Source organism: Zingiber officinale, chromosome 3A (assembly GCF_018446385.1).
Source record: "Zingiber officinale cultivar Zhangliang chromosome 3A, Zo_v1.1, whole genome shotgun sequence".
Taxonomy (NCBI): Eukaryota; Viridiplantae; Streptophyta; class Magnoliopsida; order Zingiberales; family Zingiberaceae; genus Zingiber; species Zingiber officinale.
Window position 1 is genome coordinate 131218928 of NC_055990.1, and position 72089 is coordinate 131291016.

General features: G+C 39.8%; 3 protein-coding genes across 5 annotated transcripts; all 3 read right to left on the minus strand.

Moving 5' to 3' along the window:
* Positions 1-36829: 36829 nt before the first annotated feature.
* Positions 36830-40193, minus strand: LOC122050662 (pentatricopeptide repeat-containing protein At1g66345, mitochondrial-like). Its single transcript, XM_042611553.1, has 7 exons — positions 40075-40193; positions 39687-39875; positions 39242-39432; positions 38650-39049; positions 37973-38571; positions 37101-37166; positions 36830-37020 (listed from the first exon to the last, which is right to left on the minus strand). The coding sequence occupies exons 1-7, from the start codon at positions 40158-40160 to the stop codon at positions 36830-36832; spliced, it is 1722 nt and encodes a 573-aa protein (XP_042467487.1). The 5' UTR covers positions 40161-40193.
* A 1257-nt stretch (positions 40194-41450) lies between these two features.
* LOC122052448 (double-stranded RNA-binding protein 1-like) lies at positions 41451-46803 on the minus strand. Of its 3 annotated transcripts, none has more exons than XM_042613970.1 (7): positions 46363-46803; positions 43224-43441; positions 42917-43136; positions 42460-42573; positions 42115-42201; positions 41984-42029; positions 41451-41901 (listed from the first exon to the last, which is right to left on the minus strand). In XM_042613970.1, exons 1-4 carry the CDS (start codon positions 46643-46645, stop codon positions 42539-42541), a joined length of 756 nt encoding a protein of 251 aa, XP_042469904.1. In that variant the 5' UTR covers positions 46646-46803; the 3' UTR covers positions 41451-41901; positions 41984-42029; positions 42115-42201; positions 42460-42538. The 3 variants fall into 3 exon arrangements, with proteins under 3 accessions (XP_042469904.1, XP_042469903.1, XP_042469906.1); XM_042613969.1 differs by having other exon boundaries at positions 42115-42189; positions 46363-46802; XM_042613972.1 differs by having other exon boundaries at positions 41984-42201.
* Positions 46804-63848: 17045 nt separating this feature from the next.
* Positions 63849-64751, minus strand: LOC122050663 (pentatricopeptide repeat-containing protein At1g66345, mitochondrial-like). Its single transcript, XM_042611554.1, has one exon. The coding sequence runs from the start codon at positions 64749-64751 to the stop codon at positions 63849-63851; it is 903 nt and encodes a 300-aa protein (XP_042467488.1).
* Positions 64752-72089: the final 7338 nt, after the last annotated feature.

Here is a 72089-nt window from a genome sequence, read left to right on the forward strand (position 1 = left end):
GAGTGCCGTCCGGCCGGCACGTCAGATGAGGGCCGTCCGACCGACACTCCCCGTCTGGACGAACGTCCCGGTCTGTGGTGTAAGAGAAGGACGAACATTTCCTGACAGCTGTCACGTCCTATGGCTAGGCCATACCCCAAGTTTGACAGCGAGGTGTTCTGTTGTCCCATCGAAGACGTGCTGGGACTGTAGCAGTATGGCGTCAGGTAAGCTTTCTGACAGACAAATACCGAGGTATGGGCTGCGGACACGTACGCGCCTTGGTGGGCGTGTAGGAGCTCTTTCATCACTCTATATAAAGAGCCGCATACTTCGCCGGAGGTACGCGCGGAGAGCACCTTTAGAGCTACTTTTTCCACCACTTGCTTACCTGACTTGAGCGTCGGAGGGTCGCCGCCGGGAACCCCTTCCCGGCCCGACTTCTGTGCAGGTTCGCCGGAGCTTCGTGCTACTAGTCGCAAATCCACGTCAGCATTCGGAGAGCGCCCCGTGCCCAGCGTCCGTTGATTCAACATTCGGACAGGATCAATTTGGAGCCGTCTGTGGGAACGCACCTGCATCCGACCGGAAGCAATGGACAAAGCTGGACGACCGCATACGGTGATGCTCTTTACGGAGGAGCTCGACGCTCTGATCGAGGCAAGAGTGGTTAAGCTTGTGGAGCAACAGAAACAGAAGGCGCAAGCCGAGCGGATGGAGCAACAAGCGACGTCAGAGTCAGGAGGCCGAGCGGAAGCCGAGTTTTGACCGGAGAACATCTCACCAAGGGGCCAAAAAAATGATCCGATCGGCATGCAAGGGGAAAGAGGATGGCCAAGCGAACCACCTCCAGCCGTACCGAGCTGGGTGAAAGGTGCACCGATGTAATTCATTTTATGTGTGTCTTGGTCGCCTATGTATGCAGGAGGCAAAGTGATAAAATGCATTTTGGAATTATTGGCCGAACGACCGACTACACGAAGACCACGTGCCGCTCGGACCGTGTTGAAATTAGCCTTGAAGGCCGTCGAGCTCCGACGTTAAAAATCGAGAGACGAGCCGGCGTCTATAAACTTCCGAGCGGAAGACCGTCGAGCTCCGACGCTAAAAATCGAGAGACGAGCCGGCGTCTATAAACTTCCGAGCGGAAGACCGTCGAGCTCCGACGTTAAATATCGAGAGACGAGTCGGCGTCTATAAACATCCGAGCGGAAGACCGTCGAGCTCCGACGTTAAATATCGAGAGACGAGCTGGCGTCTATAAACGTCCGAGCGGAAGACCGTCGAGCTCCGACGTTAAAGATTGAGAGACGAGCCGGCGTCTATAAACGTCCGAGCGGAAGACCGTCGAGCTCGGACGTTAAATATCGAGAGACGAGCGCGTCTATAAACGTCCGAGCGGAAGATCGTCGAGCTCCGACGTTAAATATCGAGAGACGAGCCATAAACGTCCGGCGGAAGACCGTCGAACTCCGGCGTTAAATATCGAGATGAGCCGGCGTCTATAAACGTCCGGCGAGAAGACCGCCGAGCTCGGCGTTAAATATCGAGGCGAGCGGCGTCTATAAACGTCCGGCGGAAGACCGCCGAGTTCGACGCGTTATGACGAGCCGACTATACGTCCGGCGGAAGATCGCCGAGCTCCGGCGTTAAATATCGAGAGACGAGCCGCGTCTATAAATGTCCGAGCGGAAGACCGCCGAGCTCCGGCGTTAAATATCGAGACGAGCCGGCGTCTATAAACGTCCGGCGGAAGACCGTCGAGCTCCGGCGTTAAATATCGAGAGCCGGCCGTCTATAAACGCCCGAGCGGAAGACCGTTGAGCTCCGACACTAAAAATCGAGAGACGAGCAGGCGTCTATAAACTTCCGAGCGGAAGACCGCCGAGCTCCGACGTTAAATATCGAGAGACGAGCGGCGTCTATAAACCGTCCGGCGGAAGACCGCCGAGCTCCGGCGTTAAATATCGAGAGACGAGCCCTATAAACGCTCCGGCGGAAGACCGCCGAGCTCAGGTTAAATATCGAGACGAGCACGCGAGCGGGCGAACGTCGGCGGAAGACCGCCGAGCTCCGACGTTAAATATCGAGACGAGCCGGCGTCTATAAACGTCCGGCGGAAGACCGCCGAGCTCCGGCGTTAAATATCGAGAGACGAGCCGCGACAATAAACATCCGGCGGAAGACCGCCGAGCTCCGACGTTAAAGATCGAGAGACGAGCGGCGTCTAAAACGTCGGCGGAAGACCGCCGAGCTCCGGCGTTAAATATCGAGAGGCGGCGTCTATAAACGTCCGAGTGGAAGACCGTCGAGCTCCGACGTTAAATATCGAGAGACGAGCCGGTGTCTATAAACATCTGAGTGGAAGACCGTCGAGCTCCGACGTTAAATATCGAGAGACGAGCCGGCATCTATAAACGTCCGAGCGGAAGACCGTCGTGCTCCGACGTTAAATATCGAGAGACGAGCCGGCGTCTATAAACGTCCGAGCGGAAGACCGTCGAGCTCCGACGTTAAATATTGAGAGACGAGCCGGCGTCTATAAACGTCCGAGCGGAAGACCGTCGAGCTCCGACGTTAAATATCGAAAGACAAGCCGACGTCTATAAACGCCCGAGCGGAAGACCTTCGAAAGACGACTCGGCGTTTATAAACCCACCGATCGGACAGTAGTCAAGTTCCGACTGTAAAATTCGACGGGCGACCGGAGCCTATTAGGCCGCCGGATGGATGGTTTTCTGCGCAGCCCTCGGTAGAACCCGACGTAACAGGGTTGGGCCGAGCGGCTACTTTACCCCATGTACTTCGGCACAAAAAGCTCAAGACCAAGGCGAAAAACAAAAATCGGACGCGGGAAGAATGGACAAATAACAAGAGACAGTTCATCCACGCCGATCGACGGATTGACAAAATTTATAAAGTTTGCCCCGAATGGCGTGCATACAGAAAATTACAAAATAGCCTCACAGACAGATTCTTAGTCATCAAAATTAAAAAGATGGTCAGGGATGGAGCCCATCATGGTCGCCAGGTCTTCGGCGGGGACGGACAGATCGGCAGGAGCATGGCCTTTGTTCTTCATGTATTCCACCGCCACCTTGATTGCCTCCTCAAAAGTCAAGGAGAGCTTGTCGGTAAACTTCTCGCCAAACTCGTCCGAGCGGACGAAGGCTTTGCGCACCTCCGCCGATCGACCGGGCTCTCCATCTTGGTAATCCTTGAGAGTAGTCTGGGAAGCATCCAGAGCAGCTTGAAGATCTTGCAAGACTCCTTCTACTTTGGTCCGATCGGCGGAGCGACCCTCCCGTTCGGTAGTTAGCGAGGCGTCTAGCTCCTTCACCCGTTGTTCCAGCCCCCGGTTCTCCACCTTCATCAAGTCCATATCATCAATGGCCTTGAGCTTCCGAGCAGTCGCGGTCTTTACTTCTTTATCCCGCTGCTTGACTAAGGCTTCGAGGCGGGCAACCTTGCTTGTCAATCCGGAAGTCTTACCCCGCTCGGCTTCCAGCAACCTTTTAGCCTTCTCCAAGGCGGCCGTCGATTGCCTGCTGTCTCCCGCGGCCTTGAGCTTCTTCAGCTCGTCCTCCAGTTCGGCCAGTCGATCGCTGATGGCAATCTGCTCCACCCAGTTCTGCGAATGGATACGAAACAAGTTAGAAACGCGAGCCCAAAATAACCAACAAAGCAAAAGAGCATACCCCGGTCGCTTGTTGTAAATTGCTGTCGGCTAGCTGACCGGGAGTCATCATTGCGATCCTGCGTCTAGCATCCTCCCAAGCTGTGGCTAGGGGACCCGTTAGTGTGATTTGCTGCTCGGGGACCACAGGCCGACCAGCGGCCACCATATATTCTTCTGACGGGAGGCGCAGGACGGTCTTTATCAATTTCGGACTGCTCGGATCACCTTTAGAAGCAGTAGCCTTGCTGGACGGCTTACCGGCGGAGGAGGAAGGACGGTCGCCCAATCGCTTAATACGTCGCAGCGTTCTTGGAGGATTGGAGGGCGGCACCTCGGAGGTTGCCCTTGGAGAGCCGAGCGGCGTCGGGGTACTCTCGATAGAAACCGTCCCGGACAACACTGGAGCTTCGTCGCCCCGCTCGGATTGCGGTTCATCGGATGGAATCGGTTGAGAGGTTGCCTCCGGCTGTTTGCGCTTCCGAGTTGCCAGAGGAACGTTGTCGGCCGAACCGCCCTCTACCTCGGCTTGAGCCGAGGGTTCTATGTCGCCTGCGACCTCGTCGTGAGAAGCAGGGGCGTCTAAGGCTTCGGGGACAGTTGGAGTCCCCTCACCTTCTTCGCTGGCCGGACCAGTTGAAGCCGAGCCCCGCTCGGCGACCTCCCTATCCTTTGCCGCCTCAATATTGGCGGCCTTCAGCTTGAGCTTTTCGGTTGCCTTGGCGCACCACATGACTTCAGCTGCAGAAGCAAAAAATAAATTAGTTAGAACAAAATAAACGGGAAGATAAGGGAATTTACTCATGCTGCAGGGCAGATCGGCTGGGGTAGGAGACAAGCCGAATATGTGCATTACTCCCGGAAGGAGCAGCTTGTCAATATGATAACGCTGACCAACCAGTCGTTCGGCTGCATGAAGGTAGGCCGCGTCACCTCTAAATTTTCCGAGCTCCGGTTGCGCTGGCATCGCCGTCTGCCACTTGGTACGGAAGGTTGGCGGCTCGGGAAAACGTACATAGAAAAAATGCTCCTTCCAATGTTTGTTGGAGCTTGGCATGTTATCGAAAAGGACGAAACCTATCCTAGACTAGAAAACAAAGGTGCCCCACTCGGCTTGCTTGGGATAAAAAAAGTAGTGTAAAATCTTAGGGTCGAGGGGAATGTCGTTCAGTTTAAAGAGAATTATCACCCCGCTCAGTAGCCTAATGGAATTAGGGACTACCTGGCCGAGCAGAATGCGAAAATAATTACAGACTTGTAAGAAGAACTTATGGGGTGGAAAGCGTAGCCCGGCCAAAAATTGGTCTCGGAAGAAAAGAACAGTGCCGGGCGGCGGTTCATGTGGCCGGTCGGTGGGGTTAGCTACTACAATGTGGCGGTCAAGCGGCAGATTATAGGTTCGAGTGAGGCGCAAAGCGTCCTCCTCGTCGAACCGACTTTCCATGGTCGAATACCAACGACCAGGAGCACCGCCGGTCGGCTATGAGGTACTGGTCATGGTATAGGGCCGGGAATAAACGCAGAATAGATGGAAAAAGAAATAAAACTAGGGAAGATGGCAAGATGATGAAGAAGATACCTAATAGAGAGAAAAAAAAGGAGGCAACGAAGGAAAGGAAGGCTTACGGGCAAAGGAGATGATCGAAAGGAGCTGTGGAGTCGTCGGAGAGCTGAAACGCAAGGTCGCCGGCGAAAAGAGGAGCAGCGGGATGTCTGGAAATGAGGAGGTTGAAATGCGGCGAAGAGTAGGGGTCGGGAGCTTTATAAGGGCGGCAGCGATCAATTTCCACCGTCCAATCCAGGTCATCGATAACGAGGTCATCATCCAGCCGTTCCTTTCAAACGACGACTGTCCCATCGGATGTGACGCCACCGCCATACCCTGACAAGAGAAAGGCAGCCACGTGTCAACAAGTTACGGGTTAACGCACATGGTTAACAGAAGCTTCGGCATAAATTCCAAGGCACGGGTGAGATATCGCCGAACGGCTGAGCATCCATTAGCCAGTCCGAGCGGACTAAGGTATCGGTTGTCACTCGATCAGATCGGCAGTCCAGTCAGTCGGACTTCGCCTCCTTCGACTAGACTTGAGGGGAAGGCAAGTGATCCGGTGGTCAAGGCAGAGGACCCCATTGCGAGGGGTCAACGTCACGTGGAGATCAAAGGGCCGGGGGGGGGGGGGGGGGGGGTCCACCGGAGAAGGGTGAGCCGACCGGACTTGGGAGAAAAGGATAGACCGATCGGCTGACCGATGAGCATCCAACAGTAAAAGGTGCCCTGACAGGGGTCGGGGTTCCGACGCTCAGTTGAAACAATAGCTAAGAGCCGAGCGGCCGACCGGAGAAGGATGGGCCGACCTCCCGGCCGGCCGACCGATGAATAACTGATGGCAAAAGGCACCCCGACAGGAGTCGGGATCTGGCGCTCAACGGAATAGTATCAAGGGGCCGAGCAGAAGTCATGTTTGGCCGAAGATATAATGAAACATAGTGCTAACAGTCCCTACGTAACACCCTACCCAAAAGCCCCCCAGCATACCGACGCAGATGGCAAGCCGGATGTGAGGGGAGTGTCGTCCGGCCGGCACGTCAGATGAGGGCCGTCCGGCCGACACTCCCCGTCCAGACGAACGTCCCGATCTGTGGTGTAAGAGAAGGACGAACATTTCCTGACAGCTGTCACGTCCTATGGCTAGGCCATACCCCAAGTTTGACAGCGAGGTGTTCTGTTGTCCCATCGAAGACGTGCTGGGACTGTAGCAGTATGACGTCAGGTAAGCTTTCTGACAGACACATACCGAGGTATGGGTTGCGGACACGTACGCGCCTCGGTGGGCGTGTAGGAGCTCTTTCATCACGCTATATAAAGAGCCGCATACTTCGCCGGAGGTACGCGCGGAGAGCATCTTTAGAGCTACTTTTTCCACCACTTGCTTACCTGACTTGAGCGTCGGAGGGTCGCCGCCGGGAACCCCTTCCCGGCCCGACTTCTGTGCAGGTTCGCCGGAGCTTCGTGCTACTAGTCGCAGATCCATGTCAGCATTCGGAGAGCGCCCCGTGCCCAGCGTCCGTTGATTCAGCATTCGGACAGGATCACTGAATAATCAAAAGCCGTGTTAATAAAACCGGACTCAGATACAAGTCGAACTCAAGTAAAACTTTTAAATCATTAATAACTCAATACAAATCAACTAATCAAGCTTGGGTTCCGAAAGCGTGTTTGACCACGCAAGTAGGACTTAATCAATATTATATACCTAAAGAAAAAATATATTATATAAACTCGAATAAACTAAATCAAAAACCAAAATACAAACCTAAATCAAAAAATTCAAAATTTAAACATTTTAAAACTCAACAACATATAAATTATCACCAAATTAATTATAACTATAAAAGAAATAGACACAAACCTAAAACAAAAATTTAAATTAAAGGCCAATAATTCAGGGGGAGGCTCCAGAATAGCTGGCACCTCCAAAACTGTTAAGTATTTGAAAAAAAAAATCAAATCTATCCATGCCATCCACGTGTACAAGCCTCTCCCATACCCCCTCCTTTTTCTTCTCTTCCCCACCGACGCCTCAAACCCTTCCTCCTCTCTTCTTCTTCGTTTTTCTTCTCTAGCGGCGACGAATGACAGATTTCTCTCCCGTTCTTCTCAAGCAACTCTCGTTTTCTCCTCCCGCACCTCTTCTCCTCCACCAGTAAGGGCAGAGCACTGTTTTCTCCTTTGCTTCCTCTTCTCTACTTCTCGGCAGCACTGTTGGAGCTCCTCGGAGTTCGCCGGAGCTCGCCAAACCACCGGGAAAAGAGGGGAAACAAAACCCTACCAACAGCAACAGTTTTGCTGCCTTTTGTTTCCTCCAACAGCAGCCCTAGCTGCTGTCCTTTTATTGGCAGCGTCGTCGTTGTTCGCCGGAGCTTGTCGCAGCTTGCCGGAGTTGCCAACAAAGAACCTTAATTGCTGCCCTAATTTCCAGCAGCCACACAAAACCCTTAGAAGGTATATTTTAGGTTGCTTTTGGTTAAATTGATGTGTAGTTAGAAGGGTTATCTAGATTAGAACAGATGTTGTATTTAGGAATGCGAAGTGGTACGAGGTATCGAGATCAAAATAATTCACTAATTTTGAATCAGAGTTAATGTGTAGATTTTAGGTCATTATTATTATTAGATAGTATTTTGATTATTTAAGTTATGTTTGATATTGTGTTTGTAGATCCGAGCTCGAGTGGAGCACAGTGACCTGCCGATACTCGGAGATTTTTTGCTGTATATAAGGTGGATACATCTACTCTTGTCTATTTCCTTGTGCATGAAAAAAAATATATAAATTGGAATATGTATATGTTGTATTATTGTTTTCAAAATGGGGATTAAACTGATATTATAAATAGCGAAATGGGCTAAAATATTAAAATTATTGGAGGGTAAATAATTAATATTATTTCTTGTTCACATGTGGGTTCATATTGGGATTGATATGGGGAGGGTTGTTTTTAAAATTAAAGAAATATTCTGGATTTATCTTCTGTTGATACCTTGTCTCTTTTGACTTGCTTGACCTTACATACTTCATGCTTTTGATACTCTATCTGTTGATACTTGTAGTTTTTTATCTGTGGACCCTATAATGATAAATTAATAGATTTGACACGAAAATATTACCTTGATTGACCAATCAATATGAAAAGAGAATAATCATGATAAATGGATGAATATAATCATAACGGCGAATTAATAAAGATAGTAAATGAAGAATTAAAAAGTGAAGACCATGAGCCTAGCTTTATACCAGAGCTCTATATTAGAGTACTGGACCGCCCACATGTTATTGTGGTAGCGCGGCGGCCGCGGTCCAGAGTATCTGACCGTACACCCGAGGTGTGTTGGCGTGATGTAACCCTCGGTCAGTGTTTATTATGTCTTCCACCGGTGAGGGCTGATAGCCCGTACGTCAGATGACGTATGCGACAGTTTATACTCTTAGGAGACTTTTAGCCTATCCATATGATATTTCACTCTGATGATATTGGCTCCAATGATTCACTTTTTAGTTGATTTATCAAATTTAGACTATTGATATACATGTTGATCTTACCATGATAACTTATAATTGAGTGATTAAAATTGATTTTATTAATGATGACAAGTGATGATAAGGTGAAGATCCCAAACTCTATCTAAAAATTTTACCTGATTATAGATAATGAGAAGATGATTATACATATATATGTATAAATGTAGAACTTTAAGAATAATCCTAAAGTTGTAACAAAAGATGATGATTTATTCTACTTCCTTGACTTCTTCAATAAGATTAAATTCATGCACATCTTTCTTGAGTATCCACTTAGCCATTTGGCTAATTTGCTACATTCCTTGGTCTCCAGTTTTGCAGACATAGGGATCCTTTTGATATTACTGTTGATTTTGGACTTTCATAGAGTTGCTCAGAGATCTCGACGTGCTGATTTTCTAGTTTATTTTACTTTTGTTTCGCTGTATTTACATTTTACAATTTTGTTACAGATGTCATTTATTTGTATAGTAATTGTAGTTTATGAAAACTATGACATATGCATATAGTTGATACATTTCGTGGTTATGTTGTTTCTATTTTATGTATGTTCCAGCCGTGTGGGCTGATGAATATGTTGTTTATGTTTATGTAGTGTGATGTATGTATGTATGCTTCATATTGTCACCGGTACAGGGGAGATGCTGTCGGATTTTTGTCTGGCAGGGACTCCTCTGGGGGCGTGACAAAAACTAACTTACCCGACAGGGTAACCCAAATAAACTAACCCGGCAGGGTAATTAGGATTAGTTAAAAAGGGACCCAGTTTAACTTGAATCATGGTACTGGTGAAGTTTTTTGATGATAGTACGTTGGGGAAGCTTGGGCATCGCATGTCTAGAAAGATATGGCTTCAATCTGGTGCATTTGGCCAAGTGGAACCGACCGAAGCTACCTTTAAATGGATCCTAACTAGTTAGACCAAGGTTTAGTACTAAGCTCCGTGGATAGGACTATTCGGAAAACCTCGAAAGGTTGGTTACTTCTAATGACGTCCAAGTGACTCACCAAGCTTAGAAGTTTATCCGAAGAATGTCTATTTGTTGAGACCAAAGCTAAACCTGAATCTAACACAAGCTAAACCAAACTCTATAATTAAATCTAATTCATCTCACAAAATTATAGGATTCCCTGATTGAAAACTTAGATCGGGTGAGATGACTAAGGATCAAAATTAAATTTCGAATTAAGTTAATTAAATTAAATTTCGAATTAAATTAGTTAAGTTAAATTTTGAATTAATCAAATTTCGAATTAAATAACTAAAATGAATTACGATTAATTTATTTTTAATTTTAAAAATTAACTTAACTCTAAAAATTAAATTAACTTTAAAAATTATTTTAAAAATTATTAAATTTAAAAAAATTATTTTAAAAATTAAATTATCTTTTAAAAAAAATTATTTTAAAAATTAAATTAACTTTAAAAAAAATATTTTAAAAAATTTAAATAAACTTTTAAAAAAATTATTTTAAAAATTAAATTAACTTTAAATTTTTTTTAAAAAATTAAATTAACTTTAAAAATTATTTTAAAAATTAAATTAACTTTAAAAATTATTTTAAAAATTATTATAAAAATTATTAAATTAACTTTAAAAATTTATTTTAAAAATTAAATTAACTTAAAAAAATTATTTTAAAAATTAAATTAACTTTAAAAATTATTTTAAAAATTATTAAATTAAAAAACAATTATTTTAAAAATTAAATTAACTTTAAAAAAATATTTTAAATTAAATTAACTTTAAAAAATTATTTTAAAAATTAAATTAACTTTAAAAATTATTTTAAAAATTAAATTAACTTTAAAAATAATTTTAAAAATTATTAAATTAACATTAAAAATTATTTTAAAAATTAAATTAACTTTAAAAATTATTTTAAAAATTTAATTAACTTTAAAAATTATTTTAAAAATTAAATTAACTTTAAAAATTATTTTGAAAATTAAATTAACTTTAAAAATTATTAAATTAACTTTAAAAAATATTTTTTAAAAAAATTAAATTAACTTTAAAAAAAATTATTTTAAAAATTAAATTAACTTTAAAAAATTATTTTAAAAATTAAATTAACTTAAAAAAAATTATTTTAAAAATTAAATTAACTTAAAAAAAATTATTTTAAAAATTAAATTAACTTTAAAAAATTATTTTAAAAATTCAATTAACTTAAAAAAATTATTTTAAAAATTAAATTAACTTTAAAAATTATTTTAAAAATTATTTTAAAATTTAACTTTAAAAAAATTATTTTCTTAAAAGACTAACATTAATTCCTACTCATTGTAGGAAACCAAGTGGATTTTGGACAGTGGTTGCTCCAAACACATGACTGGAGATCACACCAAGTTCACTCAACTCACTTACAAAAGCTTAGGAATAGTTGCCTTTGGAAACAACGGCAAACTCAAGGTAATTGGTATAGGTAATATTGAATTAAAAATAGATTTCATAATTACAAATGTTCTACTTGTCGAGAATTTTAAATACAATCTCCTGAGTATAAGTCAATTGTGTGATACTAGGTATAAGGTTAAATTTCTATCCACAGAGTGTTTAATCAAATATCTAGATAATCCTACTATAAGCCTAAAAGGTTTTAGAAAAGACAACATCTATGCTATCAACTTAACCACTTCTTCAATTAAGTGTTATTTAACACAAAAAGAAGAAACTTGATTATGGCATAGGAGAATGTCTCACACCAACTTTAGAAATATAAGCAAATTAAATGGACTAGTGAGAGGCTTACCAAAATTACCTAACCTAGATTCAACCATATGTAATGCTTGTCAACAAGGTAAACAAACAAAATCCACTCACAAACCAACCAATCAGCCACAAACCAACTCAATATTAGAACTTCTACATTTAGACCTTTTTGACTCCCATGGAGTCAAATCTATAAATGGAAACTTATATTGTTTAGTAATAATAGATGATTATTCTAGGTTTACTTGGGTAAAATTCTTAAAACATAAAGACGAAACTTTTGAAATCTTTACAAACTTCTGCAAACAAATTGAAAACGAAAAAGATCTTAAAATTAAAAGAATTAGGAGTGACAACAGGGAGAATTTAAAAATCATAATTTTAACAAATTCTGTCTTGAAAATGGCTACCATCACGAATTTTCGTATCCTAAAACCCCCCAACAAAATGGAATTGTAGAAAGAAAAAATAGAACCTTACTAGAAGCCTCTAGAACTATGTTAAATGAATATAACTTACCTAAATATTTTTGGGCAGAAGCTGTTAGTACAGCCTGCTATGTGCAAAATAGAACAACATTAAATAAAAGACATAATAAAACCTTTTTTGAAATATTTTATATCAAACAACCCAACATAAAATATTTTAAAGTATTTGGGTGTCCAACCTTCATCTTAAATACTAGAGAACACTTAAGAAAATTTACCTCTAAAGTAGAAAATGGAATTTTTGTAGGATATTCTCTAAACAGTAGGGGTTACAGAATATATAATAAAATTACGTTAAAAATCGAGGAAACCACAAATTTAAAATTTGAAGAAACCCAAGGACAAACTCAACTTCAACCTATTGAAAATAATAATTTTGAAGAAACCAATCAATCCCTAGACTATGAAGAAGATGAACACACTCAAGAAAATCAACCCCCTAGAACTATAAGAGTCAACCCTAACCATCCAAATGATCAAATAATTGGTGACCCAGACCTAAGGGTTCAGACCAGATCATCCTTTAGGAACCTAAGTCAAATTTCCCTGATTTCAAAAATTGAACCCAAAACTGTACCTGAATCCCTACTTGATCCAGATTGGATCATCGCTATGCAAGAAGAACTAGCTCAATTTGAGCGTAATGAAGTTTGGGATCTAGTACCACCACCTAAAGATAAGAAAATAATAGAAACAAAATGGGTATTTAGAAACAAATTAAGTGAAACTGGGGAAATTACTAGGAATAAGGCTAGGCTAGTTGCCAAAGGGTTCAGTCAAGTTGAAGGACTTGACTACGATGAGACCTATTCCCCAGTAGCCAGATTAGAATCCATTAGAATGTTACTAAGTTATGCAGCCCATAAGGGATTCAAACTATATCAAATGGATGTTAAGTCAGCTTTTCTCAATGGACTAATAAAAGAAGAAGTTTATGTAGGTCAGCCTCCTGAGTTTGAAAATCTAGAACACCCTGATTATGTCTTTAATTTAAAGAAAGCATTATATGAACTTAAACAAGCACCCAGGGCATGGTATGAAAGGCTAACATCTTACTTAACATCCAAAGGATTCAACCAAGGTCAAATTGACCCAACCTTGTTTGTTATATTACTAAATAACGATATATTTATAGCACAAATATATGTAGATGATATGATATTTGGTTCAACTAACTCAGACTTTTTAGAAGAATTTATTAACCTAATGGAACAAGAATTTGAAATAAGCTTAGTAGGAAAATTGACCTATTTCCTAGGATTACAAATCAAACAAACAAATGAAGGAAATTATATTTATCAACACAAATACACTAAAGAATTACTTAAAAAATTTGGAATGGAAAATACAAAAGAAATAAAAATACCTATGGCAGTAAACACAATCTTAGACAATGACCCAAATGGAAAACCAGTGGATCTAAGTTATTATAGAAGTGCAATAGGTAGTCTACTTTACTTAACTGCATTTGATATTTTATTTGCAGTTAGTATGTGTGCTAGATACCAAACCTGTGCTAAAGAATCTCATTTGACTCAAGTCAAAAGAATTTTTAGATATCTTAAGGGAACAACAAATGTAGGAATTTGGTATCCTAGGACCAATAACTTTGAATTAATAGGGTATTCTGACTCAGATTATGCTGGGTGCAAATTAGACCGCAAAAGCACAAGTGGTGGATGCCAACTACTAGGCCCATCACTTATTAGCTGGTTTAGTAGAAAGCAACACTGTGTTGCACTATCTACAACTGAGTAAGAATACATAGCCATAGGAGAATGTGTAGCCCAATTATTATGGATGATGCACACCTTAAAAGATTTCAACTTAAAAATCACAAATGTAAAAGTTTTAATTGACAATATTAGCTCAATCAATTTAACAAAAAATCCAGTGCATCATTCAAGAACCAAACATATTGAAATCAGGCACCACTTTATCAAGGATCATGTTATTAAGGGTGACATTGAGCTCAAATACATTGAGTCCAAGTCAAACTTAGCTGACATATTCACCAAACCACTCCCTGAAAGTGAATTTAGCAATTTGCGTAGAAAACTAGGAATGTGCCTAATAGACTAGGATTTTCAAATTTTCAAAAATATTTTCAAAAATGACTGTTTTCAAATTATAGGTTAAACATGTTTCATTTTCAAAAGTTTCCTATTTTTAGATTTTTTTTTAAAAAATACTTTTAGCCTTAGACTAGTTCAAAATCCTTAGAAATCATGTACCCATAGGACTAATTTTTGAGCATCTCACCAAAACCCTAGACTTACCTTCCTTGTGTTTAACGAACATAGAAAGGGGTGAGATGCATAGGCCACTTGCCTAAGACTTAAGATGCTTATTTCAGTGCATCGATATAAGTTTGGGCGTTAAATACAAAATATACATTAATCAAGTTAAGTTTGAACTTAACTTGATTAACCAAGTGAAAGATGCTATCTTTTGATAGTCAGTCAGTAACTAACTGGTTAGACATTTGATTTAATGTCAGGTTCAGTCAGTAACTAAAAATTATGAATTTTTTTTTTAAAATCAACTCAAAATTGTTTGTTTTTAATCACAAACTTTTTATCATTTTTACTTAGTCTTTGAAAACTGAACTTCTCAAGTATTTTAAACCATGGTTTTGAAACTAGTACTTTTGAACTTTGAAAATTTGATTTTGGAAAAAGAATTTTACAAAATTATTTTGAAAACTCCTTCATTTTAAATTATTTTAAAAATGTGATCTTACTTTACCGAAATTAGTTTTACCAAACTCCTTTGAAAACTAAAAGTAAAGTTCAAAATCATTTTTCTTGATGTTTAACTTCACTTTGAAAATTATCCTGAATCTAGTTCTGAAAAATTAGGTTTAACTTAATTTTGATAATTTGATTTGCAAAAACTTAGTGTTGAAAATTATTATTTTTTTTTGAAAGTGATGTTTGCAATCTTAAAATTTTTTCAAACTTACTAAGTTATAAATCAGCTATTTTTCAAGACTTCATTTTTTTTCAAGGATTTAAGAAATAAAGGTAAAACTATTGTTTAATTTTAAACTCCCCTAGGTTAACTTGACATTATTTTCTACTTTGTCTGAAGTCTGTATTTATGCTTACTTGACATTCATTCTTTTGATGAATGACAAAGGGGGAGGTTAGGTGGTTAAGTAAGCTAAACCAATTTGAAAACACAAAACTTAACTTAAAAACCATTTACTCGTTTTGACTTGTTTTTTCTTGCATCTGTTTCACTAACTTAACCAGGTTGTCATTCCATCAAAAATGGGGAGATTGTTGGTGCGGGTAGCACTAACGGTCTAACTCAGATTTTGATGAATGACAAATCAGGTTAAGTTAGTTTGTTATTGTCTAACACTTTGATAGAGTGTGCAGGAGAAGTCCAGACAGGTCGACGGGCTGACCAGATGTCTGGCACGAAGCCTAGCTAGGTCGACGGGCTGACCGGATAGCTGGCACGAAGTCCAAGCGGGTCGATGGGCTGACCGGACGCTTAGGCACGAAGTCCAGCTAGGTCGACGGGCTGACCGGATAGCTGACACGAAGTCCAGACGGGTCGACGGGCTGACCAGACGTCTGGCAGGTAAGTAAGGTAAGTCACTGGAGGGGAGTGACTGCGAGGACGCGTTCCCGGGAAGGGAACATTAGGCGTCGATCCAGCTTAGATCCATTTCGGATATCTAAGTCGAGATCGTGAATAGATTCTGGTCTCGGAAAGACGGAATCTAAGTCATACTCTTTTCTATTAAATCATATTACTTTGTTGAACTTTAATTGTGCTAACAATCTGTTTTACAGGATATATATATTTGCCTCGGACTAACTCTATTTTGCATGAGAAGGAGTTTCTGGAAATAGGAGGTCCGGGCGCCCGGAAGGGATCCGGGCGCCCGAAAGCAAATATTATCCATGCCGAGTCGTCGCCACGTGGAGTTTGCTGATTGGACTTACCACGTCACACCAGGGCGCCCGGAAGGGATCCAGGCGCCCGGAGCAGCATATAAAAGAAGCCCCAGGGGTGGAGCTTCAACATCAATTTTAGAACTCTCAGATTGCTTGCACTGCTGCACTGCGCTTCAACGACGCTAACGAAGCTCCGACAACACGCTCTTGTCCTTATAGTTTTCCTTCTTTTGATATAGCTTTGTTTTACTTTTTATTAAGATTTCTTGTACTGTCTTTGTAATTATTATTTCGAATTGCTAGTAAATTTCCCAACGAAAGTACTCACAGAGTACGGGCCTTCGAGTAGGAGTCGTCACAGGCTCCGAACGAAGTAAAAACACCGTGTTCATTTGTCTATTGATTTTAATTCCGCCGCGCTTACACTCGTTATTTTTCAAATCGATATTCACCCCCTTATCGAACTCTCACGATCCAACACTTTCTTCCTGAGAATAAAATCCTATTAGACAAGTGTAACATATGAATTCAAGCTGCATCCCCTGTTGATTATTTCGTCCTTGGATTGAAGTGTCGAGTCTAGTTTGCACAACTTGCAATAGCTAGTTACAATCAAAGAGTATGCAATATCATTAAACATCATGTTTCTTTGCAGCATTCTCTTCAAAAGAGTGATTGTTTCTTCAGCCCTATCCTCCTCAATGATCCTAAAAGCCAGTGTAGTGTTCACAATAATGCCAGGGGCACATCTACTCCCATGAATTCTATCCAAAACACTCACTAACTTTGGCAAAACCCCTTCCTTGAGCATCACATCAATCATAACTTCAGTCGTTGTTTGGTTTGGGTATATTCTTCTTACAAACATATATTCAAATATCTTCCAAGCCAAATTATTCTGATCAGATCTCTGTGAAACATGAAGCATTGTGTTAAAGCTAATTAAATTAGCATCCAACCCATGATCTCCCAAGTATTTGCAAGCATCAAACGCTTCATTGACCATTCTCTTCTTCGAATACTCCTCCAGCAAAAGATCAAAAACACGATGTCCGGGAAAAACTGCGTCGTAAGTGCCGAGAAGCACCTCCACAATTGATGCATGTTTAGATGCAACTCTCTCTGTATACTTACTGTCTGCCGACCAAGCACGCACATCGATAAAAAGGTCGGAACGAATAAGGACATGAACAATGAAGTAATAAGATCGCAAGTCATGTTCGAAATGTTTAGTCTGGGAGCACCAGTGGAAGAAAGTTAGCACCTTTTTTACGTCAATGGGTTCCTTGAGGTAAAGTATCACTCGCTCCACCAGGAGTTCGGTGAGTTGTACTGATCTGAAACCATCGGTTAGGCTATCAAAGCTCTAAGCTTTGCTTCTCACATCGTTGATTATAGTGGAAAGATTGCAAAAATTTGATTCTTTTTGCGGTTGTCAGCAATGGACTGAGTCTACGTGGGAATCATTAGCAGGGAGGTGGAGAGCTTGGCGATGAGCGAGTACGAATTCACCGCCGAAGTAGTGATTTAGATCATATTTCGAGACAAGAGTTAGGAAGCAATAGAGACAAGTGGAGAGGTATCGAACTACCGTGGCTCGCATAGAAATGAACCTGGATGAGATGGAGAACGGTCGAGTTTCCGGACACCATATAAACCCTAATCCACCAGCTCATTGTCTCACCATGACCAATTCTAAGGTAGTGTTTTTTTTCAAGGGATGGAAATAGAGAAACAAAAATTCAAAAGGGTAAAAATGGAATACAATTTTCTTACACTTCTTAGTTTCATGTGAAATAATGTTTTTACAATTAACGGACCATTTTGTTTAAATTTGTGAATCGGAATAGTAATGAGATTGATTATGAGGTCAATAGGAATGAAAATCAAGATTACATTATCAGTGTTTGTTTCGAGTCAATATCAATAATGAGAATAAAATAAATTTTTAATTTTACCCTTAGTACTAATGAGTTCAAATTTATAATGAACAACAACAACTATTGTTGCTATTCAAAGTCAAAAAACCATTGGTGTAAGTAGCACACTGTTCACGTTTCAAAAACGTGAATTGAATTTCATGATTACTGTTCACGTTTTGTTTCAAAACGTGAATGACTTTCTACAGAGAGCTGGAGTTACCGACAGATTTCCTTGCATGAGCAACAGTACAAGAAGGAAGGAAGAGCCGGTGGCACATGTCACGGCACAAGAATTTGGCCGACGTAAATAGATCCGACGCATGGTTGTTCGGCCGGCGCAGTCTCCATCAGTAGCAGCTTGGTCTTGGCACCTATTTGAGACAGCAACTTTAGCCGACTTCGAAGCGGCTGGTGGCTGGCGGGAGGGTCGCTGACTGGTGTCAAACGTTGGTCGGTGGAGTTGGGTGGCGGCGGTGAAAAAGGCAAAGCTCCTTTTTCTTTTTGTCGGCGGCAGAACCCACTATAGTTATTTTTGGTATTAAGAGAATATTTGATTAATGAAAATAAAGTAATCGATTGATTGAGAGATTGATATAGGAATGAGTGATTACCAAGTATAAGAATTCATTCCTTTATTTATATTTTTATTTATATAATTTAAATATTAACAATGATAATCATTTATTTTCATTCCTATTTTCCATCTTTATTTTCTTACCCCAACGTTCCTTAATATTTTTTTTACTATTTAATTATTTTCTTTATAGATAAATATATAATTTAAAATGATAAAATAGATAATTTAATATTTCATTTACTTTTTCATCTTTACCTTTTATCTTTTACAACGAAATTTCTATTTTTTTCCTTACAACTTATCTCTTATTCAAAATATTTTTGTACGTAGGTTTTTTTTTAAAGACAAAAGGATGAAGGCAACTTCTTATGTTTGACCTGTTATTAAGGTATTCAGCAATGCTTGATCTCGCATGACAAACTACATCAATTATCGATTGGCACAGATGAAATTTCTCATTTCACCACGGACACGGGTTGTCATTTCTCATTTCACCACTGATACGGGTTGTTATGAGCAAGTCTTTCAGGTGATGTGATAATTAAAGCCAAGAAGAGGGGGTGACGTCTAGACCCGAACGAGCATAAGGTTATGTATATATTCAGATGGGAAGGATCAGTCGGACGCTAAGATACTTAGCCTTATCTAAGATATAGCGTACGATTGGCCAGATGATAGCCAATCGAATATAAATTTCTCTGTATATGCCCAGCCGAAAAGTATCGGTCGGGCCTAGAGGAGCTTAAGTATATCAAGCTTTCAATATGTAAATGGTCAAGCAAAGGACGATCGAATGAAGGCTTCCATGCATATGCTCGGACGAATATAAATTCGTCCGGGCCTAAAGGCATTTAATCTTGTTTAGTCTATGGCATATGATTAGTAAAGCAAAGGCCAACTGAAGGCTTCCATGCGTATGCCTGGACAGATATAAATCCGGACGGGCCTAAAGGTGTTTGGCCTTTTCGAGCCTTCAATATATGAATGACCGCGTGAAGACCGACTGAATACAAGGTTCTAAGTCTGTGCCCAGTCGGACTTAAAGGTGTCTAGTCTTATCAAGCTTGTATTATATGAATGGTCGGACAAAGACTGACCGAATAATGATATGCTAGGTCTAACGTATTCACTCAGTCAGGAAAGGCAAGATGGGCCTAAATAGGCTTAATCTGGTCAGGATTCCTGAATACGACTAGCGAGATAAAGGTTGGCTAAATATAATGTTCTTTATATGTATATATTCAAGCAGGTAATAACCGGCCAGGCTATCTACCACAGAAGGTATTCCAAATATATGACCAGTCATATTCTAAATATAAGACCGATCAGGTTATTTACCATAGAAGGTATTCTAAATATATGACCGGCCAGGTTATCTACCTGGCCGGGTTATCTGCAATAAAAGGTATCCCAAATATATGATTGACTGAGATACATGTAACAAAAGACTGGTCGGGATATGTGACCGGTGAAGATATGTTCAGTAGACAAGTGGTAGACAACATTAAGACAGCCTCACAAAGTTGTCGAGGAATATTACCTCAAAGCCCCTTCATTGAGTAGTTACAATGACGTACTCTCGCAAGCACTTTATGAAGAACTCAACTCACAAACGACAAAGAAGGTACATCTAGGCACGAAGTTCAGGTTGTACTTTTCTCATCTCCTAATAAACTCTAACAAATTGGGGACCAACTCATAATAAAAGGTTAAATAAGGTAGTATAAAAGGGGGAATCCTCTCCGTTGGTCAGGTACGCAAACAGACTCAACCCTAACTCTCTGCATTTGAAGCTCTGTTTTCTGCTACTATTATTCTTCCATCTGCAAGAGAGGAAACTAACTTAAGCGTCGGAGGGCCTAGCTAGGGATTCCCACCCCGGTCTTAGGTCACTAACGCTTTGTTGACTCGTCTAAGTATGCGCAGGATCGTCGAGGAGTTCTTCCAGATCTCTAGAGGTTCATCGTCCTTGGAGCAACCACCAACCAAAACTAGCATACCATCTTCCAACTTTCAGGCAGGATCAAATTTGGCGTTGTGGGAATCTTCGCCTGAATCTAAAACTTTAAGATGGAAGAAGTTGGGAAACTTACTACTGTTACTTTAACACAAGAAGATATGGATCTACTCATCGAGGCCCGATTTCAAAGGGCGTTGCAACAACAACAAGCAAACACTGGTGATACTCTGCCACCGCCACAACCTGCAGCATCTGCAACAGTACATCACCGAGAGAGGCGGGCTCAAGAGGAGGATCCAGCTCGAGTACTTCCTGCACCTCTCTCCCCTCTCCGTTGTCCTAGGGCGTCATTTCATACACTGCTAGAACAAGTGGAGCCAGAGGATCTGCATCAGGGATCTTCTGGAGAAGGGCATGTTCATAATAGGCATAGAGGAAAGGCCCAGTGAGAGATAGTTCGTTGGAGAAAACTGTCACCCTATTTTCTCAGGGAATATTAGAAGACCCGTTACCGAAACATTACCAAAATCTGAGCATCGGGAAGTGATCTGGCGTGGAAACATATCAAACCAGTAGGAGACGTCAACAAGATAGAACCCCAATGGGGAGAACCTTTTAAAGTGATACAAAAACTCACCTCAAGCTTTTATTATCTTGAAGACGCTGAAGGTCGAAGACTAGATAGACCTTGGAATGCTAATCACTTACAATCTTACAGAACTTAACAAGTAGGCCTGTAACTTATCCGTGTATTTTATCCAACTTTTTCATACAATTAAAGAAAAGTGCAGGTATAATGTTGATATACTCTCCCGAGCGAGTGAATTGATTCTCCCTCAGTAGTTGATCGGCGATCTTAAGGGGTGACTGGGCAAGCTCCCTTAAGGGACGATCGGAGACATTTTAGGGCAATGCTAAATGGTCAGAATCTGGCCAGCTAGAATATACTTTTAAGATCATTATCAAGGGTATTTAAATAAAATTATCTCTCTCCATATTACTAATTAAGAACAACTTAAGATTGCTATTATAAATCATTTTCTAACTCGCCATATTTTAGTTAGCAAGATTTACTATTTTTCTATAAACCTAGTCCTAAGATTTTGAGACAAGTTTATAAAAAAATTATATATCTACCTATGTATTAAGAGAGGAGTTATAATGAAAGATTTATAACATAAATCACATGTTATAAATTTTTCGTTGAAGATGCTCTTAAATGAGGTCGGACACTGAGATGACTCATGTCAAATCGAAATTGAAGTTTTTTTTACACATTAAAATTTTATCGAATAAAAATTAAAAGACCGTCTTTTAACAAAAAAATAAAAAAAATCTAATTATATATATATAAATTATTTATTTCATTTAAATTAAAATTATTATATATAAAATTTTATTATATGAAAATAATATCTATCAACTTATCAAAATTACTTAAACTTCATTAAACTTAATTGAAATTAATTATAATCATTTTAAAATAGTTATAACTTATATTAACTCTTAGTTAAACAACTAGCCATTATAATACTAAAAGTGAAAATATTTTCAGAATAACAATATAACAAGACGCCATTTTAGCTCTTTTAACTTTTGCCCATTCTTATTTGGTTTGAGATACTTAAAAAATAATAAAATTATAAATCAAGCATTTAAAAAAACAAATTAATTTATACTTGCGATTTATTTTGATGGCACAATGAATTATTGTCAAAATTTTATATTGACACTTAAGATACTAGGATATATTTGATGCAAATTAGTTCAATAAAAATATGGAACCCGAATCCAATTGTACATCGCACTAACTCTTATTCCATGAAAAACATGCAAGAATACTGTAATTTCTTGAGGGCATCAAAAGTTCACAAACAGTGCATATGAAAGAGATGAAAGCGTCTACATCAAACGACATCTCCCTTAAAATGCAAATGTATATTAGTATCACAAAAGTATAGATGATGACCATATTAAAAGTATAGAACAATTGTCTTGATCGATTTTAGAATTCCATACTGACCGCTACCCAGCTATTATCACTATAAAGGGTAGAGCGATTCCACCTTCAGGTAAAACCATGAGGATAAACTTGGACTCTATTGCACAGCAGCGAGAGACTGCTTCCGCGCAAGGGAAGTTCGCTGTGTGCTTGAGAACTTATGACAACTAGAGCAGTCAGGACTGTAGGAATGATGTTGAGCTGCCAGATTCAGGGATATCTTGTAGAGGTTGTTTTCCATTCTTACTAGCACTGATACGCTCTGCTTCTCCACAGGATCATGCTCATCTGGCCATGATCAAATGCTAAAAAAAAAGGCAAATTGAAATAGGATTTTAATTAATATTGAAAGTGAATGATTCACCTTGCAGAATTTCTTCAATTGTAGTGACACTTGCAGGTTCTTGATTCTCGACATGGCCATGATCAGCTGCAGATCATTTAGCAAACTATAAACAAACATGATGAACACCTATGACCTGTAGCATGTTAATGGTTCGCCTTGATCTTGTGGGTCATCCGGGTTAGTATGTGGTGGAACTTGCCACAATGAGGCGGCAGGGTCGATCCTCGGGGCAGTTGGGGAATAAATCCCCTATCCTCGTATTACACCATGTCCGCCACATGCCCGCTCGGATGCTGCGATTTACCTCCCCGTGATGGCCTTGGGTCGGGTACGGCGAGGGCGTTGGGGGCGAGCGTTTCGCCTTTTGCCACAATGTATAATGGTTCGCCTTGCAGGATTTCACCAATTTAAATGGCACTTCCAGGTTCTTGCTTCTGTGCATGGTCATTCTCATCCTATACACAATCAGCTTCAAAATTTTAGCAATTATAATCAGAATTGATAAAAAAAAAAAACCTTAACCATAGTGTTTTAATCTAGTTGGGTTTGACCTTTCTGAATTGCAATTGCTGGCTCTCATTCCTGTACGGGATCATGCACATCTAACCTATGATAAGCTGTAAATTTCAGCTATTTACAGCATTTTCTTTGCTAGAAGCATTAAAGCATCTGAACATGGCACCAACACCTTTTCAATCATCTTATCATAGGAAATAAGTGCTCTCTGTATACCACCTCTGTTACAGTATGCTGTGATCAATGAATTATACATGCAGCTAGTAGGGGTCAAACCTTTCCTCCCCAAAATGCCAATAAATTATTCAGCTTCACTCATTTTTCAACATTTGCAGAGGTTTTAAACCAAGGACTTATAGACCATCATACTGAGCTCAAGACCCATATGCACCATCTCATAGTAAAGTGTAATGATTTTCTGAGAATCTCCCGTAGTTCCATAGCCATCAATTAAAATCAAATATATTTCCTGATCAGGGACAAGCCCCATGTTTAACAAAGATGTCAGAGTTCTGTTGGCTTCCTCAATATTTCCTGCTATGCAGAGTGTCTTTATCATCTCATTACAAGTGCCAAGACTGGGCAAATATCTACCTTCAAGCATCTTTTCACTATATCTCAAGCACTGATTTGTCCACCCATTTCTCGACAGACCAACTATCAGATGATTATATGTCTCGTCATATGGTTTCAGTCCTATTGACACCATCTCTTCCATCATTTGAACAACCTCTTCGATTCTTTCTTCCTCGGAATAAAATCCTATTATACCAGTGTAAACAAATGAATTCAAGCTGCATCCCCTGTTGATCATTTCGTCCTTGGATTGAAGTGCCGAGTCTAGTTTGCACAACTTGCAATAGCTAGCTACAATCAAAGAGTATGCAATATCATCAAACATCATGTTTCTTTGCAGCATTCTCTTCAAAAGAGTGATTGCTTCTTCAACCCTATCCTCCTCAATGATCCTAAAAGTCAGTGTAGTGTTCACAATAATGCCAGGGGAACATCAACTCCCACGAATTCTATCAAAACACTCACTAACTTTGGCAAAACCCCTTCCTTGAGCATCACATCAATCATAACTTCAGTCGTTGTTTGGTTTGGGTATATTCTTCTTGCAAACATATATTCAAAGATCTTCCAAGCCAAATTATTCTGATCAGATCTCTGTGAAACATGAAGCATTGTGTTAAAGCTAATTATATTAGTGTCCAGCCCATGATCTCCCAAGTATCTGCAAGCATCAAACGCTTCATTGACCATTCTCTTCTTCGAATACACCTGCAGCAAAAGATCAAAAACACGATGTCCAGGAAAAACTGCTTCGTAAGTGCTGAGAAGCACCTCCACAATCGATGCATGCTAAGATGCAACTCTCTCTGTATACTTGCTGACTGCCGACTCCAGCAAAGCACGTGCATCAATAAGAAGGCCAAAACGAACAAGGACATGAACAATAAAGCAATAAGATCACAGACCGTGTTCAAAATGTTTGGTCTAGGAGCACCAGTGGAAGAAAGTTTGCGCCATTTTTGCGTCAATGGGTTCCTTGAGGTAAAGTATCACTTGCTCCACCAGGGGTTCAGTGAGTTGTACTGATCCGAAACCAGCAGTTAGGCTGTCTAAGCTCCAAGCTTTGTTGCTCACATCGTTGATTATAGAGGAAAGATTGCAAAAATTTGGTTCTTTTTACGATTATCGGCAATGTCCTGAGTCTGCTTGGGAATTATTTGCAGGGAGGTGGAGAGATTGGCGACGAACAAGTATCAATTCACTGTCGAAGTAGCTGCTTGGATCATATTTTTAGACGAACATCAATTTTGCCCTATTGATCCAAAAAATATTTAACTTGGAAAGAAAAAAAATGTTAAGCAATTCAATTTGAATTCACAAGCGAAAAGAAAGAAACAGTTTAAAAAGTAGAATTATAGTGTAGATTCAATGTAACAAAGAACAAAGAGTAAAGAGTCTGAAGTCATTGCTTTGCAAACTCTAGGGATTAGTAGCAATATGCAATCCAGAGACAAAATTTACTGAAATATTCTAACAAGAAACTTATAGAGTTTTAGGATAAGCTAACCTTCTCTTCTTCAGCCTCTCAAGGTTATCCCTCAGCTTCATGTCCAAGGCATTTGAAACAACCTGAGAATACATGCAATCTTTGTATTCTTTCTTCCTGTTCAAGAACCAATCAGGAATCTTGAACTGGCGTGGGCTCGCAACAACTGTTATCATATTCTGAAGTCCAGCAGCAGAAAGCTCGCCAGTCCTACAGAAAAGTAAAACTTACTAGCACAATTAAATAAATTAAAAAGATTACTCTGCAGCAGCTTAATCAAAGAATATTTAGAAAGAAAAATCTTTTAGATCCTTTCACTGTAACAAAAAGATGAACTTGCAAAGATATTTAAAGGAACACTAGGATCAATAACTTCCAAGGATAGCAATCCATAGGAGAAAAAGAACAACCTTTTGTTAATGTCAACGTCGACCTTCTTGCAAACGATATTGGCGAAGCGGCGGCCAATACCTTTGATAGAGGTAAAGGCGAACATGCTCTTCTGCTTCCCATCAACGTTCGTGTTCAGAACACGAAAATATGCTGGAAATCTTCGTTGGCGATCAGCGACTACCGAAAACAAAATAAAACAAAAAATCAACTAATTATTCGGAAGAAGGAAAAGGCAATTCAAGATCGAAACAACCGGGAGATCCATATTGGTGACGTCGACCTTCTTTCAAACAATATTGGCGAAGCGGCGGCGGCCATTACCTTTGATTGAGGTAAGGGCGAACATGCGATCTTCTGCTTCCCATCAACGTTCGTTCGTGCTCAGAACACGAAGAATATACTGGAAATGCTCGATGGCGACCAGCGACAGCAACAATAAAAATAAAAAATCCACTAATTACTCGAAAGTAGGAAAAGGTTGTTTAAGATCGAAACAACCAGTAGATCCATCGTATAACTCACCATGGTGTTAGCTAGGGTTCTACGCTCTTCTTCTCGCTCTAAGCGACGGCAAAGCAAAGAGCGAAAAACTAGGAACCAACGATCTATTCATTAGGGTAAGAAGAGTTTGATTTCTTAACCTTGTTTTTCATTGGCTAAGAGTTGGTTTAACAAGTAGGTCCCACGCTTTCCCATTTACAATCCGTCTGGTGCCCCGTCAGCCTTACTCAATTCTTATTTTATTTAAGTTAATTAGAAAACAAAATTCAAATTTTAATTTCTTAAAAATCAAGCAAAATTTCAAAAAACAAATTTATTTATGGTGTTTAGCCTTTTCGAGCCTTCAATATATGAATGACCGCGTGAAGACCGACTGAATACATGGTTCTATGTATGTGCCCGGTCGGACTTAAAAGAGTCTAGTCTTATCAAGCCTGTATTATATGAATGGTCGGACAAAGACTGACCGAATAATGATATGCTAGGTCTAACGTATTCACTCGGTCAGGAAAGGCCAGATGGGCCTAAATAGGCTTAATCTGGTCAAGATTCCTGAATACGATTAGCGAGATAAAGGTTGGCTAAATATAATGTTCTTTATATGTATATATTCAAGTAGGTAATAACCGACCAGGCTATCTACCACAGAAGGTATTCCAAATATATGACCATTCATATTCTAAATATATGACTGGCCAGGTTATTTACCATAGAAGGTATTCTAAATATATGACCGGCCGAGTTATCTACCTGGCCGGGTTATCTGCAACAAAAGGTATCCCAAATATATGATTGACTGAGATACATGTAACAAAAGACTGGTCGGGATATGTGACCGGTCAAGATATGTTCAGTAGACAAGTGGTAGACAACATTAAGACAGCCTCACAAATTTGTCGAGGAATATTGCCTCAAAGCCCCTTCATTGAGTAGTTACAATGACGTACTCTCGCAAGCACTTCATGAAGAACTCAACTCACAAACGACAAAGAAGGTACATCTAGGCACGAAGTTCAGGTTGTACTTTCCCCATATCCTAATAAACTCTAACAAACTGGGGATCAACTCATGACTACGAAGGTTAAATAAGGTAGTATAAAAGGGGGAGTCCTCTCCGTTGGCCAGGTACGCAAACAGACTCAACCCTAACTCTCTGTATTTGAAGCTCTGTTTTCTGCTACTGTTATTCTTCCACCTGCAAGAGAGGAAACTAACTTAAGCGTCGGAGGGCCTAGCTAGGGATTTCCACCCCGGTCTTAGGTCACTAACGCTTTGTTGACTCGTCTAAGTATGCGCAAGATCGTCGAGGAGTTCTTCCAGATCTCTAGAGGTTCATCGTCTTTGGAGCAACCACCTACCAAAACTAGCATACCATCTTCCAACTTTCAGTCAGGATCAAATTTGGCGTCGTGGGAATCTTCGCCTGAATCTAAAACTTTAAGATGGAAGAAGCTGGGAAACTTACTACTATTACTTTAACACAAGAAGATATGGATCTACTCATCGAGGCCCGATTTCAAAGGGCATTGCAACAACAACAAGCAAACACTGGTGAAACTCTGCCACCGCCACAACCTGCAGCATCTGCAACAGTACATCACCGAGAGAGGTGGGCTCAAGAGGAGGATCCAGCTCGACTACTTCCTGCACCTCTCTCCCCTCTCCGTTGTCCTAGGGCGTCATTTCATACACCGCTAGAACAAGTGGAGCTAGAGGATCTGCATCAGGGATCTTCTGGAGAAGGGCATGTTCGTAATAGGCACAGAGGAAAGGCCCCAGTGAGTGATAGTTCGCTGGAGAAAGCTGTCACCCTATTTTCTCAGGGAATATTAGAAGACCCATTACCAAAACATTACAAAAATCTGAGCATTGGGAAGTGATATGGTGTGGAAACATATCAAACCGGTAGGACCCCAATGGGGAGAACCTTTTAAAGTGATACAAAAACACACCTCGAGCTTTTATTATATTGAAGACGCTGAAGGTCGAAGACTAGATAAACCTTGGAATGCTAATCACTTGTAATCTTACAGAACTTAATAAGTAGACCTATAACTTATCCATGTATTTTATCCAACTTTTTCATACAATTAATGAAAAGTGCAAGTATAATGTTTATATACTCTCCCGAGCGAGTGAATTGATTCTCCCTCAATAGTCGATCGACGATCTTAAGGGGTGACTGGGCAGGCTCCCTTTAAGGGATGATCGGAGATATTTTAGGGCAATGCTAAATGGCCAAAATCTGGCTAGCTATAATATACTTTTAAGATAATTATCAAGGGTATTTAAATAAAATTATCTCTCTCCATATTACTAATTAAGTACAACTTAAGATTGCTATTACAATCCATTTTCTAACTGGCCATATTTTAGTCAGCAAGATTTACTATTTTTCTATAAACCTAGTCCTAAGATTTTGAGACAAGTTTATAAAAAAATTATAAATCTACCTATGTATTAAGAGAGGAGTTATAATGAAATATTTATAACATAAATCACATGTTATAAATTTTTTGTTGAAGATGCTCTTAAATGAGGTCGGACACTGAGATGACTCATGTCAAATCGAAATTGAAGTTTTTTTTACACATTAAAATTTAATCGAATAAAAATTAAAAGACCGTCTTTTAACAAAAAAATAAAAAATCTAATTATATATATAAAAAATTATTTATTTCATTTAAATTAAAATTATTGTTAGGATCCTTTGTACGAGGCTAGAGAGGGGGGTGTGAATAGCAGACCCCAATTTCTCGTTTTTCTTCCTACAATTCGTTAGCGCAGCGGAAAAACAAACAAGGAAACGAAAACAAGAAGATCAAACCTCAACGCGTCGATGTAACGAGGTTCGGAGATTAGGGCTCCTACTCCTCGGCGTGTCCGTAAGGTGGACGAGTCCAGTCAATCCGTCGGTGGATGAGTCCCCGGAGAACCGGCTAATACAATATACTCCTTGTGGGTGGAGAAACCTGGCCACAATATTCTTGCAACAGCAAGAAAGGAATACCACAAGAAATACAAGAAGACAAGAACAATGAATGTAAAAACACAGGTTTTCTTGCCTCCTCGCCGACTGGATTTCGTTGAAGCAGCAGCTCCTCAGAACACCTACAACAGCAGGATATCCCAGTCGAGAAGCTCACGCGAAGCTTGCGAAGAAGAGCTCAACAAAGCTCAAGCACCAGAACAGCAGCTTTGTAGCAGAAGAGAAGAGGAAGTCCTTGCCCTGTAGAAGCCCTCAGCCCCTTTATACCTGCGAAGGAGAAACAGCGAAGAAACTAGCCGTTGCAACGCAACAGCTAGAACCCTGATCGGTCTGCGGACCGATCAGGCCCTGCGCTGATCGGTCCTCCAGACCGATCAGCCAGTGCACAGACCTTCTGTGCGTACTCTGATCGGTCTGCGGACCGATCAGGCTCTGTCCTGATCGGTCCCCAGACCAATCCCAGCTCTCTTACAGACAGAGAATCGCTCGTCTCTTGATCGGTCGTGGAGACCGATCAGGCATACACCTGATCGGTCCCTGGACCGATCAGGAGCTTCTTTTCTCCGCTTCTGATCGTTGCCTGATCGGTCTGTGGACCGATCAGGAACTCCACGGTATGCTACTGAGTGGAATCTGATCGGTCACCAGACCGATCAGGAAACACTGAGTATCACCGGATCGGTCTGCGGACCGATCCAACTCCTAGGTTTAGAGTGCCCCCTCTAACCTAGTTCGGAGAACGAGCTACCAAGCCCTCTCCGACTCCATATGCCAAGCTTCACTCACTTGGACTTAACAACACCAGATGTCCGATCACCCTTGATCCATCTGGATTTTCCCTTGCCCGGCTTCACTCACCAGGACTTTCACCTAGCTTCACTCACTAGGGTTTTCACACTGCCTAACATCCCAGTTAGGACTTTCTCACTGCCTGGCTTCACTCACCAGGACTTTCCAACTGCCTAACATCCCAGTTAGGACTTTCCCACTGCCTGGCTTCACTCACCAGGACTTTCCACACTGCCTAACATCCCAGTTAGGACTTTCCCACTGCCTGGCTTCACTCACCAGGACTTTCCACACTGCCTAACATCCCAGTTAGGACTTTCTCATTCACCTAGCTTCACTCACTAGGATTTTCACCTGGCTTCACTCACCAGGATTTTCCCGAATGCCTGGCTTCACTCACCAGGACTTTTCCCCGTGCCAAACTCCCTGTTTGGACTTCTCCGTGCCAAGTCTCCATACTTGGACTTTTCCAGTGCCAAGTCTCCATACTTGGACTTTTCCCGTGCCAAGTCTCCATACTTGGACTTTTCGCGTGCCAAGCTCCCTGCTTGGACTTTTCCGATGCCAAGTCTCCATACTTGGACTTTTTCCCGAAGCAGCTCCCCAGGCTTTTCCGTGCCAAGTCTCCATACTTGGACTTTTTCCCGAATCAGGTCAACCAGGTCAACCTTGACCTATGGTTACACCAATAATCTCTCAACCATCTATTCTTGTCCCATATCAAGAATAGAACTCTCTCACGAGTGTCAAACATCAACATGCAACTCAACTAGGTCAACCTTGACCTAAGGTTGCACCGACAATCTTCCCAAGTCAAACATCAAAATACAACTCGAGTCAAGTCACCTCGAGTCGGGTCAACCAGGTCAACCTTGACCTAAGGTTGCACCAACAATCTCCCCCTTTTTGATGTTTGACAAAACTCATAATCAAGTTAGGTTAACCCGATAACCTAACTTAGGTTTTCCAACCATCTTCCAATGTCCAATGTTCTTTCCTTGAACATTCTCTGGACATTCTCCCCTTAGGTTAACCCGATAACCTAACTTGGGTTCTCCAATAATTCTCCCCCTTTTCGACACACATCAAAAAGAATTCCAATGTTCTTCCTTGAACATTCCTTGACATTCTTTCCCTAGCTTAGGTTAACCCGATAACCTAACTTGGGTTCTCCAATAATTCTCCAATGAACACTCTCCCCTTTTTGACACACATCAAAAAGAAAAAGGAGGGTATCAAGGTCAAGAGTTTCTTCCTAATGAAAGTCCCATACCTTTCATTTGAAACTCTTAATTTCCCCCTTGATACTAAACTCAACAATCAACTTAGTGATAATCCCATATCACTAATCCTTAAAAGTCTTTTGGAGTAAAAACTCCCCCTTGACAATTAGGTAAAACTCCCCCTAAAGGTCAACTCCCCCTTGACCATTGCACCAACAATGTCTTGGCGAGTTTCAAACCTTTAGAAATCCACAAAGCCCAACTTCCAGCTGAAATTTCAGACCAACAGCTGAAAATCAGAAACTGGCACGCACTGATCGGTCCCCAGACCAATCCATGCTTCACTGATCGCACTGGATCGTCACTGATCGGTCACCAGACCGATCAGAACTTCCCTGGATCGGTCCGGTGACCGATCCACACTCTGAAATCAGAGATTTCTGATTTCCCTTCCCGGAAATTCAGAAACTCCTAATAAATTCCAGAAAATTCCAAAAATCGTAAAATTTTGAGGATACACTCCTCATACCATATACTATCACGGAAAAATAATTTTCTATGAAAATAGTTTCCATTTTTCAATCTCGATACAAAGTTCAAAAACTTTGAAATAGTTCAAGTTTAACTCAACTTTGTATCACAATGTTCAATGATGAATGCTATCACTAGGAAAGCTTCATCAAGGTTTTTCAAATCAATTTTAAAATGCTTTTAAAATCATTTGAATTTAGGACCATAATCTTAGGGCTAGATGTACATGACTTGTACACAAGCTTTCCCTATGATCCTCCATTTCTTGAATTAGGCTCATATAGGTACAAGAACTATGCACCTTGATCCTAACTCATGATCCTAATATCTCACACACATCTAAGGTGTATCAAACCACATTCAAGTCAATTTGATGTGAGATATGGGTTAAGGTCAACTTAGGCTAAGTTCTCATGCATTTTCTAAACACCAATTTGATCTCAATATCAAATTATATGCTTGTCCTTAAATCAATTTCATTGATTATAATGCAAGAGATGATGACATGGCATAAAATGGTATTATAAATGAACACATGTGCCAATGTCATGATGTCATGGCATAAAGTTTGAAACTTAAATAAACATGGCATAAAAACTAGCCTAAGCATTATCATGACATTTCAAATGATAGTAAAACTAAACATGATGTCATGACATGTGAGGGCAACCAGTCATGGCAAGTTAGCTCAAATAAAATACCTAAATTCCCTATCTAAGTATCCTTAGCCTTAGCTAACTTAAAATCTAACCCTAGATTGCCCATATATCCCTAAGAGAAACCAAAATCCCAATTATGGTATTTCTCTAGGTTTTCTTAAATTGTGCCAAATAAGTTTAAAATCGATATTTTTCAAATATGACACAATTTACTCTTCAAGGAGTAAATAATAATTCTTTTTCATTTTCAAAGGTTATCAAAACCTTGAAAATGCTCCTTGAGTGTCAATTTCCTCAAAGTTGGGTTAACTACCCTTCTAATTGGAGTTGACACTCTCTAACCCATTTATGGGGTAGAGAAGATGCTCCTAGGAACCCAATACCTATTAGAGCTCATTGGGTTCACTAAATATTCACTAGGGATAACTTCCCTAGCAACCCTCCTAATGACCTTCTTAGGCTTTAAAGCCTTGGTCATTTGGGACTCATCAAGATCAACTCTAGGGGTGACTCCCCTTGTGACCTTGGTGATGGTCTTCCTAGCCCTGGTTTTTGTTCCATAATCGAATGGAACATTATGGTAAGTGGGCTTGACCACTTGGGACTTAGGTTTGTGACCCAAACCTTTCTTGTCCTTGGGCTTTGAAATTTGACCCTTAAACCCTAGGGATGACTTCTCCATGTTCTTAAGAGTCTTTTCCAAAGTATCAAGTCTTGACTTCAAGACTTGATTCTCCTTCTCTAATACCTCAATTTTTGATTTATCACTCTTCCTTGAGGTATTCCTAGGCATATGTCTAGTTGATTTAGGATTCCTACCTAGGTTATCCTTAGCCTTAGATGGGTTGATCCTAGGGTTAGCCTTTCTAGAATTATCCTTATCTAGACTCACATGTTTAGCTCCTAAGCACATGTATTGATTCCTAAGGTTATCATGCTTGTTATTATCGACAAGTGCAATAAAATTCCTAGCATGCATTTTATTAGAATTGCAAAAATGAACCTTAGAGGTTACCTTAGGGTTTGCCTTAGCTCCCCCTATCGATGTGCCCGGTCTCTTGCCCTTGTGAGGTTGCCTCCCCCTCGGACAATGACTCCTATAGTGTCCCCTTTGCTTGCATTGGAAGCACACGATGTGCTCCTTGCCCTTGCGTTTCGGGACTCCGGCTTCCTTGACCTTTGGCGCCGGTGGAGTCTTTCTTACCCTCTTTGGACACTTACTCTTGTAATGTCCAAATTCCCTACACTCGAAGCACATTATGTGTAATTTGCTAGAAATTAAAATGCTTGAGTTACCTAGGGTTGAGGATGGATGAACGCTCTCATCTTCATCCCTTCCGGAGGTAGAAGCTTCTTCTTCTTGCTCCGATCTTGAAGAGGAACTCTCCTCCTCTTCTTCTTTAGATGTTGAGTGGCCCTCAACTTCTAAATCTTCTCCTCCATGATGTGAGCTACTTGGCTCACTTAGCTCCTCTTCATGGCTTGAATTTGAGCTTCCCTCATGGAACTTGGCCAAGTTATCCCATAATTCCTTGGCATTGTTGTAACCTATCTTACACAAGATGTTAGTAGGCAATGAAAATTCAATTATTCTCGTTACCTCTTCGTTGATTTCGGATTTGTGAATTTGTTCTCTTGTCCACTCCTTCTTCTTAAGTGGTTTTCCTTCCTTATCCACCGGAGGAGTAAAACCTTCTTGTACACAAAACCAATTCATTATGTTAGTCATAAGAAAGTACTTCATCCTTACCTTCCAATACGCGAAGTCGCCGCATTCGTAGAAGGGTGGAATGGTGATGTCTTCTCCATATAGATCCATTCTCTAGCTTTGCTCCCACGGGTGTTGATCCGATGAAGAGCGACCTTGCTCTGATACCACTTGTTAGGATCCTTTGTACGAGGCTAGAGAGGGGGGTGTGAATAGCCGACCCCAATTTCTCGTTTTTCTTCCTACAATTCGTTAGCGCAGCGGAAAAACAAACAAGGAAACGAAAACAAGAAGATCAAACCTCAACGCGTCGATGTAACGAGGTTCGGAGATTAGGGCTCCTACTCCTCGGCGTGTCCGTAAGGTGGACGAGTCCAGTCAATCCGTCGGTGGATGAGTCCCCGGAGAACCGGCTAATACAATATACTCCTTGTGGGTGGAGAAACCTCGCCACAATATTCTTGCAACAGCAAGAAAGGAATACCACAAGAAATACAAGAAGACAAGAACAATGAATGTAAAAACACAGGTTTTCTTGCCTCCTCGCCGACTGGATTTCGTTGAAGCAGCAGCTCCTCAGAACACCTGACGAGATATCCAGTCGAGAAGCTCACGCGAAGCTTCGAAGAAGAGCTCAACAAAGCTCAAGCACCATAACAGCTAGCAGAAGAGAAGAGGAAGTCCTTGCCTGTAGAAGCCCTCACCTTTATACCGCGAAGGAGAAATGAAGAAACTAGCCGCTGCAACGGCTAGAACTCGATCGGTCATGGACCGATCATACCGATCGGTCCTCCGCATCGATCACCGGTGACCGCACTCGATCGGTCTCGGACCGATCGGGCTCCCTGATCGGTCCCGCACCGATCCCGCCTCTCTTACGCATGAGAATCGCTGTCTCTTGATCGGTCGTGGAGACCGATCAGCATCACTGATCGGTTCCCCGACCGATCAGAGCTTTTCTCCGCTCGATCGTTGCTCGATCGGCCGTGGACCGATCAGAACTCCACGATGCTATCGAGTGGAATCGATCGGTCACCGACCGATCGAGAAACATCGAGATCACCGATCGGCGGACCGATCCAACTCCTAGGTTTAGAGTGCCCCCTCTAACCTAGTTCGGAGAACGAGCTACCAAGCCCTCTCCGACTCCATATGCCAAGCTTCACTCACTTGGACTTAACAACACCAGATGTCTGATCACCCTTGATCCATCTGGATTTTCCCTTGCCCGGCTTCACTTTCCAGGACTTTCACCTAGCTTCACTCACTAGGGTTTTCACACTGCCTAACATCCCAGTTAGGACTTTCTCACTGCCTGGCTTCACTCACCAGGACTTTCCAACTGCCTAACATCCCAGTTAGGACTTTCCCACTGCCTGGCTTCACTCACCAGGACTTTCCACACTGCCTAACATCCCAGTTAGGACTTTCCCACTGCCTGGCTTCACTCACCAGGACTTTCCACACTGCCTAACATCCCAGTTAGGACTTTCTCATTCACCTAGCTTCACTCACTAGGATTTTCACCTGGCTTCACTCACCAGGATTTTCCCGAATGCCTGGCTTCACTCACCAGGACTTTTCCCCGTGCCAAACTCCCTGTTTGGACTTCTCCGTGCCAAGTCTCCATACTTGGACTTTTCCAGTGCCAAGTCTCCATACTTGGACTTTTCCCGTGCCAAGTCTCCATACTTGGACTTTTCGCGTGCCAAGCTCCCTGCTTGGACTTTTCCAGTGCCAAGTCTCCATACTTGGACTTTTCCAGTGCCAAGCTCCCTGCTTGGGCTTTTCCGTTGCCAAGTCTCCATACTTGGACTTTTTCCCGAATCAGGTCAACCAGGTCAACCTTGACCTATGGTTACACCAATAATCTCCCAACCATCTATTCTTGTCCCATATCAAGAATAGAACTCTCTCACGAGTGTCAAACATCAACATGCAACTCAACTAGGTCAACCTTGACCTAAGGTTGCACCGACAATCTTCCCAAGTCAAACATTAAAATACAACTCGAGTCAAGTCACCTCGAGTCGGGTCAACCAGGTCAACCTTGACCTAAGGTTGCACCAACAATTATTATATATAATATTTTATTATATGAAAACCATATCTATCAACTTATCAAAATTACTTAAACTTCATTAAACTTAATTGAAATTAATTATAATCATTTTGAAACAGCTATAACTTATATTAGCTACTTAGTTAAACAACTAGCCATTATAATACTAAAAGTGAAAATATTTTCAGAATAACAATATAACAAGACGTCGTTTTAGCTCTTTTAACTTTTGCCCATTCTTATTTGGTTTGAGATACTTAAAAAATAATAAAATTATAAATCAAGCATTTAAAAAAACAAATTAATTTATACTTGAGATTTATTTTGATGGCACAATGAATTATTGTCAAAATTTTATATTGACACTTAAGATACTAGGATATATTTGATGCAAATTAATTCAATAAAAATATGGAACCCGAATTCAATTGTACATTGTACTAACTCTTATTCCATGAAAAACATGCAAGAATACTGTAATTTCTTGAGGGCATCAAAAGTTCACAAACAATGCATATGAAAAAGATGAAAGCGTCTACATCAAACGACATCTCCCTTAAAATGTAAATGTATATTAGTATCACAAAAGTATAGATGATGACCATATTAAAAGTATAGAACAATTGTCTTGATCGATTTTAGAATTCCATACTGACCGCTACCAAGCTATTATCACTAAAGGGTAGAGCGATTCCACCTTCAGGTAAAACCATGAGGATAAACTTGGACTCTATTGCACAGTAGCGAGAGATTGCTTCCGCGCAAGGGAAGTTCGCTGTGTGCTTGTGAACTTATGACAACTGGAGCAGTCAGGACTGTAGGAATGATGTTGAGCTGCCAGATTCAAGGAGATCTTGTAGAGGTTGTTTTCCATTCTTACTAGCACTGATACGCTCTGCTTCTCCACAGGATCATGCTCATCTGGCCATGATCAAATGCTCAAAAAAAAAAAAGGCAAATTGAAATAGGATTTTAATTAACACTGAAAGCGAATGATTCACCTTGTAGAATTTCTTCAATTGTAGTGACACTTGCAGGTTCTTGATTCTCGACATGGCCATGATCAGCTGCAGATCATTTAGCTAACTATAAACAAACATGATGAACACCTATGACCTGTAGCATGTATAATGGTTCGCCTTGATCCTGTGGGTCATCCGGGTTGGTATGTGGCGGAACTTGCCACAATGAGGCGGTAGGGTCGATCCTCGGGGCAGCTAGGGAATAAATCCCCTATCCTCGTATTACACCATGTCCGCCACATGCCCGCTCGGATGCTGCGATTTACCTCCCCGTGATGGCCTTGGGTTGGGTACGGCGAGGGCGCTGGGGGCGAGCGTTTCGCCTTTTTCCACAATGTATAATGGTTCGCCTTGCAGGATTTCACCAATTTAAATGGCGCACCTAGGTTCTTGCTTCTGTGCATGGTCATGCTCATCCTATACACAATCAGCTTCAAAATTTTAGCAATTATAATCAGAATTGATAAAAAAAAAAAAAAAACCTTAACCATAGTGTTTTAATCTAGTTGGGTTTGACCTTTCTGAATTGCAATTGCTGGCTCTCATTCCTATACAGGATCATGCACATCTGACCTATGATAAGCTGTAAATTTCAGCTATTTACAACATTTTCTTTGCTAGAAGCATTAAAGCATCTAAACATGGCACTAACTCCTTTTCAATCATCTTATCATAGAAAATAAGTGCTCTCTGTATACCACCTCTGTTACAGTATGCTGTGATCAATGAATTATACATGCAGCTAGTAGGGGTCAAACCTTTCCTCCCCAAAATGCCAATAAATTTCTCAGCTTCACTCATTTTTCAACTTTTGCAGAGGTTTTGAACCAAGGACTTATAGACCCTTATACTGAGCTCAAGACCCATATACACCATCTCATAGTAAAGTGTAATGATTTTCTGACAATCTCCAGTAGTTCCATAGCCATAAATTAGAATCAAATATATTTCCTGATCAGGGACAAGCCCCATGTTTAATAAAGATGTCAGAGTTCTGTTGGCTTCCTCAATATTTCCTGCTATGCAGAGTGTCTTTATCATCTCATTGTAAGTGCCAAGACTAGGCAAAAATCTACCTTCAAGCATCTTTTCACTATATCTCAAGCACTGATTTGTCCACCCATTTCTCGACAGACCAACTATCAGATGATTATATGTCTCGTTATATGGTTTCAGTCCTATTGACACCATCTCTTCCATTATTTGAACAGCCTCTTCGATTCTTTCTTCCTCGGAATAAAATCCTATTAGACAAGTGTAAACATATGAATTCAAGCTGCATCCCCTGTTGATCATTTCGTCCTTGGATTGAAGTGTCGAGTCCAGTTTGCACAACTTGCAATAGCTAGCTACAACCAAAGAGTATGCAATATCATCAAACATCATGTTTCTTTGCAGCATTCTATTCAAAAGAGTGATTGCTTCTTCAACCCTATCCTCCTCAATGATCCTAAAAGTCAGTGTAGTGTTCACAATAATGCTAGGGGAACATCAACTCCCACGAATTCTATCTAAAACACTCACTAACTTTGGCAAAACCCCTTCCTTGAGCATCACATCAATCATAACTTCAGTCGTTGTTTGGTTTGGGTATATTCTTCTTGCAAACATATATTCAAAGATCTTCCAAGCCAAATTATTCTGATCAGATCTCTGTGAAACATGAAGCATTGTGTTAAAGCTAATTATATTAGCGTCCAGCCCATGATCTCCCATGTATCTGCAAGCATCAAACGCTTCATTGGTCATTCTTTTTTTCGAATACAACTGCAGCAAAAGATCAAAAACACGATGATCGGGAAAAACTGCTTCGTAAGTGCTGAGAAGCACCTCCACAATCGATGCATGTTGAGATGCAACTCTCTCTGTATACTTGCTGACTGCTGAATCCAGCAAAGCACGCGCATCGATAAGAAGGCCAGAACGAACTAGGACATGAACAATGAAGCAATAAGATCGCAGACCGTGTTCGAAATGTTAGGCCTAGGAGCACCAGTGGAAGAAAGTTTGCGCCTTTTTTGCGTCAGTGGGTTCCTTGAGGTAAAGTATCACTTGCTCCACCAAGGGTTCAGTGAGTTGTACTGATCCGAAACCAGCAGTTAGGTTGTCTAAGCTCCAACCTTTGTTGCTCACATCGTTGATTATAGAGGAAAGATTGCAAAAATTTGGTTCTTTTTGCGGTTGTCGGCAATGGCCTGAGTCTGCTTGGGAATTATTAGCAGGAAGGTGGAGAGATTGGCGACGAACAAGTATCAATTCACTGTCGAAGTAGCTGCTTGGGTCATATTTTGAGACGAACATCAATTTTGCCCTATTGATCCAAAAAATATTAAACTTGGAATGAAAAAAAAATGTTAAGCAATTTAATTTGAATTCACAACCGAAAAAAAGAAACCGTTTAAAAGTAGAATCAGAGTGCAGATTCAATGTAACAAAGAACAAAGAGTAAAGAGTCTGAAGTCATTGCTTTGCAAACTCTAGGGATTAGTAGCAACGTGCAATCCAGAGACAAAATTTACTGAAATATTCTAACAAGAAACCTATAGAGTTTTAGGATAAGCTAACCTTCTCTTCTTCAACCTCTCAAGGTTATCCCTCAGCTTCATGTCCAAGGCATTTGAAACAACCTGAGAATACCTGCAATCTTTGTAATCTTTCTTCCTGTTCAAGAACCAATCAGGAATCTTGAACTGGCGTGGGCTCGCAACAACTGTCATCATATTCTGAAGTCCAGCAGCAGAAAGCTCGCCAGTCCTACAGAAAAGTAAAATTTACTAGCGCAATTAAATAAATTAAGAAGATTACTCTGCAGCAGGTTAATCAAAGAATATTTAGAAAGAAATTTTTTTTGATCCTTTCACTATAACAAAAAGATGAACTTGCAAAGATATTTAAAGGAACAGTAGGATCAACAACTTCCAAGGATAGCAATCCATAGGAGAAAAAGAACAACCTTTTGTTAATGTCGATGTCGGCCTTCTTGCAAACGATATTGGTGAAGCGACGGTCAATACCTTTGATAGAGGTAAAGGCGAACATGCGCTTCTGCTTCCCATCAACGTTCGTGTTCAGAACACGAAAATATGCTAGAAATCATCGTTGGCGATCAGCGACTACCGAAAACAAAAAAAAAAAAAAAACAAAAACTCAACTAATTACTCGGAAGAAGGAAAAGGGAATTCAAGATCGAAATAACCAGGAGATCCATATTGGCGACGTCGGCCTTCTTGCAAACAATATTGGTGAAGCGACGACCGCCGATATCTTTGATAGAGGTAAGGGCGAACATGCGATCTTCTGATTCCCATCAACGTTCGTTCGTGCTCAGAACACGAAGAATATACTGGAAATGCCCGATGGCGACCAGCGACAGCAATAATAAAAATAAAAAAATCCACTAATTACTCGAAAGTAAGAAAAGGTTGTTCAAGATCGAAACAACCGGTAGATGCATCGTATAACTCACCATGGTCTCAACTAGGGTTCTACGCTCCTCTTATCGCTCTGAGCGACGGCAAAGCAAAGAGCGAAAAACTAGGAACCAACGATCTATTCATTAGGGTAAGAAGAGTTTGATTTCTTAATCTTGTTTTTCATTGACTAAGAGTTGGTTTAACAAGTATGTCCCACACATTCCCATTTACATTCCGACCGGTGCCTCGTCAGCCTTACACAATTCTTATTTGATTTAAGTTAATTAGAAAACAAAATTCGAATTTTAGTTTCCTAAAAATCAAGCAAAATTTTAAAAAACAAATTTATTTATGCTAAAAAATTTATTTTGAAGGCACAATTCATTCACAACATAGAAAAAAAGAAACTCGAGATTAGGATAATTGATGCAAATTAGTTCAATATTGAATCTAATTGATATCTCCACTAACCTATTCCACGAAAAACATGAATGAATACTGTAATTTCTCAAGGGCATGTAAATATCATAAATTCTAAAAACAGAAAAAAAAAAAAAAAAAAAAAAAAAAGTAAAACCATCCCTGACTGTCTCTAGATCACACTGTTAGGAAAGAATAAATCAAAAAATCAAAACAAAATCATCATGTCAAAGAGTATTTATGCTGGCTTCACCCGTATTAAACGATTCAATTTTACAAATCTACCAGCGGTGACATATGATGACAAGCTCTGCTATACTCTGAACTTTGAAGGCAAGAAAATTTCATAAAATGTGACAACAAAAAAAAAGACAGATACACTCATCTCCAGCGCCCCCGCTAATTCGTCCCAGGATTCATAGCATAAAATAGTTCATATGAAAGGGTTCATAGCATATGCATTAAAAGGCAACTCCAAAATGCAAACTCATAGTAGTATTCGTGGGCACAAAAGCATAGATGATAATATTAAAAGAAAAAGGAAAACAATACTCATCAAAATCAATTCAAGCTACAAACCATGTGTAATAAGATGTCTTTCTACGAACCAAGGAATCTGTCTCTGCACATACTGATATGGAAAGAAAGAGCATACGTAGCAATGACCCAGGAAGCTGGTCTGTGCACTATCGCATTGTTATAACATGACAAGGTCTGCTGCCTAAAGAACAATTGCCTTGATGGATTTTAGAAGTCCAAACTGACGGCGACCCAGCTATCATCGCTGAAGGGTAGAGTGATTCCACCTTCAGGCAAAACCACGTCAGCTTTGCGAGGATAAACTTGGACCCTATTGCACAGCATTGAGTGACTGCTTCCCGGCATGGGAAGTTCACTGTGAGCGCTTGTGAAGTTATGCCCTTGCTTCTCCATAGGATCATGCTCATCTACCCATGATCAGATGCAAAAAAAAAAATAAAGGCAAATTGAAATTGGAATTTGATTAATATTGCAAGTGCAATGATTCACCTTGCAGAATTTCTTTAATTGTAATGGCACTTGCACATTCTTGATTCTTGACATGGCCAAGATCAGTTGCAAATCAATTAGCTAACTATAAACAAACATGATGAACAACTAGAGAATGTAAAATGGTCCACCTTGCAGGATTTCGCTAATTTTAATTTCACTTCCAGGTTCTTGCTTCTGTACATGGTCATGGTCATGTTCATCTTCTGCACCATCAACTTCAAAATTTTAGCAATTATAATCAGACTTGATAAAAATCCATACCATAGCGTTTAAGACTTCATTATGTATGCCAAAAGCAAAATTGTTATAGCTACTCATGAGTTGGATGGAAGATGGAGTATATGAATGAGGCTCAATTTATAAGCATTATATGTGGTTTTTATACATTATATAGTGCTCAGACCATGCATAGACAAGTATACTTAAGTTGAAGAATAAGCTAAACAAGAAAATCATCTACACACTAATACAACCTGTCTTTGAAGAGTTTGTGTTGATTATTGGCACTAATGTTGAAGCAGCAGGTTCAGATTCCATATGCTCTTCCAATATTTAAGATAAATGGGAAGAAAATCTGCTTGACCTACCTGAAAGGTATTAAATAAAACTGTTTTTTTAATTCCATATAGAATAGCTAGATAAAGAATCAAACTAACTTCAAAATCACTTGAGCTGATTGTCTAAACAATATATACAATTCTCCATGAGTTAAACAAATTTCTAAAGTAAATTATAAAACAAAAAAAATTATTAAATAATCTCACACAACCCTTACCATCATATTTTGACAGGGGGTAATACTATTAAAGTTTCTAACAAGACAGGAAAAAAGTAGTTTTAGGATAGTATGGGTGGGGATGACTACCATCCATACTACCCCTACTGAGAAACCATAAAATGACATATTTGAGGGGGAAAACCGTAACTTACTTTGGTAAAGATAAGAATATGCGATCTTTGCAGCATTCGTTTCTGCCTGTCTCTTGGTTTTCGCTGCATCTCCCTGAAATAATTTGCCTTTGATTTCAACAGTGACAGAGAAAGTAGGAACATGACTTTCACCATATCTCGTTGTGTTATACTCTGGCATAGGCAACCCTTCTTTTTGTACTAATTCCTGCAATAGATTCTTGTACATAATGCCATCATCCTGCAAAAGAAAAAAAAACAAATTAATGAATCAGAGCCAATTGTTGATTGTAAAAAAAATAATGCATAAAAAGCTGAACCCTTGCACCTGCTGATCACCAAACAATGACATCAAAGCAACTTTTGCAGCAGAATGTTCAGCTTCCTTAACAGTATAACAATATGATGCGCTCTCAAATGTTTGCTCATCAACTTTAACAGTAGCTTTGAATTGAAGAGCATGACAAACATAGGTATATGTTGGTAGACATTTAGCTTGCTTCTGAAGATATATCTGAAGTTGGTTCTTGTATGAAACTTGATTGCCTTTCAACAAATTCAACAAAATGTCATTATTATAGCAGCTTGTGGAAATACATGATAGAGTTACAAACAGAACGAACTTTAGATTATACTAATTCTCAAACCATATTTATTTGAAATTTAGGATTCTTTAAAGCACCTGAATTTCACATCTGTACACTGGGAAAAAATATTTTCCACTGAAGTAACAATATTAATTTCAATAAATAGTTAATTAATCATCTTCCATGATCCTATTTGGCATTAAGAAATATTTTGCTAATTATATATATATCTTAAAAGAGTCCATAATATTTGGAACAACCACTGCTCGGTGGCAATGATGATATATTGCAAGAAGATGTAAAGTTAAACCATATATAAGAAACTTGATGGAAAACTTTTGAGCAAACTTCCATCAGCTCTGAAAATTTCCAGCTCATAACAGTAAGATAAATCTCTTGCATGAGGAGGGCATAAATACCCCAACAAAAATACAAACTAAAAAAACACATTTTGTAAAATTTGTTTTATCCAATAAACAAAAGCAAAAAAATTAAAATAGAAATAACATGCCCAAAGTAGTCCAAGGCTAAGTTCTATTTGTGATTGTCCAGTCCAATTTCAAGAACGAAAACATGCCTGATGCAACAAGAATATCGTAACACAGAAAAGCTCAGACTTTAGACTCACCTTAGAGGGAAAATATTATTAAACTAAAAGATTAACAAATTCATGGGATCCTAACCCCATTTATAGACTTGGAATAAGATCAAATCGTCAAAGAAAAAGTTTGCTTTACCTCTAATATTTAAAAAGAACTTTTAAAGGCTTTATTTTTTTTTTTGATAAAAACTAAAACGAACTTTTACCGCTCTTGAATATCAAAGAACATATAAAATTTTTTAATTCAACAATATCAAATTGAAAATAAAAATCTAAATTGATCTCCAAATTGAGTCCATGATTATATACTTCTCACCCAACTATTCAAAAAAAAGTCATATATCATAACTGGAATTGCTTGAAGGCATAAAAACTTTTCACATAGTTCTCAATGATAACTTGAAAGAATTTGAATAAAATAGCAGATCCTATAGAGTGTCAAAGAAAAGAGGTACCTAAGACACAAAAACTAATGATTTCATTGATCCAAACCAAGGTGAAGGGAAAAAATGAGATGGTAACACACTCAAACATATAGCATCTTCTTCCCAAGTAAATTAGCATTCAAAATATTCCACCGAAAATAAAATTATCTAACTAGTTTAAAAACTATTTATCATAGAAATTTTGTCATCTAAGTTTTATGGTACAATTATATGGAATAGTTTCCTATGGAGACTTTCAAATGTTTAAATTTATAGGACAAATTGTCAATATTATACTAGCATAAGTAAATTATTAGAATATCACATGTAAATCACTGCATGACCATATACTTAGCATGCTTAATATGAACAGGTCTTACAAGTGCAGAGAACATTCTGAAGTCGGAATGTACAAGGAACAACCAGGCACACATCACAAAATTTCTCATCTCCATCTAGCAAGCAGGAATTTTATTTGTATGAAAATAAAGTTGCTCTTATTTACTTTGGTATATCAATTATCAAAATTTATCTGAAAAAGGATATAAATTGATAATAACATGGGCTACTAAAATTGTTTCAAAAAGCAGCATGTGCTATGCAAGGCTTTGCAGTATGCATATGTGATATGCACCATCATTATTTGATCAAAATAAAAGCAAAATTAATCTACCAATTATGTAGATATATAGCAATATGTGACCACATGTAGATCACATCTTAGATTGGATCAAGTAAATTCTTATCAAGCATAATCATCTTACAAGTTACAAGCAATGGAATATGTTGGACAGGAAAAAAATAAATGATAAATGGTTGACTTTATGTAGCATCCCTGCAAATTTGAGTGAACAACAAAAAATCAAAAGAAACCTTGAGTACAAAAGGCCAAACAAGATCCATAATCCATTGGCTACAAAAAAGCGGAAGAAAGTGCAAATAACTAGTTGATTGATAATTTTAAGAAAATGTAACACCAAAAGGGGCAGATTATTCTATTGAGAAAACAACAAATAATGTTTTTTAAGCATAGAGGAATTAAAATCTTATTTTTCTGGTATTATTCATTAAGTTCTTGTATCTATTGTGTGATTGTTTAGATTAATTAAGTTCTTAAACATTGTTTAAATTATAAAAACTCCAAAAAAAATTGTCCATACAATTTTCAGCGACGCCCTATTCTGTATCGAGGTTATGATTATGTTGTGCTTGCGAGCAACCTACACACTATGTGTTGACCCTACTGCACACATCCAGATGTCTTTTCAAAATCTTGGCTATACAGTAAATTTATATCATGTCTCACTTGACAAGATCAATAAAAAAAAAACTTTAGAGGATGTTTTGATATTATAAAGTTTATTTATTTATTTTCGAATTGCATTAGAAAAATCTGCTGGGGCAACTAGAGCAACAATCCAAAGCTAGTAATCCACCATAAAAAGAGATATATGCATATGAAGATAAGCAGAGTACTAAATGGTGATTTGAAAAACTTGAATTAAGCAAATTATCGATAAAATGAAAGCAAACATGATGCCTGAAAGTTATAACTAATTTACATACTCAGTCAATTTTAAGCCACTAAACTAGAAGATGCCTCTCTATGCTACGCTAGCTATACACAACGGAAACCTACACAAAACAAGAAAAAACAAGAGAAAAAAATGTTAGCAAAACTTAAAAAATGGAAAAACTTCGATTTCAAATACAAAGATCAAATAGAAGAAATTTGATTTAAAATTCCGCCTCAAGCAATGCGCATATTCCATAGAACCATTAATCAACCGAGCTTCCCCGTCGAAAAAGCACTCCCAGACGCAAAATACAAGATACAAGAATAGAAAAGCTCACCAAGATCTATAGGAAGGGCCGGTGCAGGGGTTGGAGGCGGTGGTAAGTCCACGGGCGGCGACTGCGGGACCACGTCAGAGAGCTGCTCGAAAGCGACCAGCGCGGCCTTGTTCTGAGCTTCCTTGGATGTCCGGGAGAGATCGGGGGAGTGGAACGAGGAGCCGTTGACGGTGACGGTAGCGCTAAAGCGGAAATTGTGGGCAGGGCCGTCATGTGAGGTGGCGTACTCCGGAAGCGACCATTGCTGGCGCTGGCAGAGCTCCTGGAGCCGGCTCTTGTGCATATCCGGGACGATTCCCGATTGCGATCGGCGACGAGGAGAGGAAAATGGGTGGGGGAAGTGAATCGAAAGTCAAAGTAGCGGTGGAATGGAAAGGGTAAAGGGAGGGTTTTGGTGGAGTGCAACCGGCAGTGTAGGCCGCGCGACCCGAGGAGACTGATGGGACGGTTACATTTACTAAATAAACCCGATAATAAAATGTCTTCACGAGTTCATATTATTTCCGTGTTTAGAGAATAAAAAACTTCGACGTTCCAAGTTGTCAATTCCATTTTCGTCTCGTGAATAGATGTCATGTTGTACAGAAGTTTATACACTAGTTTAATAATATTCTCATATATATATATATATATATATATATATATATATATATATATATATATATATATATATATATATATATATTTATATATTTGAATAAAAATTAAGACTGAGATATATTTTATCATAATATTTTTAATGATAAAAGCTCTAAATAAATTTTGTTAGGATCCTATTATATCACATTAATAATATGAAAATTTATTAAAAATATTTTCAATGATTAAAGCTCTAAATGAGCTTTCTTATTATCTAATTCATAGCATGAGCAGGACTTCATAAATATTATATTAAATTCAAGACAAAAGAATATATTTATATTTTCACTACTATTTTTAAATTAAAACCTCAAACCTCATCTCTACAAGAGTTGAATATTTTTTATTCAGCTTTTTAGATTTTACAAACCTCTTATAAATCTTACATTGAAGATGTCTTCAGAATCATACTAATTTTTTTTAATAAAAAAATGTCTCATCTATTTGTCTATATAAAATGATTAAATTATGTAACTAGTCTCTAGTTGTTGCATAAATAGAGGAAACAATACTTCTCAACCTCTAATGTGAAAGAAGATAAAGAGAATAATATTGGAAGGGTGGAAGAAGATGTGGAGGAGGACGATAAAGAAGTGTGAAGTGAAGGAGGAGAAAAGAGAAAAGGAGGATCCTGAGTTTCTTGGGGGGGGGGGGGGGGGGGTAAAGGAATTTGTTCTGGGAAGGACATAACAAACTCAGCACTTTGAATGGAAGGGTCTTCCTGTGGATGAATAGTGGGGAAGCGATAATAAGATATAAGGAAGATAGGGTAAGTTCAGGAGAAGTGATTTGAATATCTCCTATGGGCATATCTTCAGGAACAGAAATAACTCATTTCTTGAGGAGGGGCGCTAAGGTTAACCGCCGCCTAGGGTGTTTTCTTGTAGGAGTAGTTTCCGGTGTCTGCTCTTGTAGCTCTAAAGGGGTGTCCTCTGGCAAGGGGTGAGAGCTAGAAGCGATCACGGGTTGGATAGAGGGTTCAGACAAAGGAGTATCAGAAGGTTGAACTGGCTCGGCATTAAGCTCTGCATTGAGCTCTCGTTCCTTGGCTAGTAATACCTCCTCTTCTAAGTTAATTTCCTTGTCAACCGGAGCTCTGAATACAGCATTCACTACAATAAATAAAAGAATATTTTAGTTAGTAAAAGAGTAATAGTTAAGATGTCAAAACTTACCAAAGGAACATTGTAATCTCTTTTGAACAGAGCTCAGGCCAAAAAGATACAGAAGATCACTACGTATCCATTCATGAATAAAAAAGTCGTGACTAAGCAATCTATTGTAATAATAAAAAAAGACTGGTTGTTGATGAAGTTCTTTTACATCATGAAGAGGGGAGAAAGAAGATTACCATGGGGTAGACCATGTAATAGGTCTAGGAAATTTTATAAAGAAAAAACGTGATTTCCAACCCTTGTTGGATGACGGCATGTCTGTAAAGAACAACATCTTGGGACGAGATTGGAAGAGGAATACTCCCGGCTCCGTTTTTTTTGGATAAGAGAACATGAAGAAGTTTTGAGGAGTGAGAGGGATACTGAAAAGGCGAAATAACATGAACAACCTATATAGATATCGAAAAGCATTCGGAGTAAATTGTTATAAAGGAATACCGAAATATTGTCTTATCTCCGATAATAATGGAGGAATAGGGAAGCATAAACCTGCCACCAATTGATCTTTGAAGAAGGTAACATAGTCATCAAGAGGAAGATGGGGATAAGCCTCAGGGTGCGGTACCTTGATATGATATTCTTTAAGGATTTCCTACTGAGAGCGAATGGAAATTCGATCGACAGTACTAAAGGAAGAATGGTTTGAGCATACCAAGGAGCTAGTAATTCCTCATCGGAGAAAGTCGGAAGAGAGAATCACCAGAAAGTGAGTTGAGGAAGATGAAGAGTAAAGAAATAAGAAAGATTTAGGGTTTTAGGGGATATAAGGATCGTCGTTAAATTGAAACAGCTCGTGAAAGGAGAAGCATTGATTTGCTAATAAGAATATGATGGGACATTGATAAAAAAGCATATTAAAGGTAGCTTCAAGAAATAGGAAAAAATGCTACGTGACACTCATCTATAAAGAGACATTTATGATAGACAGGACAGACCAAATCATATGCTGAGATGTCATATCTTCGAACATTCTCTTTCCATTGAAAGACCAATCACTGATGAGATAATTTTGAAAAACCGCATGACTCTCAAGATACGGTTAAAAGAAAAGGAAAAAGAAAGCATAGGGTAATGAGTTATACGAGTAGAGCAAACAAACAAAATTGAAACAAACAAGAAAGCATATCTAGTCAGTCGATCATACCTCCTTCGACTATACTTGAAGGGGAGGCTAGTGATATGAGTTATGATGAAGTGGTCTGGCAAGCGAAGTAGAGGTCATGGTCGAGAAAGATAGGATGATGAACGACCAAATAAAAGGCCGAGGGAGCACTAATGTGCTTACAGGCGCTCGTCCAGGCAAAGCATGATCGAGCGTAAAGATATTTAGCCTTATATATAGTTTTTAGTATATTACCGGCCGACTAAAGGTCGAGGATGTACTATTGTATGTATATGCGCTCGGTCGGACAAAGCCCGATCGAGCATAAAGATATTTAGCATTATATATAGTTTTTAGTATATTATCGGCCGACTAAAGGCCGAGCGAGTACTATTATATGTATATACGCTATGTCGGGCAAAGCCCAATTGAGCGTAAAGACACTTAGCCTTATATATAGTTTTTAGTATATTACCGGCCGACTAAAGGCCGAGCGAGTACTATTGTACGTATATGCACTCGGCCGGGCAAAGCCCGATCGAGCATAAAGGCACTTAGCCTTATATATAGTTTTTAGTATATTACTAGTCGATTAAAGGCCGAGCGAGTACTATTGTACGTATATGCGCTCGGCCGGGAAAAGCCCGATCGAGCGTAAACGCACTTAGCCTTATATATAGTTTTTAGTATATTACCGACTGACTAAAGGTCAAACAAGTACTATTGTACGTATATGCGCTCGGCCGGGCAATGCTCGATTGAGTGCAAAGCTACTTAACTTTATATATAGAAGCTTTTAGTAAGTTACCGGTCGACTAAAGGTCGAACGAGTACTATCGTACATATACGTGTTTGGCCGGGCAAAGCTCGATTGAGTGTAAAGGTACTTAACCTTATATATAGAAGCTTTTAGTATGTTACCAGTCGAGTGAAGGCTGAGCGAGCGCTCATGTGCTTATACGCGCCCGGTCAGACAAAGTCCGACCGAGCATAAAAGTATTTAGCCTTATAAAAACTTTTAATATATCATCGATCGAATAAAGGCCGAGCGAGCACCAATGAGTGTATAGGGGCACGGCCTGGCAAAACCTGGCCGAGCGTAAAGGTGCTCAGCCTTATAAAGCTCATAGATATTCTCGGCCGAAACATGCTTAGAAGGTATTCTCAAGGTATTCTTAATATATACACAACCGACTTGAATGATCGGTCGAGACATGCTTAACAGAAGTATATAAATATGATAGCCTAATAAATTTGGCCGGAAATATCTTCTAGAAGCTTCTTCAGTTATAGTAACGTGTTCCTATACATATTTCATCATAAATTAGTCACAAACAATAAAAGAGGTACATCTGGGGTACAAAAAAGATTCCTTAAAGGATTATTACACGAAACTTAGAAGGTGACTTCATCTCCTAACAAACTTTAACAAATCGGGGACCACTTCATGACTATGGAGGTTACATGAGGTAGTATAAAAGGAGGATCCTCTCTGTTGGTAAGGTAAGCAAGTTCTAGTATCTAAACTTTATTTTAAAGTACTTCAGTTACTGTACTTCTTCTTCTTCTTCCACCCTTGAGAGAGGAACTGCCTTGAGCATCGAAGAGCCTAGCCAGGGATCCTCACCCTGGTCTTAGGTCACTAACGCTTTGTTGGCTCATCTCATTGTATGTAGGATCGTTGAGGAGCTCTTCCAGATCTTTAAAAGTTCGTCTTCATCAGAAACTGCCATTCACCGGAGTCAGCGCACCACCTCGCAAATTTCAGACAGGATCACTACCCCTTACGGATTCTAACTAGTTAGACTAAGATTTTGTACTAAGTTCAGTGGATAGGCCTATTTGATGTCAAGGTGACTCACCATATCCCAGAAGTTTATCCAAAAAATGTTTATTTGTTGAACCCAAAACTAAACTTGAATATAACACAAAGTTAAACTAAACCCTGAAATTGAACTTAATTCATTTCATAAAATCATAGGTTTATCTGATTGAAAATATAGATCAGGTGAGATGATTAAGACAAAATATTTAAAATTAAATTAAATTAAATAAAACAAAAATGAATTAAAATTGAATTGAATTAAATTAAATTAAATTTGAATTAAATTAAAATTAAATTTTGGTAAAATAAATAGATAAAGTTAAATTAAATTATGTTAACTTAAACAATAAGTTAAAACTTAAAATTAAATCTAAACCTTAAAATTTGAATTCAACTAAATCTATCCAATTAATAAAGAAATTCCTGTTGGTGCAGGAAGCACAATACGATCAAACCAGTGTTTTGATAATGACAAAGGATTCAAAAGTTAAGATATCTTGTTGTCTAATAAGGTTGATTGAGGTTGCAAGAAAGTCCTAAGTTATCTTAGACAAAAGTCCTAGTGGATTCTAGGAAGGTGGAAAACCCTAGGGGGAGCTAACTCTAAGTTCTAGGGGGGGTAACCCTAGGTGATGAAAAGTCCTAACTGCGGTTAGGCAAGTGGAAAATCTTAGGGGTTGGTAACCCTAGATCCTAGGAGGTGGTAACCCTAGGCGGAAAGTCTTGATGGGTCGAGTGCTTCGGGCAAAATCCTAGAGTCAGGGACTCTAAGTTGATCTTGGTGGTTGCAGACCGGGTGGAAGTCTAGACGGGTCATGGAGCAGACGTCCAACATGAAGACCAAAAGCCTTGGGTGCTGAGAAAAAGTCCAGTCGGTCTGGAGGACCAGTCTGGCATCACGTAAACTCTCCTGAGAGGAGTAGGTGAGGGCGTGTTCCCCGGTGAGGGAACAGTAGGCGTTAGTTTGACCTAGGATTTCCGGAGGTGAAATATGAAGTCAGAACCGGACAGTCTGGAAACTATAACTTATTATTTCATATTTTATTGTGCTAACTCTATTTTATAGGATATATTTTATATTTTGGACTAACGCATCTTGCAGAGAGAGAAAAAGACTTAAAAGCCTCGGATGAACAGTTCCCAAGGCACCCTCCATGGAGCTTGGAGGCGCCTCGGGTGCCTTGGTTGAAAGCCTCGGACAGCATGGCGCGAAGATGCCTTCCAAGGAGATGGAAGGCGCTTTGAATGCAAGATGGAGGGTGCCCTTCATGGAGTTTGGAGGCGCCTTCGGTGGATAAGCGGCGCAGGCAGCGGAGCTTATCGGCACCGTGGAAATGGGGATAGAACCTTGGCTGAAGGCACCCTCAATGGAGGTTGGAGGTGCCCTCAATGGCTTACTTAAGCCTAGTTCGAGCATAGGCAAATTAACAATTAGAAATTTGTAAATCTTCTTCTGTGTGCTGCTCAAAAGACATTCCGACAAAGTCATAACACTATTCCGACAACCTAAAGCTCAAATTCCAGATTTCTTAGTTGTTGGTATATTTTTACTACACTTAATTAACTATACTTTAATTTGTAATATTTCAGATTGATAATGAATTACCAAATGTAAATACTCAACGAATGTGGGCCTTGGAGTAGCAGTCGTCACAGGCTTCGACAAGTAAAACCAACTTGTGTCATTATTTTCTTTAATTGTTCTTATTCCGCTGCAATTTACTCGATACTTTTAAAACGAACGAATTAGCCAAGAGTAATATTCAACCCCCCTGCACTTTTCGATCCTACAATTCCTACCTTTTTTGTAGGAAACAAAGTGAATATTGAACAGTGGATATTCTAGACACATGACTAGACATCACACCAAATTCACTTAACTAATATACAAAAGCTTAGGAACAGTTGCCTTTGGGAACAACGATAAACTCAAGGTAATTGGCATAGGTAATATCAAACTCAAAATTGACTTTATTGTTTAAAAAAGTGTTATTAGCTGATAACTTCAAATATAATCTACTTAGGATTAGTCAACTGTGCTCCTACATGCTTAGCAGCCTGTAAGCTTGCTATCAATATTTCATATTCGGCCTCATTGTTGGTGGCTCTATAATTCAATCTAACAGATAGTTATATTCGATTTTCTCTAGGAGATATAAGAAGAATCCCAATTCTACTATCTTGTCGAGTAGAAGATCCATCCACATAGATGATCTAGATTTTCTCTGTTTCTGGACTTGGTATTTCTGTTATGAAATCTATCAAAGCTTGAGCTTTGATTGCCGCTCGAGGCTGATACTGTATATCATATTCACTAAGTTCGATCGCCCACTTGATCAATCTTCTGGACACTTTTGGGTTAATGAGTACCCGACCAAGAGTGTTGTTAGTCAATACTATAATTGGGTGTGCACAAAAAATAAGGACGTAATCTCCGAGCTGCTAAAACCAATCCATAAGCTAACTTCTCGAGTGTCGTATATCGGCACTCTGCTCCTTTTAATAAATGACTCAAAAAATACACAGGTAACTATTCTTTCTCTTCCTGCCTCACTAATACAGAACCAACAGCATGATTGTTGGCTGATAAGTACACCCACAAAGTCTCTCCTACTATTGGTTTAGCTAATACAGGGAGAGTAGAAAATATTCTTTCAGCTCCTCAAATGCCTTATTGTAATCCTCATCCTATTGAAATTTAGTTTCTAGTTAAAGTACTTTGAAGAGGGGATACTCCGATCGACCGACCGAGAGATGAAGCGAGACAGGACGGTAATCCTCCCTGTCAATCTTTGTGCTTCCTTTAGGGTCGGTGGAGGCGTCATGTCTTGTAGCACTTTTACTTTGCTGGGATTGACTTCTATTCCCCGCTCGGTCACCATGTATCCTAGGAACTTCCCACTCTTGGCCCTAAATAAATATTTGTTGGGATTGAGATTGAGTCTATACCTCCTCAGAGTCCTACAAGTTTCTTCAATATCAGCACATAAACTAGAAGCTTGTGTAGATTTAATAAGAATATCATCCATGTAAACTTCCATATTTCTTCCAATCTGCTTTTGAAAAACCTTGTTCATGAGCCTCTAATAAGTAGCTCCTACATTCTTTAAACCAAAATATTGTAACAATAAGTACCTTCAGGAGTTATAAAGCTAATATTTTCCTGATCCGCCATAGCAAGTGGAATTTGGTCATACTCCTAATAGGCGTCCAGCATATTAATGAATTCACATCCAGCCGTAGAGTCCATCACTTGATCTATATGAGGCAGAGGTTAATAATCCTTTGGACAAGCATTGTTGAGATCCCTGAAATCAATACATACTCGCCACTTATTACTTGGTTTAGAAACCAAGACAACGTTAGCCAACCAGCTTGGAAATTGTACTTCTCGAATATATCCAACCTCCAACAATTTATCCACTTCCTTCTTGATAATTTTATTCTGATTATATCCGAAGTCCCTTTTCTTTTGTTTGACCAGCCAGACATCTGGGTATACATGAAGAGCATGCTCCATAACCGTTGATGCCACACCTTTCACCTCCTTAGGTGTCCAGGTGAACACATCACTATTTTTCATAAGACATTTTATCAAGCCCACCTTGAGATCAGGAGCAAAGTCGAACGCGATGTGGGTAGTGGCTTCCGATCGACCGACTTGTATCTGCACCTTTTCCTTCTCCTCATATACAAGGGTGGGCAGTTTTTCATGGATGACATTGATATCCATCCTCTGAGCCTTTCGGGCGGTATTAGCTTCTGCCCTCACAACCTTCACATAGCACTTGTGTGCTACTATTTGATCTCGTTTGACTTCGCCCACTTGGTCATCAACAGGGAATTTAATCTTCTGACAGAAAGTAGAAATGACCGCCCTGAATTCATTCAAGGCCGGCCGACCCAGGATAACATTATACGCTGACGGGGCGTCCACCACCATGAAGACCGATCGGCGTGTCCGCATAAGGGGCTCCTCCCCTAAAGATATGTCTCATTTTATTTGACCTAGTGGTTGTACATCATGTTAGGACCAAAAGTAGCTAGAGGGGGGGGGGGGGGGGAATAGCTCGTCGCGTTCGCTCGTTGCTCGGCGTTGCTTGTTTCTTCAAGGGTGTGCAGCGGAAATACAAAGAAACAATCACACAACGCTAACTCGGTTGGTTTACTTGGTATCCACCTCACAAGAGGTGACTAATCCAAGGATCCACACCAACACACACACCCTCCACTAAGTAAAACTCTCCTTTATGGTAACTACCAAGGGCGGAGAAGCCCTACAAGACTCAATACAAGAAGAGAGGGAAAGGATACAAGAAATACAAGCTTACAAGCTTACAATGAGTATAAACCCTAACCCTAGCTTCTCTTCTTGGCTTTGATCTGCCTCTTGACTTGGAGAACTTCCAAGATCCTTCAAGAACTGGCGATCTGAGCTTTGTGAGTGCTGTGGAGGAGCTGGCGAGAGATCTGGAGTGAATCGGTGAAGAGATGCCGAAGGAATCGTGCGCCTGCGGCCTTTATCGACGCCAACGGTCGGATCCCGATCGATTCGAATGTTCCCAATCGATCGGGGAGGCTTTGGATCGATCCACGGATCGATCGAGCGCTTATGCGGAAACGCTGGATCGATCCACGGATCGATCCGGCGCTTATCGCGCGAAGCAGCATCGATTCAGCGATCGATTGGGACATCTGATCGATCCACGGATCGATCCGAGCTCTGATTTCGAGAAAAGGCCCGGATCGATCCAGCGATCGATCCGGATCTGAATCGATCCATCGATCGATCCAGTTTTTGCCCAAAACCAAGTCCCAAACCTCCCAACATTGGTCAACCTTGACTGTTGGTACATCATGCCTAGCATCGGTCATCCTTTGACTGCTAGGACTTCCCACCAAGTGTCTGGTCAATCCCTTTGACCCACTTGGACTTTTCTATTCGTGCCAAGTATCTGGTCACTCCCTTGACCTACTTGGACTTCCACCAGATGTCTGGTCAATCCCTTTGACCTATCTGTATTTCCTCGTGCCAAGTATCCAGTCAATCCTTTGACCTACTTGGACTTCCCAACACCAGATGTCCGATCATCCTTGATCCATCTGGATTTTCCCTTGCCTGGCTTCACTCACCAGGACTTTCACCTAGCTTCACTCACTAGGGTTTTCCATCTGCCTAGCTTCACTCACTAGGGCTTTCACCTGGCTTCACTCACCAGGACTTTCACCTAGCTTCACTCACTAGGGTTTTCAATCTGCCTAGCTTCACTCACTAGGACTTTCCATCTGCCTGGCTTCACTCACCAGGACTTCCATTCTACCTAACATCCCAGTTAGGACTTCCCAGTCAAGTATCCGGTCAACCTTGACCTACTTGACTCTTCTTCAATCAATTTCTTATTGTCAAACATCTAAACTCAAACCAAGACTCAGCTTGGTCAACCAGGTCAACCTTGACCTGAGGGATGTTGCACCAACACATCATTGCATGTGAACCCGTATAATGGAGTAACCATAGGCTGAAGCTCACTTGGATCGATCCACAGCTGATCAAAAGCTTGTTTAAAGATAATATTAACAGAGGTACCAATATCAATAAAAGTACATGAAATGTTGTAATTGGTTATAACAACCTTAATTATTAATGCATCATCATGGAGTACTTCCACCCCTACTAAATCTCTGGGCCCAAAATTGATTTCCGGCCCTACCGCCTTCTCAACACTACATCCAACGGCATGAATCATTAATTTCTGAGCATGCGACTTTCTCGCCCGGTTAGAATCACCATCAGTGGGTCCTCCCGCTATCAAATTGATATTACCCCTAGCTGCATTATTGCAATTTTCTTCCTGTCGAGTCGATGGTGGCTCTGATTGTACTTGGTTAGGTCTTTGTACTTGTACAGCAGAGAGAGGTAATATTCCCTCTTGTATCCTCTTGATTGATATTCAATTTTGAGAGGATTATTCTGTCGTGGATATCGCGGACGATTTGGGATTGGAGAACGTCGATGATAGCGAGTGTTACCCACTTGCTGATTCTTTAGAGTAAAATAATTTTCTGTGTTGTGGGTGCTGGTCAGATGATACATGTACCACCTTTGAGAAAAATGTGGGGGAGCATCTACATGCTGTACTGCTTAAGGCCGAGGCTCTGGATGACGATGATGTGGATCTGCCTAAGGTCCTTTAGGGGGTTGGACAGGTTCCACCGGACGTGCTACAGCAGGAATCAGCATAGAAGTAATAATATCCTTCTTCCGAGTGGCTTGAGCTTCCTCCACATTGATGAACTCTGAAGCTCGTTCAATCAATATATCAAAATTGGTGGAAGGGTTCCTGACTAAGTCTTTAAAGAAATCATTATCGTTAAGCCTCTGGAAAAAGACGCTTACCAAGATCTTTGTTGTGGTCGAAGGGAAATTGATGATCACTTAGTTGAACCTCTTAATATAAGCTCTGATAGATTCTTTAAGCCCCTGTTTGATTGAAAAAAAAGACTCCAAGGGGTTTTCTGATATCTCCGATTGCTAGAGAAATGATGTAGGAATACCTTGCGGAAATCCTTAAAGTGATGAATAGAATTTTTTGGTAGTCATTTGAACCACCTCTGAGCTACTCCTCCAAATATAGTAAGGAACATCCGACATTAAACTCCATCGGTAAATTGTTGGAGGAGCGCCGCATGTTCAAATTTAAGAAGATGATCCTCGGGATCAGTAGTTCCCGAGTATTCTCTGACATTTAAATTTTGATAATACTTCGGCAAAGGATCATCCAACACTCGTTGAGAAAATGGAGTGATAATCCTTTCAGGAGAACTATCATTGACTACAATCTTCCCTTTTCATTTTTCTCTTACGGGAGTTTCTCCAAAAGACTCATGAAGAATTACCTTTCGTTCTCCTTGTTCAAGAGGTGTTCGGAAATATGCTTTAGGGCGTTGAATGGGAGAGAGAGGGGCAGAGAGCAACTGAATCGGATCTCCCCCCTTGATCTCTCTCTCTCTATGATGAGAAGTTACCTACATCGTCAAAGGTGGTGCTACAGGTAGCATGCCAACAGTGTTGACTTGTTGTTGTTGTTATAATATCTTTTGCACCCTAGAGTAGATGAGCAACCCCGAATCCTCCTGTGATATAGTAATAGTGTTAGGTTTTCCAACTTCCTCCATCCTTGTAGCTTCAGATCCTGGTGAATACTTTCCAACAGACGACGTTAAATTTGATTTCATTTGAAATCTGCGAAGACATGCGTTGGATTCGGTAAACGATGATCCTTGATGAAGGTAGCCTCCGGGAGCCCTAAAAGAACCTCTCCACAATCCTATGCACAGTGAGACAAACCAACAAAGCCTTAGTCACCTAAGACCGAGGTGGGGTTCCCTGGCTAGGCCCTCCGACGCTCAAGTCAGTTTCTCTCTCAAGGGTGGAAGGAAAAAGAAGAAGAACAGTAACTGAAGTAGTTTGAAACAGAGTTTAGATGCTAGAACTTGTGTACCTTGCCAACGGAGAAGATCCCCCTTTTTATACTACCTCATGTGGCCTCTGTAGTCGTGAAGTAGTCCCCAGTTCGTTAGGGTTTGTTAGGAGATGAAGTCATCTTCTATACTTCGTGCAATAATCTTTTAAGGAATCTTCCTTGTACCCCAGATGTACCTCTTTTGTCATTTATGACTTATATTTATAATGGTGACACATCATCATAACTAAAGAAGGTTCTAAAAGATATTTCCCGTCAAATATTCTGTTGGGCATGTCTCGATCGGTCGTTCAAGCCGGATGCATATATTAAGGATACCTTTTGCTGCACATGTCTTAACCAGTCGTTCAAGCCAGCTGTATATATTAAGAATACATTCTATTGAGCATATCTCGGCTGGTCGTATATGAGGAATACCTTTTATTGAGCATATCTCAGCCGGTCGTTCAAGCCGGTCGTATATGAGGAATACCTTTTGTTGAGCATGTTCAGTTCAAGAATGTACTATAAGGCTGAGTGACTTTACATTCGGTCGGGCTTTGTGTTGGGAGATTGTTGGTGCAATATTCCCCAGGTCAAGTTTGACCTAGTTTGACTGAGCTTAAATTGGTTCAAGCTCGAGTCTTAATGTTTATGTTTTGATGGTTTGACAATACATGTTGACAATACATGTTTGACATTACATGTAGATTAACACATGGAGATTGCAGGTGCAATTGTTCATGTGTGGAGATTGTGATGGAGAGTCAAGTATGTCAAGGTTGACCAGATACTTGATTGGAAAATCCTGGTGAGTGAAGCCATGTGAAAGTCCTAACTTGGAGGTTAGGCAAAGGAAGTCCTGGTGAGTGAAGCCAGGCAGAAGAAAATTCTGGTGAGTGAAGCCAGGTGAAAGACCTAGTGAGTGAAGCTAGGCAGTGAGGAAATCCTAGTGAGTGAAGCTAGATGAAAGTCCTGGTGAGTGAAGACAGACAGAGGAAAATCCTGGTGAGTGAAGCCAGGTGAAAATCCTAGTGAGTAAAACTAGGTGAAAGACCTGGTGAGTGAAGCCAAGCAGAAGAGAAGTCTTAGTGAGTAAAGCTAGGCAGAAGGGAAGTCCTGATGAGTGAAGCCAGGCACGGGGAAATCCAGATGGGTCAAGGGTGACCGGATGCTAGGTTTTATGAACCAACAGGTCATGGATTGACCGGATGTTGGTTTGGGGGCTTGGGACTTGATTTTGGGCAAAACCAATGTCTGGATCGATCAGCCGATCGATTGGATGATGCCCAATCGATCGGTCAATCGATTGGGAAGGTCCCCGCGACAAGCCTCGAGTGGGCTAGTCGCAGAACACACAGAACGCCTCCGGATCAATCGGCCGATCGTTCCAGAGACCCAAATCGATCAGTGGATCGATTGGGGTGGCGCGTTTCTGCGTGATAAGCCCTGGATCGATCGACCGATCAATCCAGGCAATTCCTGAGAGCACAGAGGCGCTCTGGATCAATCAGTGGATCGATCCAAAACCTCCCCGATCGATTGAGAGCAATCCAATCGATCGGGATCCGACCGTTGGCGTCGTATTTAGCTACAGATGTTCGATTCCTTCAGCAGAACATCACACATACAGCTCCGATCTTCATAGGCGACTCCATAGCTTCTCCACAGAGCTCTCCACGCCAGATCTTGAAGATTCTTGGAAGTTTTGTCAAAGTCAAGAGGCGAAGAAGAGAAGTTAGGGTTAGGGCTTTTATTGCACTTCTTGTAAGCTTTTGCTTGTTCTTTATTGCCCTTCTCTTCCTTCTTGTATTGAGAGTCTTATAGGGGTTCTCCACCTTCGGTAGTTACCGAAAAGGAGTGTTTATTAGTGGAGGTGTGTGTGAGTGTGTGGATCCTTGGACTAGTCACCTCCTTTGGAGGTGGATACCAAGTAAATCTACTTGTTAGCGTTGTGTGTGTTGTTTCTTGTATATTTCCGCTGCACATCTTTGAAGAAACAAACAACGCCGACCACGAGCACGCGACGAGCTATTCATCCCCCCCTCTAGATACATTTCGGTCCCAACACTTTGCTCGGACGGTAACATATTAAGAACCATATATAAGGCTAAGTGTCTTTATACTCGGGCAAGATTTGCCCGGCTGAGCGTATATGAGCACATGGATGCTCGCTCGGCCTTTGGTCGGCCGGTAACATCCTGAAACCATATATAAGGCTAAGTGCCTTTATGTTCGAGCGGGCATTGCCCGACCGAGTGTGTATGAGCACGTGAGTACTCACTCGGCCTTCGATCAGCCGGTAATGCACTAGAAATCATATATTAGGCTAAGTGCTTTTATGCTCGGGCGGACTTTGCCCGGCCAAGTGTGTATGAGCACGTGGGTACTCGCTTGGCCTTCGATCAACCGGTAATGTACTAGAAATTATATATTAGGCTAAGTGCCTTTATGCTTGGGCGGGCTTTGCCCGGCCGAGTATGTATGAACATATGGATGTTCTCTCGGCCTCTACTCGGCCTGTAATATATTAAAACTATACAAAAGGCTAAGTGTCTCTACGCTCGGTCGGGCTCTACCCGGCCGTGCGTGTATGAGCATATGGATACTCACTCGGCCTTCACTCGACCGACTATATACCTTTTCTATCCTTCTCAACCTTGACCCCTCCTTCATTCGCCAGACCGACCTATCATAACCCGTATCACGTTGCAATATGAAATGTGATTATTATTAGTAGTAGTAGCCGTTGTAGTAGTGTTTTATTTTTCTATTATAGCAAAAAGTGATTATATTTATCTCAGTTATCTTTCACAACCCGTCTCTAGGTTATATGAGGGGAGAAAAATCATGGGTCAGCTTATAGTCGACTGTCCAAGTGGATAAGGGATGGGAGGATTTTTTCTCTGAGTCCATGTGTCCGATAAGAATTGATCTTTTACCCCCATTATAATAATTCTATCACCCTCTAATCAATTGGGCATTCCATGGAGATATTGTTTTGTTCCCTTATAAATTATCACTTATTTATTTGTTTGCTTATGATTGAAAATTTATTTTAATGTCACCCATCTATCTTTCAAAAGACTGAATTTATCTTATATTTTCTCTAAAATATAAATTAAATATAAAAAATGAATGGTACGAGAGTTGAAACACTTTTATTCATTCACCTATTGAAAAAATAATTGATGGACAGAGTTTAAATTCATCCACAAATAATTTTGACACATTTTTCATCCATCCAAAACCAGGTAAAATAATCTTTTCATACTTGATCAAAAAAAAAATGACTACAAGAATAATGAACTTTGATTGTGAATCTCAATCTCAAACATAAAAAAAATGGCCATTGGGAGCTTGTAGCAGCGATACCAAGTGAGTCAAGGCCACACCACAAACTCACACTCATTCCGACTCACTGCAAACTCACAATGACATTGTAGCTAACCTCTCCACGGTATTTGCGAGCAGAAAGGCCATGCAAGTTCACAGTGACTCCATGAACTCATAGCAGTCGCTGAGAGGTTACGAGCTAGTGGCTGTTGCGAGTTCACGACATCATGGCCGCAAGCTCGAGCTCGTCTAGTTGGTCCTGGTTGACCGGGGATTTCTTTCCTTTCACATTTCTTTCTCCAGGAACTTGCTATATTTCAGACCACCAAACAAGCATCCCCACAATGGATTATAAAAAAGATCCATCTACTAGCACAATTCCATTAGCTAGAGATATCCATGGAAACTTTGAGTGAAAAGAGATAGCCAACATCACATTTGAAAGGAAAAGAGATGAACTTATTTTTGATTCTCTCTTCACACACGTCCAACAAGGCAGCTTAAATTTGCACATTCCTGAATGCATGGATCTGCTTATTATTGTTCGAATGCCCAAGCCAGTAATTTTCATTTTGGGAAAGTAAATGAATCAACAAACGGTTTGCCCCAAAGTCATAAAATGTTACAAGTGCAGATCTTGCTGCTAAATACAAACTCCCAAAGAAAATTCAAGCATGTTGGAAGTTTTGCCATCATAAATGCATGACTCTGCTTAGTGTTCTTCAAGTCAAAAACCATGCACTGAACTGAAACATTCAAGAAGTCAAAAACCATGCACTGAACTGTCTTCATTCAAATGTATCTTCTTTTCAACATGCCCCGGTGGCTTCAAAACATTCAAGAAGTCAACCAACAATGAGCCTCATCTCAATGAGTGAACCAAAATTTGCAATGAATGGAAACAAGGCAGCCAAAATACTTGACCCATAAAGAATGAAGTTCATCATAAAGTATGAAGTTATAGTCATCAACAGAGAAGGGTACTTGAGCATGAGTATGCAATTTTCATTTCCAAAAAACTTGAATAAGGACATGCCATCTCCTTCAACACACGACAAGCTATCTTGCTCGTAACACAGTTAAGTTCTTTAATTTGCCAACAGAAAAGTTGTGCTAGAGCCAGAGAGCAAAAGCATGATGCATTTTACTTGATCTGGTAAAATGTATGAGTCATTTTTTCTTATATTAATGCTCATATATACATATTGTTGGAGTATTATTCCCTGGAAAATAGTATTTTCATAACTCCTACTGAATGATATAGCCTAACTTCCGTAGATGCTATCCTCTCAAGCAAGTAAAAACTCCACCCATCATAACCATCTCTCGAGGTGATCATGTCAAATTCTTCTAAATGTGTAGACCACTTACCAAACAAAATTCAGTCTCGAGAGTGCAATATAAACATCTAACCATTTGAATTTTGTTGAAATCTCACTGTTCAACTTCTAGCATTTTTTTTTTGGCTAGAAGCATGAAAGCATCTGAACATGGCACCAACTCCATTTGAATCATCTCATAGAAAATAAGTGCTCTCTGTATACTGCCTCTGTTACAATATGCTATGATCAATGAATTATACAAACAATTAGTAGGGGTCAAACCTTTCTGCCCCAAAATGCCAATAAATTTCTCAGCATCACTCATTTGTCCATATTTGCAGAGGTTTTGAACTAAGGACTTATAGAACCTCACATTGGGCTCAAGACCCATATGCACCATCTCATAGTAAAGTATGATGATTTTTTGATAATCTCCAGTTGTTCCATAGCCATCAATTAGAATCAAGTATATTTCTTGATCAGGGACAAGCCCCATGTTCAACAAAGATGTCAAAGTTCTGTTGGTTTCCATGATACTATGTAGAGTGTCTTTATCATCTCATTGCAAGTGTCAAGACTAGGCAAAAATCCACCTTCAAGCATCTTTTCACTATATCTCAAGCACTAATTTGTCCATCCATTTCTCGACAGACCAATTATCAGATGATTATATGTCTCGTCATATGGTTTCAGTCCTATTGAGCTCATCTCTTCCATCATTTGAACACCCTCTTCGATTCTTTCTTCCTGAGAATAAAATCCTATTAGACAAGTGTAAACATATGAATTCAAGTTGCATCCCCTGCTGATCATTTCGTCCTTGGATTGAAGTGCCGAGTCCAGTTTGCACAACTTGCAATAGCTAGCTACAATCAAAGAGTATGCAATATCATCAAACATCATGTTTCTTTGCAGCATTCTCTTTAAAAGAGTGATTGCTTCTTCAGCCCTATCCTCCTCAATGATCCTAAAAGCCAGTGTAGTGTTCACAATAATGCTAGGGGCACATCTACTCCCACGATTTCTATCTAAAACACTCACTAACTTTGGCAAAACCCCTTCCTTGAGCATCACATCAATCATAACTTCAGTCGTTGTTTGGTTTGGGTATATTCTTCTTACAAACATATATTCAAATATCTTCCAAGACAAATTATTCTGATCAGATCTCTGTGAAACATGAAGCATTGTGTTAAAGCTAATTAAATTAGTATCCAACCCATGATCTCCCAAGTATCTGCAAGCATCAAACGCTTCATTGACCATTCTCTTCTTCGAATACACCTGTAGCAAAAGATCAAAAACACGATGTACGGGAAAAACTGCTTCGTAAGTGCCGAGAAGCACCTCCACAATTGATGCATGTTTAGATGCAACTCTCTCTGTATACTTAGTGACTGCCGACCAAGCACGCACATCGATAAAAAGGCCGTAACAAATAAGGACATGAACAATGAAGTAATAAGATCGCAAGTCATGTTCGAAATGTTTAGTCTGGGAGCACCAGTGGAAGAAAGTTAGCGCCATTTTTGCATCAATGGGTTCCTTGAGGTAAAGTATCACTCGCTCCACCAGGAGTTCGGTGAGTTGTATTGATCTGAAACCAACGGTTAGGCTATCAAAGCTCTAACCTTTGCTTCTCACATCGTTGATTATAGTGGAAAGATTGCAAAAATTTGATTCGTTTTGCGGTTGTCAGCAATGGACTGAGTCTGCGTGGGAATCATTAGCAGGGAGGTGGAGAGCTTGACGATGAGCGAGTATGAATTCACCGCCGAAGTAGTGATTTAGATCATATTTCGAGGCAAGAGTTAGAGAGCAATGGAGACAAGCGGAGAGGTATCGAACTACCGTGGCTCGCATAGAAATGAACCTGGATGAGATGGTGAAGGGTCGAGTTTCCGGACACCATATAAAGCTCATTGTATCACCATGACCAATTCTAAGGTAGTGTTTTTTTCAAGGGATGGAAATAGAGAAACAAAAATTCAAAAGGGTAAAAATGGAATACAATTTTCTTAGACTTCTTAGTTTCATGTGAAATAATTTTTTTACAATTAACGGACCATTTTGTTTAAATTTGTGAATCGGAATAGTAGTGAGATTGATTCTGAGGTCAATAGGAATGAAAATCAAGATTACATTATCAGTGTTTGTTTCGAGTCAATATCAATAATGAGAATCAAATAAATTTTTAATTTTACCCTTAGTACTAATGAGTTCAAATTTATAATGAACAACAACAACTATTGTTGCTATTCAAAGGAAAAAAACTATTGGAGTAACCAGCACACTGTTCACGTTTCAAAAACATGAATTGAATTTCATGATTACTGTTCACGTTTTGTTTCAAAACGTGAAGTTCACGTTTTGTTTAAAAACGTGAATGACTTTCTACGGAGAGCAGGAGTTACCGACAGATTTCCTTGCATGAGCAACAGTACAAGAAGGAAGGAAGAGCCGGTGGCACATGTCACGGCACAAGAATTTGGCCGATGTAAATAGATCCGACGCAGGGTTGTTTGGCCGGCGCAGTCTCCATCAGTAGCAGCTTGGTCTTGGCACCTATTTGAGACAACAACTTTAGCCGACTTCGAAGCGGCTGGTGGCTGGCGGGAGGGCCGCTGACTGGTGTCAGACGTTGGCCGGTGGAGTTGGGTGGCGGCGGTGAAAAAGGCAAAGCTCCTTTTCATTTTTGTCGGCGGCAGAACCCACTATAGTTATTTTTGGTATTAAGAGAATATTTGATTAATGAAAATAAAGTAATCGATTGATTGAGAGATTGATATAGGAATGAGTGATTACCAAGTATAAGAATTCATTCCTTTATTTATATTATTATTTATATAATTTAAATATTAACAATGATAATTATTTATTTTCATTCCTATTTTCCACCTTTATTTTCTTACCCCAAACGTCCCTTAATATTTTTTTTACTATTTAATTATTTTCTTTATAGACAAATATATAATTTAAAATTATAAAATAGGCAATTTAATATTTCATTTACTTTTTCATCTTTACCTTTTATCTTTTACAATGAAATTTCTATTTTTTTCCTTACAACTTATCTCTTATTCAAAATATTTTTGTACGTAGGTTTTTTTTTTAAGACAGAAGGATGAAGGCAACTTCTTATGTTAGACCTGTTATTAAGGTATTCAGCAATGCTTGATCTCGCATGACAAACTACATCAATTATCTATTAGCACAGATGAAAATTTTCATTTCACCAGTGACACGGGTTGTCATTTCTCATTTCACCACTGATACGGGTTTTTATGAGCAAGTCTTTCAGGTGATGTGATAATTAAAGCCAAGAAGAGGGGGTGACGTCTAGACCCGAACGAGGATAAGGTTATGTATATATTCAGACGGGAAGGATCAATCGGACGCTAAGATACTTAGCCTTATCTAAGATATAGCGTACGATTGGCCAGATGATAGCCAATCGAATATAAATTTCTCTGTATATGCCCAGGCGAAAAGTATCGGTCGGCCCTAGAGGAGCTTAAGTATATCAAGCTTTCAATATGTAAATGGTCAAGCAAAGGACGATCGAATGAAGGCTTCCATGCATATGCTCGGACGAATATAAATTCGTCCGGGCTTAAAGGCATTTAATCTCGTTTAGTCTATGACATATGATCAGTAAAGCAAAGGCCGACTAAAGGCTTCCATGCGTATGCCTGGACAGATATAAATCCGGACGGGCCTAAAGGTGTTTGGCCTTTTTGAGCCTTCAATATATGAATGACCGCGCGAAAACCGACTGAATACAAGGTTCTATGTATGTGCCCGATCGGACTTAAAGGCGTCTAGTCTTATCAAGCCTGTATTATATGAATGGTCGGACAAAAACTGACCGAATAATGATATGCTAGGTCTAACGTATTCACTCGGTCAGGAAAGGCCAGATGAGCCTAAATAGGCTTAATCTGGTCATGATTCCTGAATACGACTAGAGAGATAAAGGTTGGCTAAATATAATGTTCTTTATATGTATATATTCAAGCAGGTAATAACCGGCCAGACTATCTACCACAGAAGGTATTCCAAATATATGACCAGTCATATTCTAAATATAAGACCGACCAGGTTATTTACCATGGAAGGTATTTTAAATATATGACCGGCCGGGTTATCTACCTGGCCGGGTTATCTGCAACAAAAGGAATCCCAAATATATGATTGACTGAGATACATGTAACAAAAGACTAGTCAGGATATGTGACCGGTCAAGATATGTTCAGTAGACAAGTGGTAGACAACATTAAGACAGCCTCACAAAGTTGTCCAGGAATATTCCCTCAAAGCCCCTTCATTGAGTAGTTACAATGACGTACTCTCGCAAGCACTTCATGAAGAACTCAACTCACAAACGACAAAGAAGGTACATCTACGCACGAAGTTCAGGTTGTACTTTTCTCATCTCCTAATAAACTCTAACAAATTGGGGACCAACTCAAGACTACGAAGGTTAAATAAGGTAGTATAAAAGGAGGAATCCTCTCCGTTGGTCAGGTACGCAAACAGACTCAACCCTAACTCTCTGCATTTAAAGCTCTGTTTTCTGCTACTGTTATTCTTCCACCTGCAAGAGAGAAACTAACTTAAGCGTCGGAGGGGAGGGATTCCCACCCCGGTCTTAGGTCACTAACGCTTTGTTGACTCGTCTAAGTATGCGCAGGATCGTCGAGGAGTTCTTCCAGATCTCTAGAGGTTCATCGTCCTTGGAGCAACCACCAACCAAAACTAGCATACCATCTTCCAACTTTCAGGCAGGATCAAATTTGACGTTGTGGGAATCTTCGCCTGAATCTAAAACTTTAAGATGGAAGAAGTTGGGAAACTTACTACTGTTACTTTAACACAAGAAGATATGGATCTACTCATCGAGGCCCGATTTCAAAGGGCGTTGCAACAACAACAAGCAAACACTGTTGGTATTCTGCCACCGCCACAACCTGCAGCATCTACAACAGTACATCACCGAGAGAGGCGGGCTCAAGAGGAGGATCCAGCTCAAGTACTTCCTGCACCTCTCTCCCCTCTCCGTTGTCCTAGGGCGTCATTTCATACACCGCTAGAACAAGTGGAGCCAGAGGATCTGCATCAGGGATCTTCTAGAGAAGGGCATGTTCATAATAGGCACAGAGGAAAGGCCCAGTGAGTGATAATTCGTTGGAGAAAACTGTCACCCTATTTTCTCAGGGAATATTAGAAGACCCGTTACCAAAACATTACCAAAATCTGAGCATCGGGAAGTGATTTGGCGTGGAAACATATCAAACCAGTAGGAGACGTCAACAAGATAGAACCCCAATGGGGAGAACCTTTTAAAGTGATACAAAAACTCACCTCAAGCTTTTATTATCTTGAAGACGCTGAAGGTCGAAGACTAGATAGACCTTGGAATGCTAATCACTTACAATCTTACAGAACTTAACAAGTAGGCCTGTAACTTATCCGTGTATTTTATCTAACTTTTTCATACAATTAATGAAAAGTGCAGGTATAATGTTTATATACTCTCCCGAGCGAGTGAATTGATTCTCCCTCAGTAGTTGATCGGCGATCTTAAGGGGTGACTGGGCAGGCTCCCTTAAGGGATGATTGGAGACATTTTAGGGCAATGCTAAATGGCCAGAATCTGTCCAGCTAGAATATACTTTTAAGATCATTATCAAGGGTATTTAAATAAAATTATCTCTCTCCATATTACTAATTAAGTACAACTTAAGATTGCTATTATAATCCATTTTCTAACTGGCCATATTTTAGTCAGCAAGATTTACTATTTTTCTATAAACCTAGTCCTAAGATTTTGAGACAAGTTTATAAAAAAATTATAAATCTACCTATGTATTAAGAGAGGAGTTATAATGAAAGATTTATAACATAAATCACATGTTATAAATTTTTCGTTGGAGATGCTCTTAAATGAGGTCGAACACTGAGATGACTCATGTCAAATCGAAATTGAAGATTTTTTTACACATTAAAATTTTATCGAATATAAATTAAAAGACCGTCTTTTAACAAAAAAATAAAAAAAATCTAATTATATATATATATAAATTATTTATGTCATTTAAATTAAAATTATTATATATAAAATTTTATTATATGAAAATAATATCTATCAACTTATCAAAATTACTTAAACTTCATTAAACTTAATTGAAATTAATTATAATCATTTTAAAACAGTTATAACTTATATTAGCTCTTAGTTAAACAACTAGCCATTATAATACTAAAAGTGAAAATATTTTCAGAATAACAATATAACAAGACGCCGTTTTAGCTCTTTTAACTTTTGCCCATTCTTATTTGGTTTGAGATACTTAAAAATTAATAAAATTATAAATCAAGCATTTAAAAAAACAAATTAATTTATACTTGCGATTTATTTTGATGGCACAATGAATTATTGTCAAAATTTTATATTGACACTTAAGATACTAGGATATATTTGATGCAAATTAGTTCAATAAAAATATGGAACCCGAATCCAATTGTACATCGCACTAACTCTTATTCCATGAAAAACATGCAAGAATACTGTAATTTCTTGAGGGCATGAAAAGTTCACAAACAGTGCATATGAAAGAGATGAAAGCGTCTACATCAAACGACATCTCCCTTAAAATGCAAATGTATATTAGTATCACAAAAGTATAGATGATGACCATATTAAAAGTATAGAACAATTGTCTTGATCGATTTTAGAATTCCATACTGACCGCTACCCAGCTATTATCACTAAAGGCTAGAGTGATTCCACCTTCAGGTAAAACCATGAGGATAAACTTGGACTCTATTGCACAGCAGCGAGAGACTGCTTCCGTGCAAGGGAAGTTCGCTGTGTGCTTGTGAACTTATGACAACGGAGCAGTCAGGACTGTAGCAATCATGTTGAGCTGCCAGATTCAGGGAGATCTTGTAGAGGTTGTTTTCCATTCTTACTAGCACTGATACGTTCTGCTTCTCCACAGGATCATGCTCATCTGGCCATGATCAAATGCTAAAAAAAAAAAAGGCAAATTGAAATAGGATTTTAATTAATATGGAAAGCGAATGATTCACCTTGCAGAATTTCTTCAATTGTAGTGACACTTGCAGGTTCTTGATTCTTGACATGGCCATGATCAGCTGCAGATCATTTAGCTAACTATAAACAAACATGATGAACACCTATGACCTGTAGCATGTATAATGGTTCGCCTTGATCCTGTGGGTCATCCGGGTTGGTATGTGGCGGAACTTGCCACAATGAGGCGGCAGGGTCAATCCTCGGGGCAGTTGGGGAATAAATTACCTATCCTCGTATTACACCATGTCCGCCACATGCCCGCTCGGATGCTGCGATTTACCTCCCCGTGATGGCCTTGGGTTGGGTACGGCGAGGGCGCTGGGGGCGAGCGTTTCGCCTTTTGCCACAATGTATAATGGTTCGCCTTGCAGGATTTCACTAATTTAAATGGCACTCCTAGGTTCTTGCTTCTGTGCATGGTCATGCTCATCCTATACACAATCAGCTTCAAAATTTTAGCAATTATAATCAGAATTGATAAAAAAAAATCCTTAACCATAGTGTTTTAATCTAGTTGGGTTTGACCTTTTTGAATTGCAATTGCTGGCTCTCATTCCTGTACGGGATCATGCACATCTAACCTATGATAAGCTGTAAATTTCAGCTATTTACAGCATTTTCTTTGCTAGAAGCATTAAAGCATCTGAACATGGCACCAACTCCTTTTCAATCATCTTATCATAGAAAATAAGTGCTCTCTGTATACCACCTCTGTTACAGTATGCTGTGATCAATGAATTATACATGCAGCTAGTAGGGGTCAAACCTTTCCTCCCCAAAATGCCAATAAATTTCTCAGCTTCACTCATTTTTCAACATTTGTAGAGGTTTTGAACCAAGGACTTATAGACCCTCATACTGAGCTCAAGACCCATATACACCATCTCATACTAAAGTGTAATGATTTTCTGACAATCTCCAGTAGTTCCATAGCCATAAATTAGAATCAAATATATTTCTTGATCAGGGACAAGCCCCATGTTTAATAAAGATGTCAGAGTTCTGTTGGCTTCCTCAATATTTCCTGCTATGCAGAGTGTCTTTATCATCTCATTGCAAGTGCCAAGACTAGGCAAAAATCTACCTTCAAGCATCTTTTCACTATATCTCAAGCACTGATTTGTCCACCCATTTCTCGACAGACCAACTATCAGATGATTATATGTCTCGTCATATGGTTTCAGTCCTATTGACACCATCTCTTCCATCATTTGAACTGCCTCTTCGATTCTTTCTTCCTCGGAATAAAATCCTATTAGACAAGTGTAAACATAAGAATTCAAGCTGCATCCCCTGTTGATCATTTCGTCCTTGGATTGAAGTGCCGAGTTCAGTTTGCACAACTTGCAATAGCTAGCTACAATCAAAGAGTATGCAATATCATCAAACATCATGTTTCTTTGTAGCATTCTCTTCAAAAGAGTGATTGCTTCTTCAGGCCTATCCTCCTCAATGATCCTAAAAGCCAGTGTAGTGTTCACAATAATGCCAGGGGTACATCTACTCCCACGATTTCTATCTAAAACACTCACAAACTTTGGCAAAACCCCTTCCTTGAGCATCACATCTATCATAACTTCAGTCGTTGTTTGGTTTGGGTATATTCTTCTTGCAAACATATATTCAAAGATCTTCCAAGCCAAATTATTCTGATCAGATCTCTGTGAAACATGAAGCATTGTGTTAAAGCTAATTATATTAGCGTCCAACCCATGATCTCCCATGTATCTGCAAGCATCAAACGCTTCATTAGTCATTCTCTT

Bases quoted from the DNA above. Each gene is read 5' to 3' on its own strand.
- LOC122052448 (XM_042613970.1), bottom strand. From the start codon at position 46,645: ATGCACAAGAGCCGGCTCCAGGAGCTCTGCCAGCGCCAGCAATGGTCG. The intron at 43,137-43,223 runs GTGCAAGGGTTC...TTTCTTTTGCAG, and splicing joins CATTGTTTGGTGATCAGCAG to GATGATGGCATTATGTACAA. The intron at 42,574-42,916 runs GTAAGTTACGGT...AATACCTTTCAG, and splicing joins ATATTCTTATCTTTACCAAA to GTAGGTCAAGCAGATTTTCT.
- LOC122050663 (XM_042611554.1), bottom strand. From the start codon at position 64,751: ATGGCGCTAACTTTCTTCCACTGGTGCTCCCAGACTAAACATTTCGAA.
- LOC122050662 (XM_042611553.1), bottom strand. From the start codon at position 40,160: ATGTTCGCCTTTACCTCTATCAAAGGTATTGACCGTCGCTTCACCAAT. The intron at 39,433-39,686 runs GTTAGCTTATCC...TTGGATCAATAG, and splicing joins GAGAGGTTGAAGAAGAGAAG to GGCAAAATTGATGTTCGTCT. The intron at 37,021-37,100 runs GTGAATCATTCG...GATCATGGCCAG, and splicing joins AATTGAAGAAATTCTACAAG to ATGAGCATGATCCTGTGGAG.